Source organism: Pezoporus wallicus, unplaced genomic scaffold (genome assembly GCF_028554395.1).
Source record: "Pezoporus wallicus isolate ANWC-B61680 ecotype Strahan unplaced genomic scaffold, APGP_CSIRO_Pwel_v1 contig_5143, whole genome shotgun sequence".
NCBI lineage: Eukaryota > Metazoa > Chordata > Aves > Psittaciformes > Psittacidae > Pezoporus > Pezoporus wallicus.
Window position 1 is genome coordinate 6204 of NW_026641812.1, and position 71823 is coordinate 78026.

General features: G+C 48.5%; 1 protein-coding gene across 1 annotated transcript; it reads left to right on the forward strand.

Moving 5' to 3' along the window:
• The first annotated feature begins 11863 nt into the window (after nt 1-11863).
• LOC130607889 (E3 ubiquitin-protein ligase RNF166-like) lies at nt 11864-34461 on the forward strand. The gene is made up of 6 exons (XM_057425383.1): nt 11864-11885; nt 12308-12485; nt 14517-14673; nt 19083-19195; nt 33715-33829; nt 34334-34461. Exons 1-6 carry the CDS (start codon nt 11864-11866, stop codon nt 34451-34453), a joined length of 705 nt encoding a protein of 234 aa, XP_057281366.1. The 3' UTR covers nt 34454-34461.
• Nucleotides 34462-71823: the final 37362 nt, after the last annotated feature.

Below are 71823 nucleotides of genomic sequence, written 5' to 3' on the forward strand. Positions count from 1 at the left end.
GATGGATTTCATCAGGTCCCATGGAGTTGTGTACATTGAGGTTCTTAAGATGGTTTCGAACCAGATCCTCTCCAACAGTGGGCCCAAAGTCTTCATTCTCACAGTCCCTGCATCTGCCTTCCAAGACTTGGGTGGTGTGGTCAGAGCACTTGCCAGTGAAGACCGAGGCAAAAATTCATTCAGAACCTCAGCCTTCTCCAAATCCTGTGTAGCTAGTTCTCCCGAGAGCTTCTTGAGGGGGCCTATGCTGTCCCTAGTCTGTTTTTTATTTGCAACATACCTGTAGAATCCCTTCCTTTTATCTTTAACATCCCTAGACAAATTTAATTCTAACTTGGCCTTAGCTTTCCTAACCTGGTCCCTAGCTTCCCGGACAACATCCCTGTACTCTTCCTAGGCTGCCTGTCCTTGCTTCCATTTATTATAAGCCTCTTTTTTCATTTGAATTTTCCTCAGCAGCTCCTTATCCATCCAAGGAGGTCTTCTGGCCCTCCTGCTGCACTTCCTTCCAGTTGGGATGCAACACTCCTGAGCTTGTAGCAGGTGAGCCTTGAATATCAACCAGCAGTCTTGGTTCCCCCTGCCCTCCAGGGCTATATCCCATGGATCCTTATTAAGCAGGTTCCTGAAGAGGCCAAAGTCTGCTCTTTTGAAGTCCAGGGCAATGAGATTGCTAGACTCTCTTCTCACTGTCCTGAGGATCTTGAATCCGACCATCTCATGATCTACTATTATCTATATCCCTAGCACCCACATGTATCACTAGAAGGGGGTAATAGTCCATGGGACTTACTAGAGCAGGCAGCCTCTCTGCAACATCCCTGATCGATGCCCCTGGGAGATAAAACCCCTCCCTTGAAACCAGGTCAGGCTGACAGACGAGTGCTTCTGTTCCTTTCAGAGTCCTCTACTACTACAACCCACTGCTTTTTCCTGGCAGCACCAGTAGAGATCTTCTTTACTAGTGCATCAGCCGGCTGTTTCTGGTGTGAGTGCGTTTCCTCATTAGCCCCCTGCAGGACAGCAAAGCGGTTCTGAGTGAGGACAACAGATTTAGGAGGAAGCCCCTTGCTTTTAATTGTCCTTTTCCTCCATTTTTTTGTTGTTTTTTTTTGCCACTAATTCCCAGTTTCCCAGGTTCACACCCCCCCTCTTTCCTTCATGAGCTAGAGGGGAAGCTTGATGCCCCTGCACAGTTTGGTCCTGGAGCAAGCAGTCCTGCTTCCTCTCAGCTACCCTGACATCTTGCAGCCTATTAATAGCATGCTGCAGCTCAGCTACCTGCTGCAGGAGGACCTCCACCAGGTAGCACTGAGTGCAGCCCTGCCCATTGTGCACCTTTCCCTCACAAGACTAGTGCAGGCACTCTCTACACTCTGAGCTCTGCACTGCAGCCTCCCCTTTCATCTGCTCTGCCTGGGAGCCTATGCTAGCCACCGCCGGGACAGCCAGAGCAAAGCTCCTAGGCCGGGCCCTGGTCACACGATGAGTGCTCACCATCCCACTCTCCTGCCCTCGCGAACGGCCTCAACCCCCTCTGTTTGCCGCACTCCTGGTTGCTCACACTCCCTGGGGCAGGTTTTTAACTAGTCAGGGCTGTTGCCGCTCCTCCTGGCTCCGCCCCCTGTGAGTCAGCTGCTCGCGTCAGCTGAGCAGCCGGCTCCTGGGCAGGTCCTGTCATTCCTCTGTTGTACACATGCTGGAGAAGGGTAGTACAGGAAACATAGAAACAAGGAAGACAAATAGTTTTGGTCTGAATGCACATAGTTGTCTCATAAATACCTCCGACTCCATCTGCTTGTGAATTCATCCATCAGAATGCTCATTAAAATACTGGCATTCTTATCTCACGCCCTTGGCCTTCTGTTGCTTTTTGCTTGTTTCCTCAAGAAAGTGCATGGATATCTTGGTGCTAAGCATGATAGCTCTTTTTTGGATCCCAGGAAAATTGGGAGTTTCACCAAAACCTCATGGTCTGGTTGCTTCATGCTACTACAGGAAAGAGAGGAAGGACACCAGAGTCACAGCTGCCTGCATTTGTACAGGAGAGACCACTGTATCCCAGAAGAGGGAATCATCTGCTGCAGAAGGGTTTTAGTCTTTCCTAAAGCTTTTTCCAATAGTATTTGGACTTAGGAAGCTGATGAGATGAGGAGCAGCAGCTGCAAGAGGAGTTTTCATTTTTCAAGCAGGATGTAAGAGCGTCTTTGTGAGGATCAGAGAAGGGTTGGTTGGGGTTATAGGGCTTAGCAGATACTCGGTATAAATCATCTCTCTGTAGGCTTTTTGTTTGTTTTTAACAGAATTGGTCTCCTCCAGACAGTGGGTCTAGTGACCCTCTGTATCGAGAAAGTCAGTTTTGATGATTGCGGCCTAGTCTGGTTCAGCGGCCTTGACATCTCTACTGCTACGAGATTGACGTGGCAGTGGAAAAGTACCGACCGCTAATAACCCTAGGTCAAGTTCGGTTGAGGACAAGTATGATAAACAACTTTGAGGAAGTGCCCTCTCAGGAATAAGGATGTTAGCCTGCCGTTAAACCGCAAGTAAACCGCAAGTAGGAGAAGTATATTAATGTAACCTTTAGGCTTGCAGCCTATCAGCAACTGACTAGTAGGCGTAAATCATTGTAAGAGTATAAAAGATGACAAGTTGAATCAATAAACGAAGTCTGCTTATCACTCATATTGAGTCTGATTGCATTCTTCCTCCGCCGATGAAAGATGACACTGCTTGCGGGTCTGGGACTCTGACTCAATAACCACCCGACATTTGGCGCCCGAACAGGGACCCGAAGTCGGTGTCACCACGACGGATCGGCGGACAGGAGCACGGCACCGGGAGCAGCCACCGGTGGGCAAGAGCGACTCAACACTGTTGCGGTGTGTCGACTCCGAGGTCCGGTCCGACTGAAGACTGCCGCTGCCAGGGCTACAGGCTGAGGGGCTGCAGGAACGGGACGTTAGGGTAAGACAGCGCGCTTTATAAAAGATAAGAGGTTATGGATCTAGAAGTAGCCCTAGAAATGTTAGAAGGCTTTTTAGAAAAGCGGGGGGTTGATAAAAGTTGCGTTAAAGCACTAGCGGGACTAGTGGCAACAGGGCGTACACAGGGGTGTTTTAGGAGCTCAGAGGATATATTTGAAGAGGAGGAGTGGCGTAAGCTAGGAGATTATTTGTGGGACAGAGTAATAGATGATGACAAAACAGCAAGGAAACTGATGAAACCTTGGCGTGAAATCATTAACAATATAAAACGTTATAAGATTGAAAAAGGTCTTGCGGCAGTCGCCTCGGCAAAACTGGAGCAGGGGGGGCCTTCCCCATCCTCCACAGCCGACTGTGGCCTCTCTACATTCTCTAGTAGCGCCACGCAGGCTCCGACAGGAGGAGGGGTGATGTTTAGTGGTACACGGATACCTCCAGAGCCATGCTGGCAAAAGGTGCCTGTGAGTAAACACTCAAAGGAGCCAAGACAAGAGACAGATAGTGATACGGAGGATAAAACGGAACCGGTCACGGAATCAGATTCTATTAGGAGGCGAGTGACAGGGACGAATTGGCAGAAGGTTATGGAAGATGCGATAACTGAGGAAGGAACAGGGATACTGTCAAGTTTAGCCTTCCCAGTAATGTTCAATATTAACGAACATGGGGATGTGCACGGGGAGCATAATCCAATTAGTTGGAAAATGTTATCACAATTAAGGCAGACAGTAAATGACGCTGGGCTGCATGGGGAGCCAACGAAGCAGTTCATGAATTATATATGGGGAAGCACGCTATTGTGTCCCGAAGACATTAAGGTAATAATGAGAATGATAATGACGCAGTCGCAGATTTTATTGTGGCAAGCACATTGGCAGCGACTCTGTGAAGCCTCAGTGCAGCAGCCCAGAGGAGATAATGATCCACTGAGGGGGGTCACTGTTGAACAGCTGATGGGGTCAGGACCCTTTATTACGGTTAGAGCACAGCTGGAGATGGGACCGGAGAGGTGCCTAGAAGCAATGAGAACGGCTAAGGCAGCCATAGAGTTAGTTAAAACGACACCCCCGTCCCCATCATATATGAATATTAAACAGGGAAGAGAGGAGCCTTTCTCTGCATTCGTAGACAGATTGACCAGTGCCATAGAACAATCAGATGTTCCCGACTGGATGCATGGGGCACTACTCAGGCAGTGTGTTTTACAGAATGCAAATTCATCAACAAGGAGTGTGCTAGTGACGTTGCCGGTTGATGCGACTATCGAGATGATGTTAGAAAGAATGAGCAGGGTGCCGGTAGGTGCGCAAGCGATGTTAGTAGAGGCGGTGAAAAATCTAGGGAAAGATTTCCTGCAAGCCCAACAGCAAGCCCTCGTAGCACAGCAGCAAGCGACACAACAAGTTTTTGCTGCGTTAGCTCCGCTGAGGCCTCCAGATAAAGGCGAGCAACGAAAGGGCTCTTCTGGCAGACGACACAATAAATGTTTTCGCTGTGGCCGTGACGGGCATATTCGGCGAGACTGTCGCGCAGGTCAAGTGTGGTGTGAAAACTGCAAGTCGAGCAACCATAATACCGCAGCCTGTTATCGCTCGGGAAACGGCCAGCAGAGCGCGTCGAGCCGCCGCGCCCAGACAACAGTAGCTGCTCCAGCGCTTCAAACTCCCGTGATGCAGCAACAAGGGCCACCGGACCCGCAAGGCCCTCCTGCCAGCTACAACCAGCTACCAGAGGGAGCCTCGGGCTGGACCTGGCAACAGCAGTAGATATTACCTTGATTGACAGCAAACCACAACGCGTCGCATCGCCAGTTTATGGTCCGCTCATCATCAACGGGCAAGCTGTTGGAGCACTATTGTTAGGGCGATCATCTACCGGACTCAAAGGACTAATGATTTTGCCGGGAGTCATCGATGCCGATTACCAGGGACGAATTGACATTGTGATGTACACCTTATTTCCGCCGCTCCATATCCCGGCGGGGAGCCGCGTTGCACAGCTAGTCCCAATAGCACAAGTCACAAAGGGCATGACGTCTCTTAGTAACCAAGAAAGAAATGATCAGGGGTTTGGATCTACAGGGGTAGCGGCTATGCTCACCCTCTCTATGAAAAAGAGGCCAATTGTGACTGCGCAACTATGTGCTCGGAATGAGACTGTGACCCTTGCATTACTTCTCGATACGGGTGCGGACTTGACTATCATAGACAGCAACTATTGGCCCCAGCGCTGGCCCCTCCGATCTTCCACCAGAGGAGTGGAAGGGGTTGGAGGCCATTCATCAGTTCAACAAAGTGTCGATAGAGTCCAGATATACATAGGTGGATGTCAAGCTAACACCTTTGTTACTGTAATGAAATTACCTGAGGGAGTGCAAGGACTCGTTGGTAGAGATGTGCTCGATCAGATGGGAGCAATTCTAACTACCGACCAAGGTCCAAATTTTGGCTGACGGCCACTGCACAATGGGCTTTCCCGATCCCGCTAAAATGGACTACCGATAACCCAGTATGGATCGAACAGTGGCCGTTAAAATTGGAAAGCCTGCAAGCTGCACATCACTTAGTGCAAGAACAGTTCAGTCAGGGACACCTAAAACTGTCTACGAGCCCTTGGAATACTCCAATTTTTGTGATCGGGAAAAAATCTGGGAAGTACCGTCTGTTACACGACCTCCGAGCTGTTAACGACCAGATGCAAGCCATGGGGGCGCTACAGCCTGGTCTACCTAATCCTGCAATGCTGCCGGAATCTTGGCACCTTTTGGTGATTGATCTCAAGGACTGCTTCTTTACCATCAGTTTACATCCACAAGATACCCAGCGTTTTGCTTTTACCTTGCCAGCAATTAATAGGGAAGCGCCTGCTCAGCGCTTCGAATGGACGGTGCTGCCTCAAGGGATGAAGAACAGTCCCACCTTATGTCAGTTGTTTGTCGACAACGCTTTACAACCCATCAGGCAACTATGGAAGGGCGTCTTTATATATCATTATATGGATGATATTTTGTTTGCACAACAGCAGCCATTTGACCAACACCAATTACAGACCTTGCGACAACAGTTAAACTCCAAAGGCCTGGTCGTAGCAGAAGAAAAAATCCAACAGAAAGCGCCGTGGCTTTATCTTGGCTGGAAGATTACGGACTCTCAAATACGTCCTCAAAAGATACAACTTAGGACGGAAATAAAAACCCTCAACGATGCGCAGAAATTGTTAGGAGATATCCAGTGGATTCGCCCGGTAGTTGGCATTCCCACCCATCAGCTTGAGGTTCTTCGTCCGCTACTCAAAGGCACGGATCCTGCTGCCAAGGTGGACGTTACAATGGAACAAGCTACTGTAATTCAGACACTTGCTGAACAGATCACAGAACATTTTGTTTCAAGACGCAGTCTTGCTCTCCCCATCGATCTTACTATTTGGCATACTCACCATCAGTTATTAGGCGCCTTGACGCAATTTAAAAAGAAAAAGGGGGAGAAAAGCGAGCTTAAGATCTTGGAGTGGGTATTTACAAGTTTGCAGCCAAAAAAGTCGATTCAGCCCAAAGTAGAAAACTTAGCAGAGTTAATTAAAAAGGGCCGAACCAGAATTTTACAAATAACAGGAAAAGAACCACATTCTATACAGTTGCCGATATCCAAGGAGGACATTGACTGGTACCTGCAACACAGCCCAGGGCTACGAGACAGCCTGCTGTCAGAATATTCTCCAATTATCATAGAGCCGGTAAAATCACCCATAGTGCAGTGGATCAGTCGCAATGAGTGGATACGGCGGCCACTAAGGAGTGAGACTCCAGTAAAGGATGCGCTCACGGTCTTTACAGATGCAGGCAAGAGGTCTATGCGAGCAGCAATTACCTGGATGGCTGACGGTGAATGGCACCACCATTTGCTGAATGCTGTCCCTGGGGACTCGCTGCAGACGCTGGAACTTGCCGCAGTAACGTGGGCCGTAGAGTACTGGATTACCGTACCACTCAACGTCGTGACAGATTCACTTTATGTAGCTGGGGTGATGGAAAGGATAGAGGATGCTCGAGTAAAAGAAGTTGCCAATCCCAGACTTAATGAACTTTTTAGACAATTGCAGACTGCACTGAGCCTTCGGTCGGTCCCTTATTCGGTCATCCATATAAGGAGCCATATGTGGACAGTGGGGCTAGGGGAAGGAAATGACAAGGCGGATCAATTAGTCATGCATGCAGTACCTTTAAATGACTTTGTAAGGGCCAGGGAAGCGCATAACATATTCCATCAGAATGCACGAGGGTTAAGGTCTCAGTTCAATATCACCATAGAAGAGGCAAAGGGAATTGTGAAAACTTGTCCGCAATGTAGTCATCATGGGCCTGGCCTGGGGGTTGGAGTCAATCCTCGGGGGTTGAGGTCCTGTGAGATATGGCAGATGGATGTTACGCATGTATCTGAATTTGGAAGGCTAAAATATGTGCACGTTACCATTGATACTTACAGTCACTTTGTATGGGCCACCGCACAGGTGGGAGAAAAGGCTATTCATGTGATACGGCACCTAACGAGCTGTTTTGCAGTCATGGGGGTGCCAAAAGAAATTAAAACAGATAATGGTCCAGCCTATACCTCTGACAGGACCCAAGTGGATTCCGGCCAAGTGGACCCGCGCGGTTCACCTGAATGAACAGCCCGGAAGCGAGGCGACGTCGTCGTCTGCAGAGTGTACTACGACCGCTGTTGGAACCGATTGAGAGACACTTTGGGGTCCGGTTATCATATAGAACGGAAGAAGAAGCAGAAACATGCCTAAGTTGGGAACTCAACTCCCTTTGTGATAAGTTTGCTCTGCCGCGATATTGTTTTGCTTGCTTGAAAGAAACGCATCTTGCCTGGGTAAAAATCAACTGTGGGAAGTGTCATAAAAGGTGGTGGGTCTCTCAACATCAGTTGAGGCTACTTAATTGTTGCATAGATTGTAGTTGGGAATTGCAGCACAGTAACGATAACACTCCCCTTAGAGCATTTTTTGTGGAAACTGGAGCTCTCTTTTTATCGGCCTACCCAATAATTGAGAACAGAGAGGATCTAAATTTACGATACCTGAAGTGGCGGGTACAACAACAGCTTAATTGTCTTCAGGCCGCAGCCGCCACCACAATCTTAGATTCAAAGTGTGGTCAAAATGTGGGCATCCCCACCATGTGGCAAATTAGGCCTAGTGATTGGGATCGCACTTGTCGCCGCTTCCGTCCCGGTTGTGGAAGCCCGGGGGACGGAAGCTGGCCCGGAGCATCTCCACAGGCCTAACATGTGGGTAACTTGGGCAAAAGAAACCAACACTTCTAGTTTTTGTATGTCCTTAACAGCTGTGTCCGACCCATTTCGCACTTGTCTAATTGGTATACCCTTTTTAGAGCCTGAAAAATTTGTGGGGTATGTAAGCAACGTCTCCTTAACCAATCTAACTATATTAAGACAGGAAGGAAAAAGGGCTAATGACGCTGATGACTGGTGTCACGGAAATCAGACAGCCTGCCGACAGCCCGGGGCTAATCGACAGGTCTGGTGTGGAGGCTGCACCCTTGGTAATATTGCAAATCGAACCTTGGCTTGGATGTCTGTCCGGCTAATCGAACATCTAAATAAGCCCTTACCATGGGACCCACAAGAATTGCATTTAGCAGGATCTGTAAACAAAACCAGAGATGGCTTGTGCTTTGGCTTTAGTGCTAAGATAACCGACACCCCAATAGGTAAAGTTAGATGTAACTCTACCACGACGGGCACAATATGTGAGCCACTTAAGGCATGGACAGATGTGTCTGGATCAGGTGTCTATGGGATACAAAATGCCTCTGACGCCCAAGCATGGTGTGGAGGGGCTGTGGGATTAGAAGAAAGTTACCGATATGAACTTTTCCCAGACAGGTCATTAGCCCTGCCTAAAGGAATCTTTTTGATCTGTGGTGATCGCGCTTGGCAAGGCATCCCGCGATTCCCACTTGGAGGGCCATGTTATTTGGGAAGGCTTGGCCTCTTAGCGCCTTCAATGGAACAAATCAAGGCAAAAAATAGCACTCGAAGCAAGCGCAGTGTGAACGCTCTGTCAGACACCTGTCAGGATTCAGTAACCTTGATAGGGAAGACAGAAAATTTGTTTGCCAGTATATTTTGTCCTGGCTGCTCGGCAGCAATTGCTAATGCTAACCTACAAAAATTGGCATGCTGGGCTGCCAAGCAAGCTAACCTCACTTCTGAAATTTTAACCGATTTGATGAAGGATGTTAGTAGCAATCGCAAGGCTATATTACAGAATCGCGCCGCTATAGATTTTTTATTGTTAGCACATGGACATGGGTGTGAGGATTTTGATGGAATGTGTTGTTTTAATCTATCTGACCATTCGGAGTCTATCCACGCGAGGATCCGAACCTTGCAACAACGAGTACAATTGCTACAGGAAGATAATGGATTTTTTGGAATCAACCTTGGCAATTGGGGTATAACGGGGTGGCTGAAAGGATTATTAATCGAAGGCATACGCTTTTTAATCATAATTAGCTTAATAGGAATTTGTATTTGTATAGCTTTTAAGTGTATCAAAAGGGGGCTCATGAAGGCATCTGATCAGATTTTGATAGCCCAAAAAGAAAAAGGGGGAATTGTTGGAGAATGGCTTAGAAAGAAAGGGCACAGTGGGTCTAGTGACCCTCTGTATCGAGAAAGTCAGTTTTGATGATTGCGGCCTAGTCTGGTTCAGCGGCCTTGACATCTCTACTGCTACGAGACTGACGTGGCAGTGGAAAAGTACCGACCGCTAATAACCCTAGGTCAAGTTCGGTTGAGGACAAGTATGATAAACAACTTTGAGGAAGTGCCCTCTCAGGAATAAGGATGTTAGCCTGCCGTTAAACCGCAAGTAAACCGCAAGTAGGAGAAGTATATTAATGTAACCTTTAGGCTTGCAGCCTATCAGCAACTGACTAGTAGGCATAAATCATTGTAAGAGTATAAAAGATGGCAAGTTGAATCAATAAACGAAGTCTGCTTATCACTCATATTGAGTCTGATTGCATTCTTCCTCCGCCGATGAAAGATGACACTGCTTGCGGGTCTGGGACTCTGACTCAATGGGTGGAGCGTAGGACTCCCCGGCGCACCCAGCGCTGTTTTATCTGCTATCGCTTACTCAGTTTAATAAAATTTACACTTTAAACCAAAATTGGCTACAATATTGATAACAAGATCCAAAACCATTTCCACAAGACACCCTTTGTGTCTTGTAGGACCCAAACCACAAGATGCCCCCTGCTTCTTGTGGGTATATACCAATCGGACACTAGCAGCTGGGTATATGCCTTTACCTATGAGATTTCCTATCTCAATTTACGGAAGGCTTCCTAATCTTGAATACACTTACCAAAGCAATTTACCAATTTAGTCTTTATGCAAGATGCCCCCTGCACCTTACAGACTATACAAAAGAAAAGAATGCCTTTTATGAAGATGGCCCTTTTCTGCTCCTGCAGTGATCCGAATGAGTTGAGGGGTCCCTCCGGGAAAAATTCCCGAGGGCCCTAGGGGAGCCCTGTCCTCAGCGGGTCCTGCAGCTGAGTAGAGTAAGTCCCACCTGGGTTGCCAAATTGTTTCAGAGAAAACTCCAGGAACAAACTTGCCAATAAAGTTTTCAAGCTGACAAGCAGGTATTCTTTATTGTGGCACTGGGAGACACGGGGGATAGATCCTCCTAACGTGTGTCCCTGTATTGCTATACAGGCCGTCCTTATATAGTCCCTGGGCATACATATATTCATGAGGCTACGTGTGGACTACATAATTTTCCAGAAAGTTCCCCACATGCGTACAAAATTGTGGTGGTGATCTCTGAGGGTCGTTTACTTCTTCCAACAATCTTCATCACTTCTGGCAGCCTTTGAAGCATGCCTAGTAGATGCTCATACCAGTTTAATTGGTTCGTTAGCACCAGAGACTTAATAATCCTCCTATCCTCCTACTTATCAGTTAGTTTAACTGCATCCCATCCTGGACACCTGCCATTCCCAAATACTCCTTATCCCTGCGTCCTGTTCTTCTAGCCTGCTTTTCTTACACTCATTTTGTACTAAGGTCATAGGGCCTAAACCTACGTCAACTACAAGAGTTTACCTTGTACAAGAATTCTCAGTATGTTCTCTAGCTGTACTCTATTTTTTCCTGTATATCATGCACTTCAGTAATTTTCCATTGCTACTGTTACAAAGCCATCAAATTTAACATTACTTAAAACTGATTCTAAAGGTTTATATATTTCATTTTGTAATTTTGTGCCCCCCTTGTCTCAGGACTGGGGATAAGTTGCTAAGGAAATGAAACAAAGCGTTTGAAATACCATGACTCAAACAGACACAGTCTGCGTTTAAAAAGAATACTGTCTTTGTACAACCTGTGAAACTAAGCAGGTGCAGACTGGTTAAACCAGTTGGGTACCACATCTCTGCCAGACAGTTATGAAATCAAACCATAAAATGAGATAAATAAATAAGAGGAAGGGGTGCTCGAAATCAAGGAAGCGGAGATGTGACCAGAGGCGGGACAGTTAGCATGTAGACGTCAGACAGGCTGTAAACCTTGGAGTACCCAAACAATGGGGAATCAAGGGAAGGAACCTGCGGACGGGGTAGAAAATGTAAATCAAAGTTCTGCTTTTGCTGTGTGTGCCTACTTTCCAGGACACCCGTTTTTGCACAAACGTTAATAAATAGCTGCTTCACTGCTGTGTCTACCCTGAGCTTTTACAACAGATGGGGGTCGTATAATGCTTTACCTATGGTTCCTGCCTGAACCTAGAGACCATATCTTACAGGGGTACCGGGGATATTGCCAGGAGGATACGGGATGCGGTACCAGAGAGGCACCGGTGAGGGGGTATTGGAGGTGCAACGGGGGACAGTATCAGGGGGCAGTACCAAGGAGAACATCAGGGGCTGCACCGGGTGATACCAGAGGGATACTGGAGACAGCACTGGGGGGTTACTGAGGAAACCCCGGGGGAAGCACCAGAGGACAGTGGGTAGAGTACTGGGGCGTTACCGAGGGTAGCACCCGGGGGTACTCTGGAGGTACCGGAGGCAGCACGGGAAGATACCGAGGAGGTACTGGGGACAGCACCCGGTCACGGGTCAAGCTCCCTGCATCCCAGCGGCCCCGTGCCATCACCGTGTCCGCCCCACACCTTCCATTGTCCCCCGCCGCCTCGCACATGGTGATGACATCGTTCAGCCCCGGCCCACTCTGCTCCTGGTGCATGGTGATAACGCGGCGACGCACGGTGACATCAAGATCCCCCCGCCGCCGCCAGGTTCAGGAGCCTGCTGGTGGCGGCGGCACAGGGGCCCCAGGCCCCGGGCGGGTCCCCTCGGTCGCCCCCTGCTGCCGAGGCACTGGAGGCACAGTTCAGTTGCCCCATCTGCCTGGAGGTCTTCCATCGCGCCGTCAGTATCACCGGATGCGGACACACGTGAGTTGGGGTGGCGGTGGGGCGCAACTGAGGGGACCCGCCCGGGGCCTGAGGCAGCTGTGCCGCCACCACCAACACTCATCCTGGTACCGGGGCTCCCATCTCACCCTGTACCCCCAGTCTGGTACCGAGACCCCCATGCCAACACCCCCATCACGGCACGACGACCCCTATCCCACCCCTCAGCACCTGTTCTTAGCTCCAAGCCTGGTGCAGGGATTCTCATTCTTCCCTCTCCCTTGTGCGTTACATCAGAGTGATTTGTGTCAGCAACTCAGGGGTCCGAGTGATCATTGCACTTTGTGGAGAAGGAATCCCTTGTGATCATTGTGCTATGTGCAAAGGGTATGATAAATGTCCCTGTCAATACCACAGTGAGGAGGAAGAAGAAGCAAGGGAATAATTCCCCTGGGTCAACCGCAATATTGTGCAAAGAAATGTTTTGTTCATTGTTTAAATTGCGTGAATGTTCTTAGAAAAGGGGGGGTAGGTAACTTAGAGATATGTCCTGTTACAGAAGGTTGTGAAATCTGTGCGCTGAACAAATAGACACATAAGGAGTGGAATTTATGGGGGCTAAGATGGCGGTCAGACTTGTGATAGACATAATATTTCTTCACCCGGAGACAAGACCCCATCAACAGGTGGAGAAGCCCGGGAAAAGAAGACAACAGGATTGGCTGAAGAAGCCTGGGAAAAGAAGACAACAGGATTGGCTGAAGAAGCCCGGGAAAAGAAGACAACAGGATTGGCTGAAACCCAAGAAGCCTGGGAAACCAAAAAGTATAAGAGACTATCCCCAGCAGTTCCCAGTGTGTGTCTCGGGCGGAGCGGAGACTCCCCGGCACACCCAGCGCTGCTTGCTTATTGTCTCTCTTATTAATAAAAATCAATTAAAACAGATTGGCTAGGTTTTTATAACACCCTTCAGCCCAGGACCCTCCATCTCCCCCCCCCTTCATCCTGGTACTGGGGCCCCTAGCTCACCCCCCATTTGGTGCTTGGCATCCCTCCTTGCTGCTCGGCCTCCAGCTGCTCTATAAGCATCGGGCACCTTGTCCCTATCCTGAAACCTCTTTCCCTCCTGGCGAGCTGGGTGCTGCTTTTTCCCCCCGTGTTTTCCCCCAACTGGACCTGGTGTGGGGTGCACCCAAGGGTCCTACCTCACTGACCACCCCAGCCCTCTTCTTCCTCTGTGCCCACACCTGGTTCCTGCCCCCAGCGTCTCCCCTAGACCCTGCTCCCAGCACCCATCAGTGCTGGCTGGGGTCTAACCTGGGTGGGAATCCCACCCTGACCCCCATGGGTACTTTGCACTGCTCCCATGACCCCTGGTACCTGGAGCGAGGCTGTCTAAAGTGCTTCCATGGAGAGCTGGGGTCCCCTTGTCCTCCTTTCCCATCTTGTTACTGGGATATCTTGATCTTCCCCATTTCTAGCGTGTTTGGGGCTGGGGGTGCTCCATGGGGGTGGTGAAAGGGACCTGGGGCAAGGGGTCCCTCAGCAGAGGCGCAGCAGCAGCATTTCATTCCCCTGTTCTCTGTGATGTGAGCTGGGTAGGCAGCAGAGGGGATGAGGATGCCATGACCATTGACTTTGTGGGGACTGAGCTGCTTTGCCTTGTGCATGGGGGTTCCTGTCTGTGCTTCCTCTCCACTGCTTTGATTTCTCGTCCATGCTCCTGCAGGCATAAGGACCTTGAAAGGAGGAGAACCAGGCTCTAATGTGCTCATTGCCTTTATTCCTGTGTGGCCTGGATGCTCAGCATGAGTTGTTTGGCTCTGTTCAAATCTGCTCCCAGCCTCAGGTCTCAAAGCAGCTGCATTACCTGTGCCCCAGCAGTGCCTGGCCTCCCTGCACCCTCTCCCAAGCTCCCAGTTCTCCCTGTGGGGATGCTGATCCCTGGGTTTTGGGGCTACCCTGCAGCCTGGGGAGTGCAGGAGTCTCTGGAAATGGGTGTGCCCTGGGGCTGGGGTTCTGCTCCACCTCAATCCTCCTGGGCTGCTCAGAGCCACTGTCTGTGCCCCCCAGGTTTTGCGAGGAGTGCTTGCAGCCCTGCCTGCAAGTGCCATCCCCTCTCTGCCCACTCTGCCACATGCCCTTCGATCCCAAGAAGGTGGAGAAGGCTTCCAGTGTGGAGAAGCAGCTTTTGTCCTCCAAGGCTCCCTGCAGAGGCTGCAGCAAGAAGGTAAAGCTTATGGAGGAAGGCTGCCTGTACATATCCTACTGCCAGTGCCACAGCTGGAGGTTTCTCCTGGGTTCAGCAGTAGCAGTCATTTTTCTCCTTCTTAGTAGCTGGTGCAGTGCTGAGTTTTTGACTTTCAGCCTGGGAACAGCGCTGATAACTGTCATGGTTTAAGCCCAACCGGCAACCCAGAAACATCAGTCACTTGCTCACTCCCTGCCTTCCTCCCCCAGCTCCCGGAGGGATGGGGATGAGAATCAAAAGAATGTAACTCCCACAGGTTGAGATAAAAACAGTCCAGTAACTAAGGTATAACACAAACCCACTACCGCTACCACCAAGAATAATAATGATAAGGGAAATAACAAGGGAAGAGAATACAACTGCTCACAACCCGCTGACCAATACGAAGCCCGACCGGAGCAGTGATCCTTCTGGGTAACTGCCCCCAGTTTCTATACTGGGCATGACATGCTGAGGTATGGAACACCTCTTTGGTTAGTTTGGGTCAGGCGTCCTGTCTCTGCTCCCTCCCAACTTCCCCACCTCTCTGGCAGAGCATGAGACTCAGAAAGTCCTTGGTCAGAGTAAACATTACTGATCAACACCAAAAATAATCGGTGTTATCGGTGTTGTTCCCAGGCTGAAGGTCAAAACCACAGCACTGCACCAGCTACTAAGAAGGAGAAAAATGACTGCTACTGCTGAACCCAGGATGGTATCCACCCCTTATTCCATACCATTCACATCATGCTCAGATCCCACATTTTTCAATATACCATCACTCTTATCTCATATATATATACATACACACACAGATGGACCAATCCCTATAAAGCTGCTGAGTCCATCCTGTCCATGATGTCAGGCTCCATTTCTTGTAACAGTCTTTCAGAGCAGGAGAGGCTGTGTGCAGTGTTGGATCGTTGCCTGCTGATGATACCGAAGAATTCATCTGGTTTCATCAAAGTTCATTCTTTGTGGGGATGATGGACGGAGGGAAGTCATGGCTGGTCGCTGGTGACCTGAAGACATCTATTTGGTGGGCTCTAAAAGTACTACATAGCAGGCAACAGCATACAACTGAGTTCATTGGCTGTTTTCCCCTAAAATCAAAACCCCTTGAGGTATACATCGGACTTCCCCATCTTCCCGCATTACCCACCAAGTATGTCTGGGTCCCTGAGCAAAAGCAATGCCACAAGTGGGTTTGCCTTTACCTGAAGCAGGAATAACCCTGACTGTCTTCTCCAGCAAATTCTTTATGTGCACCACAGGAACTTTATCCTCCTCTACAGTATGCAAAAGTTCTGACTGGGCTGGGCCAGCCCTGTTGGCAGATCCTCTGGTGTTGACCAACCAGGTGGCTTTTGGTAAATGTATATTTTGGTTAGTTCAATTATTATCTGTAAATGTTGCTGCTCTTTTATTGTGTGTGGTTCTGCTTCTGGATTTAACTGTGTAATTCTGCATATGTATTTGTTCTTCATTAACAGTCACAATAAATTGTGCAACTGGAGTGGGATAATTGTGTATGTGGTGCATCGCAAAATGCGAGTTAGATATGTGTCTTGGTTTAAATCCAGTCAGGTAATTTGTTTGCTCACTTCCCCCCCCTTTCTTGCCCTCCCCCTGCTCCCGGAGGGACGGAGAGGAGAATCGAAAAGAATGCAACTCCCACGGGTTGAGATAAGAACAGTTTAGTAACCAAGGTATAACACAAATCACTACTGCTACCACCAATGATAATAGTGATAAAGGAAATAACAAGGGAAGAGAATACAACACCTCAGCACCAGCTGACCGATAACTCGGCCCCCAAGCCCGGCCAAGCTCCGACCGATACCTCCTCCAACCCTGCAGTCTCCCAGCCCTTCCGGCTAACTCCCAGTTACATCCTGGGCATGACGTGCTGTGGTATGGAATACCTCTTTGGTCAGTTTGGGTCAGGTGTCCTGTCTCTGCTTCCTCCCGGCTTCCCCTCCTCCCTGGCAGAGCATGAGGCTCACAAAGTCCTTGGCCAAACCAAAACATCTCTATCAGCTCTGTTCCCGAGCCGAAAGTCAAAACACAGCACTGCACCAGCTACCAAGGAGGAGAAAAATGACTGCTACTGCTGAACCCAGGACAATATGCCTGTAGTTATCTCAACCCTTCATGCCCCACATTGGGCGCCAAAAAGAGCTGTCATGGTTTAAACCCAACCGGCAACCCAGAACTACTCAGCTGCTCGCTCACTCTTCCCCTTCCTCCCCCCGCTCCCAGAGGGATGGGGAGGAGAATCGAAAGAATGTAACTCCCACGGGCTGAGATAAGAACAGTCCAGTAACTAAGGTATAACACAAAACCACTACTGCTGCCACCACAAATAATAATGATAAGGGAAATAACAAGGGGAAAGAAGACAACTGCTCACCACCCGCTGACTGATACCCAGCCCGACCGGAGCAGTGATCTAGCCCTTCCGGGTAACTGCCCCCAGTTTCTATACTGAGCATGACATACTGTGGCATGGAATACCTCTTTGGCCAGTTTGGGTCAGGTGTCCTGTCTCTGCTTCCTCCCAACTTCCCCTCCTCCCTGGCAGAGCATGAGACTCAGGAAGTCCTTGGTCAGAGTAAACATGACTTAGCAATAACTAAAAACATTGGTTTTATCAGTAATGTTCCCAGGCTGAACATCAAAAACACAGCACTGCACCGGCTACTAAGAAGGAGAAAAATGACTGCTACTGCTGAACCCTGGACAATAACACAGATGTTTTTAGTTTGGCGGGTGGTGAGCAGTTGTATTCTCTTCCCGTGTTATTTCCCTTATTATTATCGGTGGCAGCAGTAGTGGTTTTGTGTTATACCTTTTGCTACTGGAGTGTTCTTACCTCAACTCGTGGGAGTTACATTCTTTTGATTCTCCTCCCCATCCCTCTGCGAACCAGCGGAGGAAGGGGTGGAGTGAGCGAGTGGCTGTGTGATTCTGAGTTTCTGGCTGGGCTTAAACCACACAAGGTTGCTTGCTATCAGTGGTTGGGATTATGGGGTCCCTTTTTCAGCATGTCCCCAAACTGCACCTGCAAGGTGTGTTGCCCCTAGTGTGATGGCTGCTGCCGTGAGCCAGGCAAGCGGGGCTGCGTGGAGGTGAAGGCACTGTCTCCTAGCTGCCTTTGTCAGCAGACTGTAGCTATTATTAAACAGTGGGGGCCTTCAAAAGGAGGCTGAGGTTTTCCTTCAACACGGTAGAGGCTGAGGCAAACCAGCTCTTCTGCTGCTCCTAATGAGGGTAAGGATTTAGCTCTTGCTTAACGTGCTGCAATCCCAACAGCCATGGGGAAGCTGAACCAGCAGCATGGCCTGGCCCTGCCTGGCACAGTCTGTTTTGGGATGCTCCAGGGACTGGCTGTAAAGCTGTTATTCATGGTGTGTCTCTGCTCATGTGCTTCCTGGCTTCTGTTTGAGGATCTTTTTGTAACTCCCTGTCTGTGGCCCAGGAACAATCCTGTAAGGTGTCAGAGCAGTTTGGGGTTTCTGCCTGTGTCGTGGTTTAAACCCAGTCAGGTAACTTGTTCACTCACTCCCAGTGAGTGGTGCCGAGCTGACAACAATCAAGGTCCGTGTCCGTCTCCCCCCCCCCTGCACCGGGGCTCTCCCCTTCCCCGTTCCCGGAGGAACGGGGAGGAGGATCGAGAGAGTGCAACTCCTACGGGTTGAGACAAGAACAGTCCAGCAACAAATCACCACCACTACTATCAGCTAAAACAATGATAAGGGAAAATAACAAGAGAAGAGAATACGATACCACCGGCCAAGAAAGCGAGTTCCACCCGGAAGCCCCTGTCCTTCCGGGTAACTCCCAGTTACCCCCCACCCCGGGCATGACGTGCTGTGGTATGGAATACCTCCCCGGCTAGCCCGGGTCAGGCTCCCCATCTCTGCTTCCTCACAGCCTCCCCTCCTCCCTGGCAGAGCATGAGCCTCACAGAGTCCTTGGTCAGGGTAAACATCACTTAGCAACAACCGAAAACATCGGCTTCACCAACACTGTTCTCAAACTAGAAGTCAAAACACAGCACTGCACCAGTTAACACAAAGGAAAAAACATGACTGCTACTGCTGAACCCAGGACAGCCTGTCAGCAGTTCCTCCTTTGCAAAGGAAATGGAGCTAATGCTTCAGTAATGCAACCTGGGTGGTTTGTGTGTGACCTCTGGGGATACATGCAGTGAGCATGTGGCCCCAAATTGCTGTCCTACAAAGAACAGGCTGGTGTAGCGTTTCCACGCTGGTGTGTGTCGTCCTAAACAGACCAGTGTTTGTTCTAACATTGGTGGATCAAAACTGCTCTTCTGAGCTGTAGCAGAGGCTCCAGCACTGCATCTGGAAGGTGACAGGAATGTCTCTTCTCTCCTTGTTCTCCAGGTGACCCTTGCAAAAACGCTTTCTCACGTCTTGTCCTGCACGAAGGTGCAGGAGCAGATGGCCAACTGCCCTAAGTTCGTTCCAGTTGTCCCCACGTCCCATCCTATTCCCAGGTACTGCCACATGTCAGGTAGGGAAACATGTCCCTCCTTGCAGGCTGCACCATCACTCTAGTCCCTTGCAAGCCCTAAAATCCCATCATGCGGTTTACTTTCCCCTGAGAAATCGGAGGAAGAAACATCAGCACTCTTTCCCTCCTGGCATCTAGCCCCTGTGCTGCCCTGTATTTCAGAGCATGGTGTGGGAGGAAGGATCAACCAAACCAGGGTGGTTCAGCCTGTGGCTGGGGTGGAAATGGGCTGGGCTGGTTTCTGCCATGGCTGGATATCACAAAGTTGAGCAGAAGATGGCTGGCTTGGTTTGGAAGTGTAATGAGTAATTTCCTGTTTGTTAATCAAATCTTGCTTGCTTAGGAGTTACTTGCTTAGAGTTACTTGCTTGCTTAATAGTTACTGGAAAATTACGGTGCTTTGACATGTTGCTTATAGACCGCGGGTATCCGTTAAAGTAAACGAAGCATGGGGAAGGCGATAAGGAGCCTTCCTCCCAACACCCAACGGGAGACAGAATGAAACCCCGAAGGAGATAAGGAGCCTTCCTCCCCACACCCACCGGGAGACAGAATGAGACCCCTTATCTAACACCCATCGGGAGACAGAATGAGACCCCTTATCTACAGATCACACAGACGCAGAGGACGCCAGGAGGTGACACGTATATCGGATGAAGAAGAGTATAAAACCAGTGACTTTGGGGAAGTGGGTGCATGCCGTTGGCTGAGCGGAGACTCCCCGGCCACCCAGCGCTGTTTTGCTTGTTGTCGCTTGCTCAATAAACCAATTTGATTCATTGGTCTGGCTCTCATCAATTTATTTGAGCCACATTTATAACAATTTTGGTGCCGTGACTTGGATAGAGGCAATCTGGTACGAAGCCCCACACAGGGGAGGCACCCCGCTGTATAGTGGCCCTTGCTTGGGTGCTATCTCACCATACCCTCTACCGACGAATCCTAAATTCGACAGCAAGCAAAAGAAAGCCAGCAACCCCGTAATCTTTATGCACGAAGCTTGGAATGAAGAAGCAGGAGTGCGTAAGTATAGGCCGGTTACCCGTTCGGTCGGGGTTGGGTATCCTGGAGTGTGCCTGTGTGAGACATCCAATTAAGGACAAAGCAAGTGCGGACCCCTTAGTAGTGCGGTTCCCATCTCCTGCGAGGGACTGGGCCACGAACAGGAGGCAAAAAGACTGTGTGTGTGTGAGAAGGCACTACGGAAGATGGGACAGAAGAAAAGCAAGCCTTCTCATTCCATGGTGGGGTCAGAGCTTAAGGCTAAGCTACCCCAGATACCACCGGATAGTCCATCGGGATTGATGATTAAATATTGGGATGACTACCCTTCTAGGCGGGGTAAGGACAAAGTAAAAATGGTACATTATCGTATGGAAGTTTGGGGAGGTAAACAGATTAGAGGTGATCATTTATATTGGACCGTATCTGGGTCCTTTAAGGACTGGATCTGCCAGTCTTTAAATATTTACGTTAACACAAAGGAGCCATTTAGTTTGGAGGAAAGCGAGTATGCAAGTTTATGGATAGGGTCCGAGACTAGGACAAATTTATATCTGTCGTGGTTTAAACCCAGTCAGGTAACTTGTTCACTCAATTCCAGTGAGTGGTGCCGAGCTGACAACAATCGAGGTCCGTGTCCGTCTCCCCCGCCCCTGCACCGGGGCTCTCCCCTTCCCCGTTCCCGGAGGAACGGGGAGGAGGATCGAGAGAGTGCAACTCCTACGGGTTGAGACAAGAACAGTCCAGCAACAAATCACCACCGCTACTATCAGCTAAAACAATGATAAGGGAAAATAACAAGAGAAGAGAATACGATACCACCGGCCAAGAAAGCGAGTTCCACCCGGAAGCCCCTGTCCTTCCGGGTAACTCCCAGTTACCCCCCACCCCGGGCATGACGTGCTGTGGTATGGAATACCTCCCCGGCTAGCCCGGGTGTGGCGCCCCATCTCTGCTTCCTCACAGCCTCCCCTCCTCCCTGGCAGAGCATGAGCCTCACAGAGTCCTTGGTCAGGGTAAACATCACTTAGCAACAACCGAAAACATCGGCTTCACCAACACTGTTCTCAAACTAGAAGTCAAAACACAGCACTGCATCAGCTAACACAAAGGAAAAAACATGACTGCTACTGCTGAACCCAGGACATTATCCACCCCTTATTCCATACCATTCACGTCGTGCTCAGATCCCACATTTTCAATACACCATCGCTCTCCCACATATATACATCCATATACATACAGACCAAGAGGAAAAAAATCATTTTCTTAGTGCATGGACCAATCCCTATAATGCTGCCGAGTCCATTCGGTCCATGATGTTCAAAGTTCATTCTCTGTTGGGATGATGGCTGGAGGGAAGTCAGGGCCAGTCGCTGGTGACCTGGAGACATCTAGTTGATGGGCTATAAAAGCATTACACAGCAGGCAACAGCATACAATTGAGTTCACTGGCTGTTTTCCCCTAAAATCAAATCCCCTTGAGGTATACATCGGACTTCCCCATCTTCCCGCATTACCCACCAAGTATATCCAGGTCCCTGAGCAAAAGCAATCCCACGAGTGGGTTTGCCTTTACCTGAAGCAGGAATAACCCAGACTGTCTTCCCCAGCAAATTCTTCATATGCACCACGGGAACTTTGTCCCCCTCTACAATATGTAAAAGTTCTGACTGGGCTGGGCCGGCCCTGTTGGCAGATCCTCTGGGGTTGACCAACCAGGTGGCCTTTGGTACATGTGTATCCCAATGCTTGAAAGTTCCCCCACCCATCGCTCTCAGTGTAGTTTTTAACAGCCCATTGTACCGTTCGATTTTCCCAGAGGCTGGTGCATGGTAGGGGATGTGATATACCCACTCAATGCCATGCTCTTTGGCCCAAATATCTATAAGGTTATTCCGGAAATGAGTCCCATTGTCTGACTCAATTCTCTCTGGGGTGCCGTGTCGCCACAAAATCTTTTTCTCAAGGCCCAGGATGGTGTTCCGGGCAGTAGCATGGGGCACAGCGTATGTTTCCAGCCACCCGGTGGTTGCTTCCACCATGGTAAGCACATGGCACTTGCCTTGGCGGGTTGGTGGCAGTGTGATATAGTCAATCTGCCAGGCCTCCCCATATTTATACTTCAACCATCGTCCTCCATACCAAAGAGGCTTTAACCGCTTGGCTTGTTTAATTGCAGCACATGTTTCACACTCATGAATAACCTGGGCAATAGTGTCCATTGTTAAGTCCACCCCTCGGTCACGGGCCCATCTATATGTTGCATCTCTGCCCTGATGGCCTGAAGTGTCATGGGCCCACCGGGCCAAAAATAATTCACCTTTATGTTTCCAATCTAAGACCATCTGAGTCACTTCAATCTTAGCCGCTTTATCCACTTGTTGGTTGTTCTGGTGTTCCTCAGTGGCCCGACTCTTGGGTACATGGGCATCTACATGACGTACCTTCACCACCAGATTCTGCACCCGGGCAGCAATATCTTTCCACAGTGCAGCAGCCCAGATGGGTTTACCTCTGCGTTGCCAGTTGCTCTGCTTCCATTGCTTCAACCACCCCCACAGGGCATTTGCCACCATCCATGAGTCAGTATAGAGATAAAGTACTGGCCACTTTTCTCGTTCAGCAATGTCCAGGGCCAGCTGGATGGCTTTCACCTCGGCAAATTGACTCGATTCACCCTCTCCTTCAGCAGTTTCTGCAACTTGTCGTCCAGGACTCCATACAGCTGCCTTCCATCTCCGATGCTTTCCCACAATACGGCAAGAGCCATCAGTAAACAAGGCATACTGCTTTTCACTTTCTGACAGTTTATTATATGGTGGGGCCTCTTCAGCGCGCACCACCTCCTCCTCTGGTGACATTCCGAAATCTTTGCCCTCTGGCCAGTCCATGATGACTTCTAGAATGCCTGGACGACTGGGATTTCCTATTCGAGTTCGTTGTGTAATTAGTGCAGCCCATTTACTCCATGTAGCATCAGTTGCATGATGTGTAGAGGAGACCCTGCCTTTGAACATCCAGCCCAGCACGGGCAGCCGGGGTGCCAGGAGGAGCTGTGCTTCAGTGCCAATCACTTCCGAAGCAGCTCGAACCCCTTCATAGGCTGCCAGTATCTCTTTCTCAGTTGGGGTATAGCTGGCCTCAGATCCTTTGTATCCCCGACTCCAAAAGCCGAGGGGTCGACCTCGAGTCTCTCCTGGAGCTTTCTGCCAGAGGCTCCAGGTAGGACCGTTCTCCCCAGCTGCAGTGTACAGCACATTTTTTACATCTGGTCCGGTCCGGACTGGTCCAAGGGCTACTGCATGAACTATCTCGCGTTTAATTTGCTCAAAGGCTTGTTGCTGCTCAGGGCCCCATTTAAAATCATTCTTCTTCCGGGTCACATGATAGAGAGGGCTTACAATCGAACTGTAATTTGGGATGTGCATTCTCCAGAACCCCACTGCACCCAAGAAAGCTTGCGTTTCTTTCTTATTAGTTGGTGGAGACATTGCTGTTATCTTGTTGATCACATCTGTGGGGATCTGTCTACGTCCATCTTGCCATTTTGTTCCCCAAAATTGAATCTCCTGTGCAGGTCCCTTGACCTTACTCCGTTTTATGGCAAAACCGGCTTTCAGCAGGATTTGGATTATTTTCCTCCCTTTCTCAAAGACTTCTTCCGCTGTATCGCCCCACACAATAATGTCATCAATGTATTGCAGGTGTTCTGGAGCTTGCCCCTGTTCCAGTGCAGTCTGGATCAGTCCATGGCAAATGGTAGGGCTGTGTTTCCACCCCTGGGGCAGTCGGTTCCAAGTGAACTGGACACCCCTCCAAGTAAAAGCAAACTGTGGCCTGCACTCTGCTGCCAAAGGAATTGAGAAAAATGCATTGGCAATATCAATCGTGGCATACCACTTGGCTGCCTTTGACTCTAGTTCATACTGAAGTTCTAGCATGTCCGGTACGGCAGCACTCAATGGTGGTGTGACTTCATTCAGGCCACGATAGTCTACTGTTAGTCTCCATTCTCCATTAGACTTTCGCACTGGCCATATGGGGCTATTGAAGGGTGAGCGGGTCCTGCTGATCACCCCCTGACTCTCCAGTCTACGGATCAGCTGATGGATGGGAATCAGGGAGTCTCGGTTGGTGCGATATTGCCGCCGGTGCACTGTTGTGGTCGCAATTGGCACTTGTTGTTCTTCAACTTTCAGCAACCCCACAGCAGAGGGATCTTCTGAGAGACCAGGCAAGGTGGACAGCTGCTCAATTTCCTCAGTCTCCAAAGCAGCAATACCAAAAGCCCACCGGTACCCTTTTGGGTCTTTGAAGTACCCTCTCTTGAGGTAGTCTATGCCGAGAATGCATGGAGCCTCTGGACCAGTCACAATAGGGTGCTTTTGCCATTCCCTCCCAGTCAGGCTGATTTCAGCCTCCAGCACAGTCAACTCTTGGGATCCTCCTGTTACTCCAGAAATATAGATGGGTTCCACCCCTTGACAGCTTGATGGCATCAGGGTACACTGTGCACCGGTATCTTCTAGAGCCTTATACTTCTGTGGGACTGATGTGCCAGGCCATCTGATCCACACAGTCCAGTAAATCCGATTGTCCCCTACCTCCACCTGGCTGGAGGCAGGGCCCCTCTAATGGTCGTCACAGCATTGGACACTTAAGTTGTGTTGAAAGGGATTATTCTTCATTATCACAGGAGCTGGAGTAAAATCAGCTCTTCCACTCCATCTGGGAAACTGCTCACCAGAGACTGAAGCCGTAGCTCTCATGGGACAATCAGTCTTGGCCCTTGCTCCCCTCTTCAGTTCACTCACCCGTTCCTCCAAAGCTGAAGTAGGTTTTCCATCCCACTTTGTCGTGTCTTCTCCGTGATCCAGCAGGTAAAACCATAGGGTACCCCGTGGCGTATACCTTCTGTATCTCCTCTCTTGAACAACAGGACGCCTTTTGTTAATAGCTGAGACGTGTGTTGGTACACGTGAGGAGCTGGATAAATCAGATACATCGTCCCTCAATTTGTCGAGGTCCTGGGACAGTTTTTTCACAGCTGAGATGATGGAAGGGGTGAGATTGTCTTCGAACTCTCGGAGTTTATGAACCATTTCATCCACTGTTAGTGGTACTATGTCATTCCAGGTCACTGTTGCCAATGAACGGGCATATGATGACGGTGCATTCCGTGTAAGTTTTCGCCACATGGGTCGTGTACATTCAACTTCATCTGGATCTATAGGTGTATCCCCGTTATTCGGCTTGATGTGATAGATCATCTCTATGATGGCCGATTCCCTCAGAGACTGGATGCCTTTGTCTATAGTAGTCCACTTGGCCGAACGACTCGTAACATCGTCCTTGTACGGAAACCTTTCTTTCACAGCTGCCAAGAGCCTCCTCCAAAGGCTGAGGGACTTTTTCTCTCTTGCAATTGCTTTGTCAATTCCCCCTTCTCTAGCAAGTGATCCCAGCTGCTTGGCTTCTGTACCTTCTAGTTCGTGACCATCGGCCCCATTGTCCCAGCATCGGAGTAACCAGGTGATGAGGTGCTCCCCTGGTTGACGAGTAAAATCTTTTCGCATATTCCGCAGCTCGGTTGAGGTCCGAGGTCGAGAAGTTACCTCTTCTTCTTCTTCTTCGTCATGTGATGATGACTCCTGATCAGATTCTGGACCGGGTGGTGAATTCATTGGTTCTTCATCTCGCTTCACCCTTTTTGCCTCCTTTTTGCTTGTTCTCTTGCGTACAGGGGCAACTGATATTGGTACGAATTGGTCCTCTGGTTTGGCTGCAGTGATTATCACTGTGGTTTGAGTAGCAACTGTACTTGTTGCTGGGGGTGGTGTAGCTACTGTGCTTGGAGCTGGGGTAACCGCGCTGTCTGTTGCAGTTGAAGTTTGAGCAGCTGCTGTACTTGCCACTGGGGTAGCTGCGCAGTTCATTGCAGCCAAAGTTTGAGTAGCGACTGTCGCTTTGCCCTCAAATCCGCCGACATTCTTTTCCTTTTGAAGGTGCTGGATAGTGTTGAACAAGGCCCTGTAAGCATAGGCCAAGCCCCAGCACGTTGCCATGATTTGTCCATCTCTGGTATGGCCAGAATGACCACACACCTCATTTAAGTGTTTTACTAATTCTTCTGGATTTTGCAGTTGTTCGGTAGTGAAATTCCAAAATACTGGAGGGGCCCACTGACCTAGATACTTGCCCATACTATCCCACACACCCTGCCACTCATGGCTGTCCAGCCTCAGGGAAAATCTCTCGGTCCTCCTACATCGTCGTTTGACCCCAGACAAGACCCAAACCTGAATCTGCTTAACTCTTGAAATCAGTAGTGGGCAAAACACACTCTGTATGCGTGTTAGCATGGTGATTCCCATCACCATCAGCAAACAAGTCTCAACAGCATTAAAAGGCCATTCAAAAAATTCAAAACTCTCAAATGTAAATGGTCTGGGGGGACGACTAGGAGGGTAAAAGGATGTCTCCTTCACAGGTTGAGCACCTGAGAAGGAGAAAAAAGATGTGTAATTGCTAAGCACCTCCATCATATACCTCCCAAAGTATAAAGGTGGTGACCACACTGGGAACATAAGCCAGATCAGTTTCATGATCAATGATTCTATTGTATTACAAGTCATTACCATAAAGTACAATGGGATAAAAACCTTAGCCCAAGCCCCACACCTGAAAAACACTAATACAGCAAACACCGATTGGACGTAGGATATGATATACTGAAACTGTGAGATCAAGAGGAAAAACCTTGAGAGCCAATAAATCAGCATTGTGATGAGTGACTATCAATCCAGTCAGATCTGTTCTTATCTCAACCCCTCGTGCCCCACGTTGGGCGCCAAAAAGAACTGTCGTGGTTTAAACCCAGTCAGGTAACTTGTTCACTCACTTCCAGTGAGTGGTGCCGAGCTGACAACAATCGAGGTCCGTGTCCGTCTCCCCCGCCCCCTCCCCGCACCGGTGCTCTCCCCTTCCCCGCTCCCGGAGGAACGGGGAGGAGGATCGAGAGAGTGCAACTCCCACGGGTTGAGACAAGAACAGTCCAGCAACAAATCACCACCGCTACTATCAACTACAACAATGATAAGGGAAAATAACAAGAGAAGAGAATACGATAACCGGCCAAGAAAAGTTAAGCCCCTGTCCTTCAAGTTCCCCCCCAGAACGTGCTGTGGTAGAAATAGCCCGGGAAGAAGGAAATGGGTAACTTATTAGAGGATCCCCTGGGAGTTGCAGAACGAGTAGACCAGTTTTTGGGGCCCAACGTTTACACCTGGGATGAACTGCAGGCCATATTGGGTATTTTGTTCACGGCAGAAGAAAGGGCTATGGTCCGGGGGGCTGGAACGAGAATTTGGGACCAGCAACATCAGCAAGGACCCGCGGCGGATGTTAAGTGGCCCCTCCAGAGACCTAATTGGAATAATCAAAATGAAATGGATAGAGGCCATATGCAGGACTTAAGGACTATCATAGTTCAGGGGATAAGGGAATCTGTCCCTAGGGGACAAAATATTAAGAAAGGCTTCAGTGGACACCAGAAAAAGGATGAAACCCCTACGGAATGGTTAGAGAGACTTAGAAAAAAATCTCCAACTTTATTCAGGGCTAGATCCTAGTACTCGGGTAGGGCAAGCCTTACTAAAAACACAATTTGTAGCTAAATCATGGATGGATATTAGGAAGAAGCTGGAAAAAACAGAAGATTGGCAGGACTGCGGTTTAGATGAACTACTGAGAGAAGCTCAGAAGGTATATGTTCGAAGGGAAGAGGAGACGCAAAAGAAGCAGGCTAGAATGCTGGTAGCAGAGGTCAGAGAAGGACAGAGGGTACCCCCTCCTAGGAAGGGGCCTGAATCCCGACAATCGGGATCGGGACCCCGGAGGCCTCCAAGGGAAAAAGAGCGAGGAACAGTGCTTTGTTTCTATTGTGGAGGAAAAGGACGTGTTAAGAAAGACTGTGGAAAGAGGATGATGGATGAGAAGATGTTCAAGGAAGATTAGGGGTGTCAGGGGCTCTATCTGCTGGGGACTCGAGAAAGAACAGAGCCCTTGATAAAATTAAAAGTGGGTCCCTGGCAACAAGAAGTTGAGTTCCTAGTGGACTCAGGAGCGGAAAGATCAACTGTTCAAAAATTGCCCCGAGGATGTAAGATATCCCTGGAGACAGTACAGTTTATTGGAAACAAAGGAAAACCAGGAATAAAAATTGATTATTGAGAATCAGAAAATTGGTGGGCTCATAAGTGCCTTTAAGGGCGGCTACCTATATCCAAAAGGGGAGACGATTGGAACAAGGGGAACATATACCCAAGAGCCCTAAACTCTGCCCTCAAGGATATTAGGATTCAACTATGGATGAGCCCCTGAAGACTGCGACTGCTGCCGAGAAAAAAAACGACCTCTCTGATCCAGGCAACGGATGGAGGCAGAGGCATACAAAGGTGGGGATATAGAGGGACCATAGCCACCAAAAGTTTAGGGTGGAAAGAGGCGCAAATTAAGTGGATGGGCCAGGTGGGTAGTAAGACCCCTACCAAATTTCGAGGGAAGGATTGGAAATCCGGATTTATGAGAGGAGGTAACCCACCAATTTTCTGGATCATCTATTGGATATGGGGATGGACATTAATCTCGGTAAAAGGATATGTCCATCAACCTTTCAAGTGGACCTTGTACAGATGGGAAGATCAACAAGTAGTCCAAAGTATAACCATGTCGTGGTTTAAACCCAGTCAGGTAATTCGTTCGCTCACTTCCCCCCCTTTCTTGCCCTCCCCCTGCTCTCGGAGGGACGGAGAGGAGAATCGAAAAGAATGCAACTCCCACGGGTTGAGATAAGAACAGTTTAGTAACTAAGGTATAACACAAATCACTACTGCTACCACCAATGACAATAATGATAAAGGAAATAACAAGGGAACAGAATACAACACCTCAGCACCAGCTGACCGATAACTCGCCCCCAAGCCCGACCAAGCTCCGACCGATACCTCCTCCAACCCTGCAGTCTCCCAGCCCTTCCGGCTAACTCCCAGTTACATCCTGGGCATGACGTGCTGTGGTATGGAATAGCTCTTTGGTCAGTTTGGGTCAGGTGTCCTGTCTCTGCTTCCTCCCGGCTTCCCCTCCTCCCTGGCAGAGCATGAGGCTCACAAAGTCCTTGGCCAAACCAAAACATCTCTATCAGCTCTGTTCCCGAGCCGAAAGTCAAAACACTGCACTGCACCAGCTACCAAGGAGGAGAAACATGACTGCTACTGCTGAACCCAGGACAAACCACATCAGGAGGGCCCACTTTTACTGCTAGCCTCTGTCAACTAGTACCTAGAAGCCCGTGTTTAGATCGTGTGGGATTTTACTTCTGCCCAAGTTCAAATCCAGGAAGAGGATATTGTAATCACCCCGGGGAATATTATTGTGCCTACTGGGGATGCGAAACAATAGCCTCAGATTGGGTCCCTGTAAATCCGGACAAGTTTTTAAGGGTATAATGGGGGCCTTATGGATGCACCCCTCTGGAAAAAAAAAAAAAAATGGAATGGAGGAGTAGTATTGGCTCCCCGTGGGAGAATCGAACTGGGGAACTATCAGCACCTTATGATTAATGTAACGAACCCTTTTGACCAAGGGTGGATAATGGGGAAAACTTGGGAGGTATGATATAAGGAGCCAGGAGCCTATAGCGGGGGCCTCATTTTAATCAAGAAGGAACCAATCCCACAAGATCCTAAACCCGTAGGACCTAATAATGTATTAGCAGAAAAAAACCATCAGAGGAAATTCCTAAAATAGATGAAGTGGGGGTTAAAAATGACACAATAATTTCCAACAACTCAATGAATCTCGTATTAAATGACACTCAAAATCCTAAGGACAGTAATAGAGACAACTTTCTTTGGAAATTAATGAAAGCTAGTTACCAGTTGTTAAATGCCACCAATCGCAACCTAACCAAACATTGCTGGCTATGTTATGGGATAAAGCCTCCTTTTTATGAAGCAGTGGGAGTTACTACAAAGGCTAGGTGTGTAAATGGTTCTAACCCAGCAGAATGTACATGGGGAAAGGAAAATCAAGGGATAACATTGGCTCAGGTCACTGGGAAGGGCAGATGTGTAGGAAAAATTCCAAAACGTCAAAAACATCTATGTGAAGTTAATACAATTGCTGCTAAACAGAAAAAAACAGCAAAGTGGTTATTACCAGCCAAAAATGCCAAGTGGCAAAAATGCCACGTGGGCTTGCTGAAACATAGGTGTAACCCCTTGCCTGTCGCTAGAATTGTTTAATGATTCCTCAGATTTTTGTATCCAAGTCATGATAATACCAAGAAATCTTTACCATCCTGAAAATTTTATGTATGACCACCAGACTGCCCAAGACCATCACCTGTTTAAACGAGAACCTTTCACTGCATTAACGATAGCAGCTTTAATGATCTTGGGAGGTACAGGAGTAGGTACAGGAATAGCCTCATTAGTAAAACAAAGTAAAGAATTTCACACCTTAAGAATGGCTGTAGATGAGGACTTAGTCAGAATTGAACAATCCATAAGTGCCCTAGAAAAATCTGTAGGGTCGTTATCTAAAGTAGTGTTACAAAATCAAAGAGGATTAGACCTAATGTTCCTACAACAAGGAGGGCTTTGCCCCGCACTTAAGGAAGAATGTTGTGTGTATGCGGATCATACTGGAATTGTAAGAGATACCATGACCAAGCTACGAGAAGGACTAGAAAAAAGAAAAAGGGAGCGAGAAGCCCAACAAAGTTGGTATGAGTCACGGTTTAATTACTCTCCATGGTTGACTACATTATTGTCTACCATTGCAGGGCCCTTAATATTGTTAATTCTGGGACTAACTTTTAGCCTGTGTGTTTAACAAAGTGATTGCAATTGTAAAAAGCAGGCTGGAGGCTGCCCACTTGATGCTCATTAGGGCTCAATACGAGCCACTACATAAGGAATCTGCAGTAGAAGACGTCTTAATTTTAAGCCACGCAACACTCCAAAGATTTGATGAACAAAATGGCAAACAGAAAAAGGGGGGATTGCAATGAGTAATTTCCTGTTTGTTAATCAAATCTTGCTTGCTTAGGAGTTACTTGCTTAGAATTACTTGCTTGCTTAATAGTTACTGGAAAATTACGGTGCTTTGACATGTTGCTTATAGACCGCGGGTATCCGTTAAAGTAAACAATGCATGGGGAAGGCGATAAGGAGCCTTCCTCCCAACACCCAACGGGAGACAGAATGAAACCCCGAAGGAGATAAGGAGCCTTCCTCCCCACACCCATCGGGAGACAGAATGAGACCCCTTATCTACAGATCACACAGACGCAGAGGACGCCAGGAGGTGACACGTATATCGGATGAAGAAGAGTATAAAACCAGTGACTTTGGGGAAGTGGGTGCGTGCCATTGGCTGAGCGGAGACTCCCCGGCCGCCCAGCGCTGTTTTGCTTGTTGTCGCTTGCTCAATAAACCAATTTGATTCATTGGTCTGGCTCTCGTCAATTTATTTGAGCCACATTTATAACAGAAGGAGTCAATCGAGTCCTTTCACACACACAGTATGCTAGAGATTGGAAGGGACCTCGAAAGATCATCTAGTCCAATCCCCCTGCCGGAGCAGGAACACCTAGATAATGTTACACAGGAATGTGTCCAGGCGGGTTTTGAATGTCTCCAGGGAAGGAGACTCCACAACCTCCCTGGGCAGCCTGTTCCAGTGTTCTGTCACCCTCACTGAGAAGAAGTTTCTTCTCAAGTTTAAGTGGAACCTCTTGTGTTCCAGTTTGTACCCATTACCCCTTGTCCTATCATTGTTTGCCACTGAGTAGAGCCTGGCTCCATCCTCGTGACACTCCCCCTTTATATATTTATAGACACTTATAAGGTCACCCCTCAGTCTCCTCTTCTCCAAACTACAGAGACCCAGCTCCCTCAGTCTTTCCTCATAAGGGAGATGCTCCACTCCCTTAATCATCTTCGTTGCCCTGCGCTGGACTCTCTCCAGCAGCTCCCTGTCCTTCTTGAACTGAGGGGCCCAGAACTGGACACAATATTCCAGATGGGGTCTCACCAGGGCAGAGTAGAGGGGAAGGAGGACCTCTCTCGACCTACTAACCACCGCCCTTCTAATACACCCCAGGATGCCATTGGCCTTCTTGGCCACAAGGGCACAGTGTTGGCTCATGGTCATCCTGTCGTCCACTAGGACCCCCAGGTCCCTCTCCCCTACACTGCTCTCTAACAGGTTGTTTCCCAACCTATACTGGAACCTGGGGTTGTTCCTGCCCAGATGCAGGACTCTACACTTTCCCTTGTTATATTTCATCAAGTTATTCCCTGCCCAACTCTCCAGCCTGTCCAGGTCTCGCTGGATGGCAGCACAGCCTTCTGGCGTGTCAGCCACTCCTCCCAGCTTAGTGTCATCAGCAAACTTGCTGATAGTACACTCAATTCCCTCATCTAAATCGTTGATGAATATATTAAATAATACTGGTCCCAGTACTGACCCTTGAGGCACTCCACTAGTCACAGGCCTCCAACTAGACTCAGCCCCATAGACTACAACTCTCTGGCTTCTCTCCTTCAGCCAGTTCGCAGTCCACCTCACTACCTGATCATCCAGTCCACACTTCCTCAATTTAGCTGTGAGGATGCTGTGGGAGACTGTGTCAAATGCTTTGCTGAAGTCAAGGTAGACCACATCCACCGCTCTGCCATCATCCATCCATCGTGTTATTTCCCCATAAAAGGCTAAGAGATCGGTCAAACATGATTTCCCCCTGGTGAAGCCATGTTGACTGCCCCTCATAACCCTCTTATCCTTGATATGCCTTAAGATGGTACCAAGGATAAGGTGTTCCATCACTTTCCCAGGGATGGAGGTGAGTCTGACCAGTCTATAGTTACCCGGGTCCTCCTTCTTGCCCTTTTTGAAGACTGGAGTGACATTTGCTTTCCTCCAGTCCTCAGGCACCTCTCCCGTTTCCCAAGACTTGGTAAAGATGATGGAGAGTGGTCTAGCAATGACTTCTGCCAGTTCCCTCAGCACCCGCGGGTGCATCCCATCTGGACCCATGGATTTATGGATGTCCAGATTGCTCAACTGGTCTCTCACCCAATCCTCATCGACTAAGGCAAACCGCTCCATCGACCTGACTTCATCTAAGGTCTCAGGGGTACAGGGCTCTTCAGGACTGCCTGCAGCAGAGTAGACAGAGACAAAGAAGGCATTCAGTAACTGCCATCTCTGTATCTTCTGTCACCAGGGCACCCATCCCGTTCATCAGTGGGCCTACATTGCCTCTGGTGTTAGTTTTGTCTGCCATGTATTTGAAAAAGCTCTTTTTGCTGTCCTTGACCCTTCTCGCCAGGTTTAATTCTAAGGATGCCTTAGTCCTCCTAGCTGTCTTCCTACATCCTCTAGCAGCAGCCTACCTGGGGTATCAGAGCCCATCCTTGCTCTCTTTAGCAATATTCCCAATCGCTCGACATTTGTGTGCCCATACTGTGGGGCCCGGAACTTGGACCAGCAGGATCTGGTGAAGCACTGCATGGAGAACCACCGCAATGACCCCAACAAAGTGGTGAGTGATGATGGGGTGCTGGGAGGAGCTGGTTCTGTGCAGTGTAACTCCTGGAAATCCTAATACACTGTAGCTGATGCTGCAACCAAGGTCACCAGCATGCAGAGCTGTGTTTCCAGCTGTTTTAGTTTTTTTTTAGATCCCTTTGATGGGAGGTGGTGTCTTGTGCCTGTTTGTTTTGTTAGAGGCTTTCTAGAATGAGCTGCCTCCATCCCCCTGTGCCTGCAACTTGGGTGGTGCTGGATTTCCTCTCCCCATCCGCACTGGGTTGACCGAGGCAGGGAATGTGCAGCTCTGGCACTGTCTCAGGTGCTCACATACATGTGTAACTTGTCAGCAGGCTAAAAGCAGCCTGAGCCACATGCTAGAAGCTCTGTGCACCAAGAGATCTGCTTGGGGATTTGAGGGACCCCCTTTTTAGTACATCCTCTGCAGATCACCCCTCTGTCAGAAAAAGGTCTGTGCCCTAGGGTCACAGTTCCCTTTCATCCCTGCCTGCTGCAGGTGTGCCCAGTCTGCTCATCCATGCCCTGGGGGAACCCCAGCTACAAGAGCACCAACTTCTTCCAGCACCTTCTCCACAGGCACAAGTTTTCCTATGACACCTTTGTGGTGAGTATGTGAGCTGAAACCAGATTATCTTCCTCCATCCTGACCCACTGTGCAGCTCCTTGGGAGGGGAACAGATCTTTCTTCAGGCTTTGTGGGAGACACATGTCACATGTGTAGCCCTGATTAGGAGACCCCCACGGCTGTGGGGCTGGGATCCCCACCTGCCCTGGGGGTGCTTGAGCTGGTCCTCATCAGACACACTAGGAAAACCTCTCTGGAGGAGGAAAATGTTACTGCTCTATGAAGGTGAGTTGTTTCTTCCTATGCTCCATTTAACTCTTCCCCTGAGGATCTGTAACACAAAAGCCCTTTTCTTTGGGGCTTCACAAGCAGTGAGAGAGGAGCAGCCCAGCCTCAGGGCTTGGGGGGGGCTGGTTGCTGCATGTGGGGGGTGTCCATGGCTCCCTACCTGAGGAGCTGCTGACCTCTCCTGAGCGGGAGTGAGGGTGTGATTGCCCAGCCTTGGCTCCAGGGACTGAGGGGAGGTTTTGTCAGCATCCTGCATTTATTGCAGGGCCATTAGAAGTCAGGGAAAGGAATCTCCAAATACTTATAGAGAAATATCCTTACTTAGGGAGTGATCATTGTGTCATATAAACCCAAACTGGAGTGCCATGGCTTTGCTTTGTCCTTTGGCCACAGCTGCTTGTGTGGGCATGTTTCATCCCTGCCCTCCACCAGGTCTAAGAGCAGGGCTGATGTTGGCAGATTCCAGGATGGAGATGGACCATGGGCACAAAGGACACACCAAAGAGCATGGCATTCCTGGGACCCATGTGCTGGAGGAGAGGGAGGCTTGCAGCCTTGGTGGTACCATAAGGAGCTCCTGCTGTGTCCACCCTGCTGCTTGATGGAGAATCTGCAGCCTGGCTGTGCCACTTCTCCTGATCATCCCTCTCAATTTTTAGGACTATAACATTGATGAGGAGGCAGCATTGCAGGTGGCCCTGGCACTGTCACTCTCTGAGAACTGAGGGTGACTGTGGAGCAACGGATCCCATTACCACCCTGTCGCCTTTTGCACACTCAGCCTTCCTACCAGGGAGGCACAGAGCTCATTAACCCCCTGGAGACCTGCTGCTCTTCCCTCTCCTCTCTGGGCAAATACCACCTTGTTTAAGAAGGTGGAGTCTCCTTAGCATCGTGCTTGGACCGCTGAGTGAGCAGAAACTTTGCTGCAGGGAGGAGAGTGGACTCAGTTTCAAAGGGCTGGGATCATTCCTCAGGTATTTCATACCCATATATGGAGTATATACCTGTGTATAGATCTATTTATTATTAGATGCTTTTTGGAACCATTTGTTTTCATGCTCTTTGTTGCAATTGAATGGGTACATAAAACTTGGATACATTTTATTCAGAAATGCCCTAGTTGAAACCTGCAATCATCCATGTCCTTTTGAAAAGGAAGAAAACTGCACAGAGCATCTTTTGGTTTTTAAACTCTACCAGATTATTTCCAGAGACATTGATCTGTCCCATTCCCTGTGCTGCAGGCAGGAGCTGCCTCCTTTGACTGCTGCTGCCTAGGCCAGGCTGAATCCCAGGGCAGGATGGTTGCCCTCATGCTAGCAATGGGTTCAGAGGAGTCTGCAGGGACGGCATCCAGGGAAACTCTCACCTTCCTCATTTTGTACCGGCTCTTGTGATACTGAGTTCTTGCATTTTTTTACATTAATCAGCATGATGCTTTTTCCACATTTTATAGAGTGGGAACAGAAGCTGTTATTCTCCACACTGCAATATCTGTCACCAAGGACAAGGGTATTTTTATGGAACATTATTAAGAAAGTCTATTTTTAAAACAAAAATACCCAAAACAAACAAACATGCTCTAGATTTGAAATCAGGTGGGAGGCAGCAGCCAGACCCCAGGCTGGTGGGTGGGACTCTGCAGGGGCTGTGGGAAACACTTGGATGTCCTCTTCAGTTACTTCTGAGCTGTTCCCTTCCCTTGTCAGCAGTGTGGTTTTTGGTCTGTGAAGAAACAGGAAGGTTAGTTGTGGTGTGCTGGCACTCACTGTGGAGCAACCAGGCTGTGTCTGGGTGATGGGTGTGCAGGAGGAACATCTGCCTGTGCAGGATCCCGTCCCCAACGCTGAGCATCTTGTCCCCTTGAAATAGGGTATTGCATCTCCCTTTCCCAGGTCTCTCCCTGGGAATAGAGCACACCTGGGCAAATGTTGATCCAGGAGATGCTCTATAGCATCCTGGTGACCTGTCTCCACCATGTCCCTTTACAGGGAAGAGGTGTGGGAGAGTAATCCCTCTGCATGTCCTTGCTCAGAGAAGTGGTTTATCTGAGACCTGGCTTCAGCTCTGCTCTAGCAATACCGTCCTGTTTTTTACTTTTGATTTAAATAATACTGGGTGGTTTGGGGGCTGTGAGCTCCCCGTGCTGCCAGCAGCCCTATGAGGAGCATGCAGAGACCATCTGCTCCCCTGGCAGAAGGCAGTGAAAAGGCTGCTCTGCTCCCCTCCCTCAAGCCAGGATAGTGAGAAAGGATGGGGTCTTCTCTAACAGCATTGCTGGCACCTGCCTGGCCCAGGAAATGGCCCTGGTGGGATGGAGAGCACTGGCATCTCGAAAAGGGACCCGGGAGGGTTTCCTTGTCCCATCCCTAGCTGGGACCCGTGTCCTGGAGCAGCCTTCATCAGAGCTCTCACTTGCAGGGAACTCTCTGCCTCTGGACAGCACTATTAACCTCTCCCCTTCCTCTTACTCTTCCTTTTTGCCCTACAGCACCAGAGCAGAGGTAGCAAGAGCTGCTTTTGTAAAGCACTTTAAGGCACAGGCTGTGAGAGCACAGGCAGGCACTGCGCTGCATGGGCAGCTCCTGCCTCTCCCCGCTTCCCATGGGGTCAGCTCTGGTTCTGCCCACTCTGGCTGGAATATGCCAGGAATCCTACCATGGCTTGTCAGTGTGTTCCCTGTGACTTTTTGCATATCTAGAACTTCCACTGAGACATACTACTTTTTGAAGAAGAATCAAATCAATGACATATTTGTAGCAAACCATGTTTCTTAATAAAGGCAGTTTCATCCACTCCTGGCCTCCCTGTGCCATTGCTGCCATGGCTTCAGGATGCAGAACGGGGCTGGGGGTGGGTGGCACACACCCTGGCTTCTCTGGGTTGTTCCTTCCCCGAACACAGGACTTATATTTACAGCTTTATCCCCATCTTGTCAACTCTTTCCATTGACAACAGCTGTGCTCCAGGGTTTGGCAATGCTGTTTCATCCAGCCCCTAACACCCCTGTCCTGGGTTCAGAAGTAGCAGTCATTTTTCTCCTTCTGTTGTGGTTTAAACCCTAGCCAGACAGCTTGTTCACTCACTCCCAGTGAGTGGTGCAGGGCTGGAAGCAATCGAGGCACCCCCCACCCCGGGGCTCTCCCCTTCCCCGCTCCCGGAGGGATGGGGAGGAGGATCGAAAGAGTGCAACTCCCACGGGTTGAGACAAGAACAGTCCAGCAACCAATGTACAACACAAATCACCACCGCTACCACCACCACCAATGATAAGAGAAAATAACAAGGGAAGAGAATACAATACCACCTTCCAAGAAACGAGTCTGACCCAGAAGCCCATGTCCTTCTGCGTAACTCCCAGTTACCCCCCCCCCCCCCCCGGGCATGACGTGCTGTGGTATGGAATACCTCTTTGGCTAGCTTGGGTCAGGTGTCCTGTCACTGCTTCCTCCCAGCTTCCCCTCCTCCCTGGCAGAGCATGAGCCTCACAAAGTCCTTGGTCAGGGTAAACATTACTTAGCAACAACTGAAAATATTGGTATTATCAGCACTGCTCCCAGGCTGAAAGTCAAAACACAGCGCTGCACCAGCTACCAAGAAGGAGAAAAATTGACTGCTACTGCTAAATGCAGGACACCCTCTTAGTAGCTGGTGCACTGCTGTGTTTTTTGCTTTCAGCCTGGGAACAATGCTGATAACACCGATGTTTTCAGTTGTTGCTAAATAATGTTTACTCCGACAAAGGACTTTCTGAGTCTCATGCTCTGCCAGGGAGGAGGGGAAGCTGGGAGGAAGCAGTGACAGGACACCTGACCCAAACTAGCCAAAGGGGTATGTGCTTATCCCACAGCACATCATGCCCAGTATAGAAACTGGGGGAGTCACCCAGAAGGCCCATATCACTGCTTGGGTCGGGCTGGGTATGGGTTGGCAGGTGGTAAGCAATTGTATTGTGCATCACTTGTGTTTATTGGATTGTTTTTTTTCCCTTCCCTTTTTAGTTTTATATTCTTTCCCCTCATTATTTCCCTTAGTAGTGGTAGCAGTAGTAATATTGTATTATACTTTAGTTACTGGACTGTTCTTATATCAACCCATGGGAGTTACATTCTTTTGATTCTCCTCCCCATCCTGCCTGGGGTGGGGGGAAAGGGGGGAGTGAGCTAGTGGCTGCATGGTTCTAAGTTACCAGCTGAGCTTAAACCATGACAAACCCCCAGCTCTGTGTGCTGCTGCCAGCAGTTGAGCCCCCTCCTTGGCAGCCTGGTCCTGGTGCTTGAAGGGAGGCTGCAGGGAGGACACTTGGCACCACGTCCTGTCCCCAAAGCTGCACTGGGTACTGGCTAGGAGAGCACATCAGGTCTTTCTTCTCTGTGTGTCGTGGGGAGGTGTTCTGGCTCTGAGCCCCCACTGGGGTTCTCCAAGGACACAGGCTGGCTCTGCATAGCCAGTCCCTCCAGTCAGGTTACAGTCTGCACCCACATTCCCCCTTCCTGCTGGACCAGTCCTGGGAGCAGTCCCTGATGCCCCCTTAGAGTACGAGGGTTCACCCTTGTCCTGGCACTGGCCAGAGCATGGTTCCTGTCCCCCCAAGTGTAGGTCTTGGGGACACAATGGCCAGGGCTTATCTGCTCCCCAGCCCTCCCCAAACAGCCCCTGTGAGGCTTTCTGGTGCCAGGAGGGCATTGTGGCAGAGGGGACAGACAGGAACAGACGTGTGGCCATGCAGCCCCTCTGGTGGCTGCTGTGGGGTGGCAGTGCTGGGAAATGGGGCAGTCCCAACGCTGCCCTTGAGTAGCGGTTGGCCCCATGCGCCTGCTGGTTCCTGCAGTGACACAGCCCTGCCCTGGTGAAGAAGCCCTCCAGCACCCGCATCCCCAACTACAGCCAGCTTGACACCCCTAGTAAGGCTGCATGGCTCCACCAGCACTGGGCACCCCAGGACTCCACCCTGTCCTGGGTGGCTTAGCCAGCTGGGCAGAGATGCTTGTAATAGTGACAGAGTGGGAGGGGAGAATTGGGATTACCTGGGGCCTTCCCAGCTATTGTTAAGAAGTAGGGATCGTGACTTGATTCCAGTCCTTTGGATGCCTAGGATGGCTGAAATTGGTTCTGCGCTTTGGACAAAGACCAAGCCTCCGGGGAGCATGCGTAACGACCAGAGGTGAAAAGTTCAGGCTCAAGGAAGACTCATTTCCTTCATCTCGAGACCCTCGCTCACGACCACTAGGAGGCACTGCGCATGCACAAAGGACTTCTTAGGTCATTATAATATGAAGCGGGAATAGGACATGAATATGTATAGGCATGTTGTGCAACCTCATGCATATGTATAACTTTAGAGGATAAATGTAAAGGGGAAACAACGCTGAGGCACACATGCTTTTGGAGGAGTTATCCCCCATGCGCCACAGCGCTGAATAAAAAGCATACCTACTTTACAACTTTAACGAGTTGTGGAGTCAATCCGTGCATCAAAGGCTTCAATGGGTACCTGCAGCCTGCCCCCCCACCCCCCACCCCCCGAAGGACACACATACCCTCAACCTGCTCCCACGGCAAAGCTTCAGTTGCTGGCATTGTGCCCAGGTGTATGGCAGCCTGGGCACCCTGAAGACGCACATCGGCACCCACACCCTGCCCTGACTCTGCGACAAAGCCTTCTCCCGGCCCTGGCTGCTCCAGGGCCACATCCACACACACGCAGGTAAGTATGGGACCCCCGGATGCTGCTGGCCCTGGCAGCACCTCTGCTTTTGGAAATGATGGGTGCAAAATCTCCGTCTACCCAGGCTTGTCATTGCTTGTGCTACAGGAGGGATTTGGTCCAGGTGGATACAGCTGGGGATCCCAGTGTGGGGCTGGCTGGGATGCTGGCATGCATCCCAAGTTCTGTGGGACACCCCAGGGCCGTTCCCACCGGGAAGGCACCAAAGGGTTTTGGGGGGTCCTGGGAAGCACTGGGAGTCAGGGGCAAAGGTGATGAGAGCAGCACAGAAGGGGACAGGACACAAGGGGATTCAGGAGGAACCCAGGGTATGGGGGGGTGCCCTGATGCTGTGTCCTTCAGGGGAGAAGCCTTTTTCCTTCCTGCACTGCAATTGGGCCTTCACTGACCACTCCAACCTTCACACTCACCTCCAGGCCAACATGGACATCAAGAGGTACCGGTGCTGTGCCTGTGCCAGGGCCTTCTCCCACGTGTCACTGCTGGCCCAGCATGACAAGGGGCAATGCGGTAGGGCAGCCTGAGCCCCCCATCACTCTCAGCTGCCCCATGCTGTGCCCTACTGTGCTGCACCATGCTGTGCCATGCCAGTGTGACACTGCAAGAAGGGACACAAGGGCATCAGACAGGACTGCCTGGACTCCTGCAGTGTGTCACTGAAGCCCCATGGGTGTTCCGTGGTGGCTCTGAAGCTGGGGGACACATTGCCAGGTGAGTTCCCCTGCTGCTCTTGGGTGCTGGGGAGGTTTTTTGCCCTTTACATTACAGGAGACATTAAAAGAGGAGCTAAGTACTGTGTATGTGAGCAGAGAAAGTGTGTTCCTTATTGCTCGGCCAGCATCATGACCCAACACCCCTGGGGCAGGTTCTATCTGGAATCCAGCTGCTAACCCCTCTATGATGTGTTTTGCAGACCATCTCATTCTTCTCCTGCATTCCCACAGCTCCCAGCCCAGAGCATGGGGGCAACACAGTAGGGCCCCTGGCTGGCCTTGTGTCCCCAAATCACGGGAGAATGGATAATTGGTACATAAACTCTGAATAATCCTGAAAGATACAGCAAGGCCGTGAGAGGCCCAAGGAAGCTTAAGCAAGCAAGATAAGAAGAAGCTGGAATTCACTGATGTAATGAGAACTGTGCACTGTTGGCAAGCTTTCGAGGTCAAGTTCCCACACCTGTGCTTAACCAATTATATGCTAGTTGCAAAGGGTCTTCAAGACATGTATCCAATCATAGTATGCCAAATCACTGTAAGTGCAAGTAGAAATAGTATTTAAGGGGTTAAGGCTTTGTAATAAACGGCTTTTGTCTGATCATATTGATCTCTGACTGAGTCCATGTATATTCTGCGGCAATTGGTGCCCGAACAGGGACCCCTCATATTTTTCATATTGAAGCTGAAAGAATTAAAGTGCATGGCACCGAAGAAAGTGGAAAACACGGAGCTGCAGGGACGTCGGCTGGGTTCGATCCGGCAGGACCAGGATCGGGAGGTAGACGCCTCGGAACGGAGCCTAGTGAGCCTGGAAGACACTGCGCAGTGCAAATAAGGTAACAGCCGACGGGGTCTGGAAGAGGGTTAGGATGGGGAATCAATTAAGTAAAGAAAAAATGGTCATCCTTAAGGTCTTCCAGCACATCCTCTCAGTGAGAGGGATAGAATATGTCTATAATCTGTTAAAAAGATTGTTGCTCTGGAGTAAAGAAAAAGAGCTGATGCAGGGGGTTAATGAAACTTTTGATCTCGGGACTTGGAAAAAAATTGGGGCACGCCTGTGGGATCAAGTTACTTGTGGGTTTAAGGAGGCGAAGTCTCTTGCTGCCCCCTGGTTACTACTAAAAGGGACTCTAGCCGCAAACAGGCAGCAAAATCCGTTTTTACAGCTCTCTCTGACTCGCCTTCACAACAGCAGGGCTCGGCACCTACATTAGATTCAGCACCCGGTGCTGCATGGTGTTTCATCTGAAATGTTATTGGGAAAGGGGCAATTTCACCCTGATGGAGTACAAGCTTGTATGAAAATTGAAGTTTTACAGCAAGCACAGCAATTGGCTTTAGCTGCTCTGAAAGCTGTGCCAGAAGCGGGAAAACCTAATCCTTCACATACATCAGTAAAGTAGGGACCTACTGAGCCATATATGCAATTTATTGACAGATTGACAGAGGCTATCAAAAAGAATATTGATCTGGCATCTAATGCTAAAGAATCGATGCTTATGTCTCTGGCTATGGAAAATGCTAACCCAGCTTGTAAGTGTATTTTGCAGGTTTTGCCAAAATCTGCTGGTCTTCAAGAAATATCGATGCATGTTCTGAAGTGGGCACAGCAGAGGAAAAGGATGGATACATGGATACTGCCTTCGCCACTGCTGTTAAACCCCTTCTACAACAAGGTCAGGGTGATCGTGGGGGTACTAAAGGACAAGCTATTATTGAACAAACACATCAAACTTTGAAACAACTGTTGGAAAAACAAAAAACGGGGGAAGAAGGACGTACACTGGTAGCAAGGATACAGAAAGCTGTATATGCTATGAATTTTGTGCAATTGACAGGAGACTTTAATGACCCCCCTGCTATAATACATGTTCAGGCATTAGGGTCAGGTTATATGACTAAAATGCCGGGTATTCTGGTCCGGTATAAGGATTTGGAAACCGGCATTTGGAAAAATCCTCTGAAAGTAAAACTAACTGTTTGAGGTTATATGTGTATAATTACAGATTCTGGTCTGCGGTGGGTGCCGGCTCTATGGGTGAAACCCTGGAAAGAGCCAGCACCACCCCAGGACAACCCCCTTGTCAGTGATTGAATTAATTGAAATTTGAGCTTAGGACTTCTGTTTTATGGATGTTTTCAGTCCTTCTTAAAGTGAAGGGAGCAATCTTTTTTACGTTAAAGTAAAAAAAAACACAAAAAACAACCAAAAAAAAACAACCCACCATCTACCACCCTCCACCCACCCCCCCTGAACCTACAGCGAGACAAACACGGGATACAGGCGTATTGTGTGCATTTTCGGTGGTGGGAAGGTCTTTCATATGTTCTTATCAGGGGTATTGGGCATACTGTGACTCATTTAATACACTCTCTCTGTGATACTCATGAACTAGAAGTCGGTAAATATAAGTATGTCCAGGTTTCTATCGACCTTTGGAGACCTTTATAGATATTGCTGGCCACTTCTTCCAGCACAGGCTGGCCACCTGTGTGGGAATGAGTGTGCATTTTGGTCAGTATAAAAGCCCAAGCCTCATGTGCTGTGGGGGAGGCAGAGCCTCTGCAGGGACGCCCGCTAAAGTTGAGCTTGCCACCTCACACTGCAATGATGCTTCTCGGAGCTGTTTCTCTGTTAGTCTCCACAGGGTCCTTATGCCACGTTCTGTACGTGGGACTATGTAGTGGGAGTAATAATTGTCTTTTTGTGTTTCAAATATTGTAGTTGTGTGGAGTGTGCTTGTGGGATCCCACACGTGTGTGTGTGTGTTGAGGGCAATCGGTGTTTTGTGTATTGTTGGGTTCATGTAAAAGTTTTTAACGGGTAGCAGTTTAACATTTTGGGCATGAAAGGGTTAATGTAAATGTGCGGCTGCCGGCAGGTATTTATAGTTGCTGCTGAAGCAGGCAGTCGGCTGTAGCTGCTGCCCAGCAGGCCGGCTTTTGCAGGGGTAAAAAATAAAAAAAAAAAAAAAAAAAGGGGAAAAGAGCAATGATGCAGCAAACTCCTCGACAGTTAACAATGTGCAGTTTAACCTGACTGCTTCTCAAGAACTGATAACCTGGGGGAGGGGCTATATTTGTGTCCTCCTGCCTACAGGTCCATGGCGAATGCCTGCAAAGTTTGTCAAGCCTTGACATGAGCTGGACAGACAAATGGAAAAATCTGATGCCTCAGCTACAGGAGCTGACCGTGAATACCCCAAGCAGAATGAGATAGAGGAAGAGAAAAAACGAATAACTGCAAAACATCACTTGGGGACAACTGAAAAGTAACATCCTGAATATGTGTGCTTGTAAAGTAGCTATTATTAGAGGCTGTGAATTTGTGTATAAAACCACCTGTATTTACTAGACAGTTGCTAATAAGAAACTACACCTTGTATTGTATAGATTTGTCACTTGTAAAAGAGATGTTAGAGTATGCAAATTTGCAGTAGCTGCTAGAAAATGCTAAGGCAAAAGCTGGAAAGATTCTAAGACAATGGTAGTGTTATAAAGCAGGTAATGGAACAAATTAAGAGGGTGGGAGAATTCCACTGGTAAGAAATTTCTTTGGCTAGTCCCTCACTGCCACCAGCATCTTCAACATGCTGCTGCACCCTGTAATAGTTACGCTGCTAATGTAAATGTGTGCGTGCCTTGCTGTAGTAGCTACTTGTTACTGGATGAAGCAGGTGAAACTCTGCATTGACAACAAGGTGCAAGGACTGAGGCTGACAAAATGCCTGCTACCACAGTCAAGGGCAAGACTGGGTTGGCCTCTGTGTTTGCCACCAAGAAGAACCTTTAGCTCCACTGTTAGCTGCAACCCAGCAGGCGTGGAGCAGTGGGGACACATGCCGTGCCAGACCTTGATGTGGGAGATGGCCTCCCCTGTTGTCAGAGAGCCATACAGCAGAAAAAAGGGGCAGGCCCAGCAGCCTGTAGTTGGCATATGTTGGAGATATGATCTAGCCCAAATCCCCTGCTCAAGTAGAGTCACACAAAACATATATAAAACAAAAAGGGGGAGATGTGGGGACAGTGTTCTCACGGGAGAATGGATAATTGGTACATAAACTCTGAATAATCCTGAAAGATGCAGCAAGGCCGTGAGAGGCCCAAGGAAGCTTAATTAGTCTTTTTTTTCTTTTTTTTTTCTTTTTTTTATCTTTTTTTTTTTTTTTTAATTTATTTTTTCTTTTTCCTTTTTTTTTTTTTTTCTTCCCCCTCTGGTGATCAGCCTATGAAGGAGACGTTCCCTTACAGCCCCCGCTCCCCTCCCAAGTGTCCTGGGTTCAGCAGTAGCAGTCATTTTTCTCCTTCTTGGTAGCTGGTGCAGTGCTGTGTTTTGACTTTCTGCCTGGGAACAGAGCTGATAACACTGATGTTTTGGTCTGGCCAAGGACTTTGTGAGCCTTATGCTCTGCCAGGGAGCTCTGCACTGACTGAGCTGCAGAATATACAAAAAGATATCAGCTGTCTCCCAGACGAGCACATTGTCACCTGGTTGCTCTGATGCTGGGACAATGGGACCAACCGTCACGAGCTAGAAGGTAGGGAAGCCAAGCAGCTGGGATTACTTCCTAGTGAAGCAGGAAGTGACAAAGCCATTGCAAAAGAGAAATGAACCCTCAGCCTTTGGAGGCAGCTCTTGGCAGCTGTGAAAGAAAGGTATCCCTACAAGGATAATGTTATGTGTTGACCAGCTAAGTGGACCACAGTAGAGAGAGGCCTCAAGTCCTTGAGGGAATCAGCTGTTCTAGAGATGATCTATCTTAGGCTGGATGCTGGAAATGCATCTGTAGAGCCAGGTGAAGCTGAATGTATACTACCCATGTGGCGGAAACTTAGGTGGAGTGTGCCATCATTATATCATCAACTCCGAGAATTTGAAGACAGTCTCACCCATTATGTCACTTCAGCTGTGGAAAAACTGTCCCAGGAGGTCAAACAATTGAAAGATAGTCTGTCCAGCTCCCCATGTGTATCAACCCCCATTGCTTCTGAAGGCTGGTTTTGCCATAAAATGGAGTAAGGTCAAGGGACCTGCACAGGACATTCACTTTTGGGGAATAAAATGGCAAGATGGACGTCAACAGATCCCCACAGATGTGATCAACAAGATAACAGCAATGTCTCCACCAACTAAAAAGAAAGAAACACAAGCTATCTTAGGTGTTGTGGGGTTCTGGAGAGCGTGCATCCCAAATTACAGCCTGATTGTAAGCCCTCTCTATCACGTGACATGGAGCAAGACTGATTTCAAATGGGGCCCTAAGCAACAAGACTTTGAACGAATTAAACAAGAGACAGTTCATGCAGTAGCCCTTGGGACAGTCCGGACCGGGCAAGATGTGAAAAATGTGCTTTACGCTGCAGCTGGGGAGAATGGTCCTACCTGGAGCTTCTGGCAGAAAGCTCCAGGGGAGACTCGAGGTCGACCCCTCGGCTTTTGGAGTCGAGGATATAGAGGATCTGAGGTCAGCTATACCCCAACTAAAAAGAGATACTGGCAGCCTATGAAGGGGTTTGAGCTGCTTCGGAAGTGATTGGCACTGAAACACAGCTCCTCCTGGCACCCCTGCTGCCCGTGCTAGGCTTGATGTTCAAAGGCAGGGTCTCCTCTACACATCATGAGACTGGGAAATCCCGGTCGTCCAGGAATTCTAGAAGTCATCATGGACTGGCCAGAAGTCAAAGACTTTGGCATGTCACCAGAGGAGGAGGCAATGAGTGCTGAAGAGGCCCCATCATATAATAAACTGTCAGACAGTGAGAAGCAATATGCCTTGTTTACTGATGGGTCATGCCATATTGTGGGAAAGCATTGGAGATGGAAGGCAGCTGTATGGAGTCCCCTATGACAAGTTGCAGAAACTGCTGAAGGTGAGGGTGCACTGAGTCAGTTTGAAGAGGTGAAAACCATCCAGCTGGCCTTGGACATTGCTGAACGAGAAAAGTGGTCAGTACTTTATACTGGCTCATGGATGGTGGTAAATGCCCTGTGGGGGTGGTTGCAGCAATGGAAGCAGAGCAACTGGCAACGCAGAGGTAAACCCATCTGGGCTGCTGCACTGTGGCAAGATATCGCTGCCCAGGTGCAGAACCTGGTGGTGAAGGTACGCCATGTAGATGCTCATGTACCCAAGAGTCGGGCCACTGAGGAACTTCAGAACCACCAAGAGGTGGTTAAAGCTGCTAAAACTGAAGTGGCTCAGATGGACTTAGATTGGCAACATAAGGGTGAATTATTTTTGGCCTGGTGGGCCCATGACCCTTCAGGCAACCACTGGATGGCTGGAAACATATGCTGTGCCCTATGACACTGCCCAGAACACTATCCTGGGCCTTGAGAAACAGATTTTGTGGTGACACGGCACCCCAGAGAGGATTGAGTCATACTGTGGGACTCATTTCCAGAACAACCTTATAGACACTTGGGCCAAAGAGCATGGAATTGAGTGGGTATATCACATCCCCTACCATGCACCAGCCTCTGGGAAAATCCAGAGGTACAATGGGCTGTTAATAACTACACTGAGAGCAATGGGTGGTGGGACTTTCAAACATTGGGATACACATTTACCAAAAGCCACCTGGTTGGTCAACACCAGAGGATCTTCCAACAGGGCTGGCCCAGCCAAATCAGAACTTTTACGGACTGCAGAGGGGGATAAAGTTCCTGTGGTGCACATAAAGTGAACTCAATTGTATGCTGTTGCCTGCTATGTAGCACTTTCATAGCCCACCAAATAGATGTCTTCAGGTCACCAGCGACCAGCCCTGACTTACCTCCAACCATCATCCCAACAAAGAATGAACCTTGATGAAACCAGACGAGTTCAGTGGTGTCATCAGCAGGCAACAATCCAACACTGCACACAGCCTCTCCTGCTCTGAAAGACTGTCACAAGAGATAGAGCCCGACATCAAGGACTGGATGGACTCAGCATCTTTATAGGGATTGGTTCATGCACTAAGGAATGCTCTCTCTCTCTCTGTGGATGTGTATATACATATATATATGAGACAAGAGTGATGGCATATTGAAAAATGTGGGATCTGAGCATGGCGTGAACGGTATGGAATAAGGGGTGGATACTGTCCTGGTTTCAGCAGTAGCAGTCATTTTTCTCCTTCTCAGTAGCTGGTGCAATGCTGTGTTTTCGACTTTCAGCCTGGGAACAGCGCTGACAACACCAATGTTTTTAGTTGCTGCTCAGTAATTTTTATTCTGACCAAGGACTTTCTGAGTCTCATGCTCTGCCAGGGAGGAGGAGAAGATGGGAGGGAGCAGAGACAGGACACCTGACCCCAACTAACCAAAGAGGTATTCCATACCAAAGCATGGCATGGCCAGTATATAAACTAGGGGCAGTTATGCGGAAGGGCTAGATCACTGCTTGGGTTGGGTTGGGTATCTGTTGGCTGGTGGTGAGCGGTTGTATTCTCTTCCCTTGTTATTTCCCTTATCGTTATTATTGGTGGTAGTAGTAGTGGCTTTGTATTATAACTTAGTTACTGGACTGTTCTTATCTCAAGCCATGGGAGTTACATTCTTTCGATTCTCATCCTCATCCCTCCAGGAGCGGGGAGAAGGAAGCGGGGGGAGTTAGCGAGCTGCTGCGTGGTTCTGGGTTGCCGGCTGCGCTTAAACCATGACATGGAGATATAGGGAACACTGGGATGTGAGGTGGTACAGGGGTTTTGGGAGCCGCTGTAGACACTGGGGCAGTGGCATACCTGGGATAACTGGGGCATCGGAGGTGCTGGAGATACTGACAGCATGGGGAATGAAGCATGGAATCAGACCCTGCAACTGAATGAGAGTTATTAAACAGGTATGTTTATTACTGTGCCGCATGCAAGGGGGATCACTCCTATCTTGCACACCGAGGAGTTAAGCAAGCAGTTATTTATTACACACAAACATGCATATTCATTAGATTCCAGAGAGAGCAGCGCGGATAGTACGATTAGTTCTAGGAACGCATTATCATAAGTCTCTTCCTTTTGGTGCTTGCGCACTGACCTCCAGTGGTCGTGGGCTGGGGTCTTCAAGATGAAGTAAGTAGTCTTCCTCACATGGGTACGGTCTTCAAGATGAAGTAAGCAGTCTTCCTCAGGGTGTACTTTTCACCTTTGGCACAGTTGGATGCCTCAGTAATCACTAGCTGAAACCAGACATATATATAACTTTCTGATAGCTGACAAAGTTTTAGAACAGTATGACCTTCTTACAAAATTTATTGCAAGCAACACAGGATGGACAGACAAGGAGTATCTGAAGCTAGCAGATGTTCCAGAGGCACTGTCTCCAAACTAACTTATAATTAGAAGGATGGTAAGAAATAATTCACTCAGGTTTAGTGGGGCCACTAAATTCTGTTATCACACCACAGACTTACAACACAAACATTGTTCTGAGACAAGGAGGCACAAAAGCACAAAATGTAATAAGTTCTAAGCAATGTTATGTGTGATGGCTTTCTAATGGAAAATAACTGCGATGCTTGAAGGTAGTTGATACAGTTTCAGGTCCTTAGGACCTTAGTACAAAAGGTATAAGAAAAGCAGAATAGAAAAACAGGACCTGGGGATGGGGAGCATCTGGGACTAGCAGATGTCCAGGGTGGGCAGAGATAAACTAACTGCTAAGTAGAAGGACAGGATGATTGCTATGTTTGTGGTGTTAATAAAGCCATTAAGCTGGTGTAAACATCTACTGGGGTGTATCCCTGACTAGCAGATGTCCAGGATGAGAGCAGTTAAACTAACTGATAAGTAGAAGGCCAGGATGATTGCTATGTCTGTAATGTTAATTAAGCTTGTTGGGAAAAGTAAACGACCCTTAAAGACCACCACATTTTGTTAGAAACTTTCTGGAAAATGATGTAACATGCCCAGTGACCATATAAGGATGGCCTGCATGGCAATACCGGACACATGTTAGGAGGAGCTATCTCCCGTGTCTCCCTGCACCGCAATAAAGAATACCTGCTTGTCAACTTGAAACTGTTGGTGAGTTTGTTCCTGGAGTTTTCTCCGAATCAGTTCTCTATCTTAGACCTAAGTTAAGCTAAAAGTATTTTAACCCTATGTTTTCCAGGCACTTGCTTTCCTTATATCAGGGAGCACTGCAGTAACACTGGGGGTGGGGGAGGTTGGGAGCACTGGGAACACTGGAGTCACTGGGGGTTGGGGGGTTTGGGAGTAGTGGGAGCACTGGAGACACTGGGGCAGTGCTGGGACAACCGGGACATTGGGTGTACTGGGGATACCGAGGGCATAGAGAGCACTGTGGTAACATTGGGAGCACTGGGGGATTGGGAGGTTTAGAAGCACTGGGGCTGTGCTGGGAACACTGTGCATACACAGCTCTTTCCCCACTCGACGATAGCTCCCCTGCCGGCAGGGGGCGTGGAGGGGTGTGGTTTCGCCGTGGTCCGATCGCTGCCAATGGCGGCCAGGAGTCGGGTACGGGGCGGTGGGAATCTGCCACCGGCCATGGTGACTTGTGTTGGGATTGAGTCTGCCTGCACAGTGCTCCGAGCGGTGGAGGCAGTGTGATGGGCGGAGTGAGTGTTCGCTGTGGTTACGTGCACGGTGCCGGTCAACGTCGCCGTCATCGAGTACTGTGAGTGCTGCTGTTACCGGGACTAGGCTCCCTCCTTTGGTGCTGGGGAGTGTCCAGGCCTAGCGTGGAGACAGGCGGTGACCACCGGGTGCTGGGCGGGCGGGTCCCACAAACAGGTTTGGAACCTGCTGGGGTTGGGAGTGAGTGGAGATGCCGTGATGGGCCATGCCAAGCTGTGCCATGCCATGCCAACCTGTACTATGCTGTGCCAAGCCGTGCCATGTTATGCTGTGCCGTGCCAAGCCAACCTATGACAAGCTGTGATATGTTGAGCTGTGCCATGCCATGCCAAGACAAGTGATGTGGTGCCACACTAACTTGTCATGTACCCAGCAGTGCCACACCAACCTGTGCCAAGCTGTGCTGTGCCATGCCAAGCTGTGTCATGCCATGCCAAGTGATGTGGTGCCATACCAAGCTGTGCCATGCTAAGCTATGCTATGTCGTGTTCTCTCTTGCAGGGAGCAAGCAGGACAATGACCTGATCCTGCCCATCAACTCCTCCCTGAGTGTCATGCTGCACCAGGACCAGGCTGGGATGGGGTTGGGGTCAGAATCAGGCCCCTCTGCCCCCCAGCTGGTGCACAGGAGGGCTGCTGAGCCCCCACCTGCTGTGCTTGCTCCCTTCTCCCCAGCAGCTCAAAACCACCACCATGGCCGCAGCCAACCAGGACTTCACAGAGGACAGGCTGTGGCTGAATGGGGAGGAGGCTGATGTGGGACACCCCTGGCTGCAGGCCTGCCTGTGGGAGGGTGAGTGTCCCCCCACCCTAGGCACTCCTGGGGCTGGGGAGGGCTGCCTCAATGCCTTCCCCCTCAATCTTCTACCTCAATGACCTCTCACAGCACATCATCGCCCTGGGACACTGATTCAGTGTCCACCACGGATGCACCAAGGTACTCACACTGTCCTCATGGTGCTCTTGGGTTGTTGTGGTTCCTCACTCCATATCCCCCCTCATTCTGCTGTAGGTAGCCTACGCCTTCAGTGCAGGCCCCAGTGCCATCATCTTCATGCTGGCTGATGCTGATACAGGGTTAACCAATGCACAGGGGGGTTGTACAGGGGGGTTGTACAAGGGGGTTAGAGGAATTCAGTTGCTTAAACAAAAGTATTGTCTGTACCTATCATGCCTACTAAGCAGAACAAAGGCACTAACCATTGATAAGGAAAAGCAGACACCTGGTTCTATTGACAAGGAAAAGCAGAGGCCTGATTCTACTGAGAAGCAGCCATTGATAAGGAAAAGCAGATGCCTGAAGGGGGAGATGCAGATGGTTTATGGCTGGGACACCGACTAAACCCTAAGGCCATATGTGAAGACTAAAAGGTGAAAAGTTCAAGAAGAGGAAGACTCATTTACTTCATCTTGAAGACCCCTACCCACAGGAGGAAGACTCAGTTACTTCATCTTGAGACCCCTGCCCATGACCAGAGGGGGCACTGCGCAGGCGCAAAGGACTTTCTAACTCATTATAATACGAAGCGGGGATAGGACATGAATATGTATAGGCATATTGTGCGACCTTATAAATATATATAACTTTAGAGAATAAATGTAGAGGGAAACAACACTGAGGTACGCATGACTTTGAGGAATTATCCCCATGCGTCTCAGCGCTGAATAAAAAGCATACCTGTTATAGAATGTGGCTCAAATAAATTGACAAGAGCCAAACCAATGAATCAAATCGGTTTATTGAGCAAGTGGTGGCAAGCAAAACAGCTCTGGGCGGCCGGGGAGTCTCCGCTCCACCAACAGCATGCACCCCACTTCCCCAAAGTCACTGGTTTTATACTCTTCTTCATCCGATATACGTGTCACCTCCTGGCATCCTCTGCGTCTGTTCCTCAATGTTGTGCAGGCAATCATGAGTCAAATTTTCACTTGGCTCTCCATATAAGAATTGTGCTGGATTTTGTAAGTTTGTTACTTCAAGTTCTAATTTAGGAGAGGAGATTAAAATGCCTTCATACTTCATAAGTCGGGTGTCTGTTATCCATTTATCGGCTTTCTGCTGTAATATACCCCTGATATTATGTGGCGACAGTACCTTTAGTTCCCCTCCAAAGGTGATTTTATGTGCTTCTTCTACTAGGAGAGCTGCAGCCACTATCGCCTGTAAACAGGTAGGCCATCCTCTACTCACAGGGTCTAAAAGCTTAAGAGAGGTATCCCACCGGCTTCTTTCCTCCTGCCCATTCTGAGCCAAAACCCCAAATGCAGTTCCTTCATCAATATTGACGAATAAATAAAATGGTCTCTTTACATCCGGAAGGCTTAAAACTGGGGCATTAACTAAGTCTGCCTTTAATGCTTCTAATTGCCCCTCATCATCTGCTGTCCACTTTAATAATCCGTCCTTAGTCAACTTAGTATAGAGGAATTTCACCTTTTTGCTGTAGTCTTCAATCCACTGCCTACAATAACCAAAGAGCCCTAACAGCTGTCTAACTTGCCTCTTAGTTTTAGGGGCTGACAGTGATAGTATGCCGTTTACTCTCTCGGGGTCTAACTTCTTTGTTCCTTTGCTTAGTCTATGTCCCAGGTATTTTACTTCTTCCTCAACAAATTGCACTTTTGACTTTGATACCTTTAATCCCTGTAGGCTCAAGAAATTTAATAATTTAATGCTCTCCTGTCAGACTTTCTCCTCACTTTTCCCAGCTAAAAGTAAATCATCTACATATTGAACCAGTGTGACACCCTCACTTAACTCATAGCCTTTTAAAATTTGTTCCAAGGCTTGTCCGAATAAGTTCAGAGATTCTGTGAAGCCCTGAGGCAGCACTGTCCACCATAATTGTTGTTTTCTATGGGTATCCGGGTCCTCCCATTCAAAGGCAAAGTAGTCTCTGCAATCTTCTCTTAGAGGACATGCCCAAAAGGCATCCTTAAGATCTATTACACTGTACCACTGCTCATCAGGACCTAATTGACTTAACAGAGTGTGAGGATTTGCCAATACAGGGAATCTAGCTACTGTTCTTTTACTGATTTCTCATAGATCATGCACATTCCTTACGGGCAGGATGGGAGTGTTAGAGGGAGACATACAAGGTTCCAGTAATCCTTTCTCAAGTAACCTCTGGATTTCAGGCCTCAAACCCTGTCTCCCTTCTTTAGACAAAGAGTATTGTTTTATCCTTACTGGTATTTCTAGGTTCCTTATGGTGACTGAAAACGGTTCAATATCCAATTTGACTACCACTTCCGGGGTATACCATACTTCAGGGTTTATCTTTTCTTCATCTGTTACTTGCAGTGGGCACAATTTAATCTTCAATATTTTAACCTTTACTTCTAAACTAATCCCTAGTTCAATCATTAGATATCTGCCCAATAAATTATATTTTTCCTCAGGCACTAACAGCAGGGACCCCACCCCCGCTTTAGAATGCATTTTAAAAAGTACATCCTTTATTACAGGTACCCCAAAAGGTTCTCCTTTTGCTCCTTTAACCTGTACTGTCTCCGGGGATATCTTACATCCTCGGGGCAATTTTTGAACAGTTGATCTTTCCACTCCTGAGTCCACAAGGAACTCAACTTCTTGTTGCCAGGGACCCACTTTTAATTTTATCAAGGGCTCTGTTCTTTCTCGAGTCCCCAGCAGATAGAGCCCCTGACACCCCTAATCTTCCTTGAACATCTTCTCATCCATCATCCTCTTTCTACAGTCTTTCTTAACACGTCCTTTTCCTCCACAATAGAAACAAAGCACCGTTCCTCGCTCTTTTTCCCTTGGAGGCCTCCGGGGTCCCGATCCCGATTGTCGGGATTCAGGCCCCTTCCTAGGAGGGGGTACCCTCTGTCCTTCTCTGACCGCTGCTACCAGCATTCTAGCCTGCTTCTTTTGCGTCTCCTCTTCCCTTCGAACATATACCTTCTGAGCTTCTCTCAGTAGTTCATCTAAACCGCAGTCCTGCCAATCTTCTGTTTTTTCCAGCTTCTTCCTAATATCCATCCATGATTTAGCTACAAATTGTGTTTTTAGTAAGGCTTGCCCTACCCGAGTACTAGGATTTAGCCCTGAATAAAGTTGGAGATTTTTTCTAAGTCTCTCTAACCATTCCGTAGGGGTTTCATCCTTCTTCTGGTGTTCACTGAAGGCTTTCTTAATATTTTGTCCCCTAGGGACAGATTCCCTTATCCCCTGAACTATGATAGTCCTTAAGTCCTGCATATGGCCTCTATCCATTTCATTTTGATTATTCCAATTAGGTCTCTGGAGGGGCCACTTAACATCTGCCGCGGGTCCTTGCTGATGTTGCTGGTCCCAAATTCTCGTTCCGGCCCTCCGGACCATAGCCCTTTCTTCTGCCGTGAACAAAATACCCAATATGGCCTGCAGTTCATCCCAGGTGTAAACGTTGGGCCCCCAAAACTGGTCTACTCGTTCTGCAACTCCCAGGGGATCCTCTAATAAGTTACCCATTTCCTTCTTAAAGTCTCTAACGTCTCCTGAGTTTAAAGGGACAGAGACATATCCCATACCAGGTTGCGCTCCTCCCATTGCAACCTCTCAGAGAGGTTATAGATTACCCCTGCTTTCCCTTGCCCTACTTTGGCTCCGGGTCACCCGCCTGTTTTCCTCGGGGGAACTAGGGGTAGTTTGGAGCTGTTGGAGGAGGAGAGGGCTGCGGTGGCGGTGGTATATAAGGGGGAGGCGAAATGGGGATTTCATCCTCACTCCGCGTCTTCTTCTTTGCCCCCCCTTTTCTTTCTTTTAAAGGATATAAATTTGTCCTAGTCTCGGACCCTATCCATAAACTTGCATACTCGCTTTCCTCCAAACTAAATGGCTCCTTTGTGTTAACGTAAATATTTAAAGACTGGCAGATCCAGTCCTTAAAGGACCCAAATACAGGCCAATATAAATGATCACCTTTAATCTGTTTACCTGCTTACAAGCGACGGCAAGCAAAACAGCACTGGGTGGCCGGGGAGTCTCCGCTCCGCCAATGGCACGCACCCCACTTCCCCAAAGTCACTGGTTTTATTCTCTTCTTCATCCGATATACGTGTCACCTCCTGGTGTCCTCTGCGTCTGTGTGACCTGTAGATAAGGGGTCTCATTCTGCCTCCCGGTGGGTGTGGGGAGGAAGGCTCCTTATCTCCTTCGGGGTCTCATCCTGCCTTCCCCTCCAGGTGGGTGTGGGGAGGAAAGCTCCTTATCCCCATCCCCATACACCGTTTACTTTAACGGATGCCCGCGGTCTATAAGCAAAATGTCAAAGTATCGTAATTTTCCAGTAACTCTTAAGCAAGCAAGTAACTCTAAGCAAGTAACTCCTAAGCAAGCAAGATTTGATTAACAAACAGGAATTTACTCATTACATACCTACTTTACAACTTTAACGAGGGTCAACGGAGATTAGGAAAATCAGAGGGGATAGCGCAGAGACATCGCGATTCCCGACATCTCCCGATCCCCGAAGCCCCAGCAGCCCTTGCGAGAGAGAGAGGCTGACGTGGCGGGGGGCGTTTCCACGGTGACGGCGACCACTCCCCTGCTGCTTGCCTTGAAAAAGCCTTTGAGAGGGCAGCGACCGGTTGCTGCCCACCGGGCGCCGGGAGGAACAAGCAGGTCGTGTTGCTGACTGTGTCCCAGACTGCGCGCTAGTATGGTTGCCTCCAGAAAGAGAGCTTACAGTAAGGTGAGTACAGCAACTCAGACAGAGACCCCGTCCCAGACCGTGGCTGTTCAGGTCTCTGGGTGCAGGGAGTGCCAGAGCCTGCTGCTGCCGGGGGAGGGAGGACAGCATTCCACCTGTGTGAGGTGTGAGCAGGTAGAAGATCTGCTTAGCCTGGTGGCAAGACTTAAGGAGGAGGTTGAGACACTGAGGACCATCAGGGAGTGTGAAAGGGAGATCGACTGGTGGAGTAACTCCCTGGCGTGCCAGTCGGAACGGTTCCAGGGAGATACCCCCCAAAAGGGGAAGGACCCCCTGCCTTCTCACACAGAGGGGGATGGCCCGAGGCAGCCCCTGCCCTGTAGCTGTTGCGCAGAGGTAGGGGACCAAAAAGATGACAAGGGTTGGAAGCGAGTTCCAGTTCGACGTCGTGGGAAACCCTCCTCCCTTCCTGCCCTGCTTCCCCAGGTGTCCCTCCGTAATAGGTTCGAGGCCCTGGATCTTGAAGGAGAGGTAGGTGAGAATGTGGGGCAAGGCCAGCCCACAAGGCCACATAGGAAAAGGGAGTCGACTTTGCACCTCAAGACTGCCTCTGTTAAGAAAGAAAGAAGGGTCATTGTAGTAGGGGATTCCCTTCTGAGAGGAACAGAGGGCCCGATATGCAGAGTTGACCCTCATCATAGGGAAGTGTGTAGTCTGCCTGGAGCCCAGATCAGGGATATCACCAGGGCGCTCCCCAACCTGGTGCACCCGACAGACTACTACCCGCTGCTGGTCTTCCAGACAGGTGGGGAGGAAGCTGCTTCCCGCAGTCTGAGGGGGATGAAGAAAGACTACAGGGCCTTGGGGCGGATGGTGAAAGAGTCTGGGGCTCAAGTGATCTTCTCCTCTCTCCTTCCATCTTCCACTGATGTGGGAAGGAATGGGAAGATTCAGTTCATGAACAATTGGCTTAGAGACTGGTGCTACAGGCAGGGCTTTGGATTCTTTGATAACGGCTGGTTTTATAGGGCACCAGTCTGGACAATGACAAGAGAGAAAGGTTTGTCTCACAGAGGCAAAAGGATGCTGGGGCACGAATTAGCAGGGCTCATTTGGAGAGCTTTAAACTAGATTCGAAGGGGGATGGGGTTGTAGCTGGCCTTGCCCCAGTGGGACAGCGCTCCAGAATTAATGAAGACTGGGAGGCCTCCTACAATCCTAGGGTGAAATCGGTGTGCTCAGCTCGCTCCCTGAAATGCCTGTACACCAATGCGTGCAGCATGGGAAATAAGCAGGAGGAGTTGGAAACCTGTGTTAAGTCAGGAGACTATGATCTGGTGGCAATTACAGAGACGTGGTGGGACAGCTCACATGACTGGAATATAGTCATGGAGGGCTATGTCCTTTTCAGGAAAGACAGGCCAGCCAGGAAGGGTGGTGGGGTTGCTCTTTATGTGCGGGAGGAACTACAATGCACCGAGTTCTGTCCAGGGACAGATGATGAGCGAGTTGAGAGTCTGTGGGTGAGAATTAAGGGGCAGGCTGGCAGGGGGGATACTGTTGTAGGTGTCTGTTACAGACCACTGGATCAGGGTGAGGAAGTTGACGAGGCCTTCTACAGGCAGCTGAGAGCGGCCTCACAGTCACAGGCTGTGGTCGTCGTGGGGGATTTTAACTTCCCTGATGTTTGCTGGAAGGACCACTCGGCAACCCAGCCACAGTCCAGGAGGTTCCTCCAGTGTATGGATGATAACTTCCTCCTGCAAATGGTGGATGAGCCGACCAGGAGAGGAGCGCTGCTGGATCTCATCCTCACTAACAAGGAGGATCTGGTCGAAGCAGTAAGGGTTGAGGGCTGTCTTGGTTGCAGCGACCACGAGATGGTGGAATTCAGGATCTTGTGTGGCAGGACTAGTAGAATAGCAAGTAGAATTGCAACCCTGGACTTTAGCAGGGCAAACTTTGGCCTTTTCAAGCAATTGCTAGGGGAAATCCCATGGGCAAGGCTGCTTGAAGGTAAAGGGGCCCAAGATAGTTGGTTGACATTCAAGGACTGCTTTTTCTGAGCTCAAGATCGGAGCATCCCGACACGTAGGAAGTCAAGGAAGAGGGCCAAGAGACCTGCGTGGCTAAATAGGGAATTGCTGGGTATGCTCAGGTGGAAGAGGAGAGTTTACAGGTCATGGAAGGAGGGGCTGGCCACTTGGGAGGAATATAAGGCTGCTGCTAGAGGATGTAGGAAGGCAGCTAGGAGGACTAAGGCATCCTTAGAATTAAACCTGGCAAGAAGGGTCAAGGACAGCAAAAAGAGCTTTTTCAAATACATGGCAGACAAAACTAACACCAGAGGCAATGTAGGCCCACTGATGAACGAGATGGGTGCCCTGGTGACAGAAGATAAAGAGATGGCAGAGTTACTGAATGCCTTCTTTGTCTCTGTCTACTCTGCTGCGGGCAGTCCTGAAGAGCCCTGTACCCCTGAGACCTTAGATGAAGTCAGGTCGACGGAGCAGTTTGCCTTAGTCGATGAGGAATGGGTTAGAGACCAGTTGAGCAATCTGGACATCCATAAATCCATGGGTCCAGATGGGATGCACCCGCGGGTGCTGAGGGAACTGGCAGAAGTCATTGCTAGACCACTCTCCATCATCTTTACCAAGTCTTGGGAAACGGGAGAGGTGCCTGAGGACTGGAGGAAAGCAAATGTCACTCCAGTCTTCAAAAAGGGCAAGAAGGAGGACCCGGGTAACTACAGACCGGTCAGCCTCACCTCCATCCCTGGGAAAGTGATGGAACACCTTATCCTTGGTACCATCTTAAGGCATATCAAGGATAAGAAGGTTATGAGGGGCAGTCAACATGGCTTCACCAGGGGGAAATCATGTTTGACCAATCTCTTAGCCTTTTATGAGGAAATAACACGATGGATGGATGATGGCAGAGCGGTGGATGTGGTCTACCTTGACCTCAGCAAAGCATTTGACACAGTCTCCCACAGCATCCTCACGGCTAAAATGAGGAAGTGTGGACTGGATGATCAGGTAGTGAGGTGGACTGCGAACTGGCTGAAGGAGAGAAGCCAGAGAGTTGTAGTCTATGGGGCTGAGTCTAGTTGGAGGCCTGTAACTAGTGGAGTACCTCAAGGGTCAGTACTGGGACCGGTATTATTTAATATATTCATCAATGATTTAGATGAGGGAATTGAGTGTACTATCAGCAAGTTTGCTGATGACACTAAGCTGGGAGGAGTGGCTGACACGCCAGAAGGCTGTGCTGCCATCCAGCGAGACCTGGACAGGCTGGAGAGTTGGGCAGGGAGTAACTTGATGAAATATAACAAGGGAAAGTGTAGAGTCCTGCATCTGGGCAGGAACAACCCCAGGTTCCAGTATAGGTTGGGGAACGACCTGTTAGAGAGCAGTGTAGGGGAGAGGGACCTGGGGGTCCTAGTGGACAACAGGATGACCATGAGCCAACACTGTGCCCTTGTGGCCAAGAAGGCCAATGGCATCCTGGGGTGTATTAGAAGGGCGGTGGTTAGTAGGTCGAGGGAGGTCCTCCTTCCCCTCTACTCTGCCCTGGTGAGACCGCATCTGGAATATTGTGTCCAGTTCTGGGCCCCTCAGTTCAAGAAGGACAGGGAGCTGCTGGAGAGAGTCCAGCGCAGGGCAACGAAGATGATTAAGGAAGTGGAACATCTCCCTTATGAGGAAAGACTGAGGGAGCTGGGTCTCTATAGTTTGGAGAAGAGGAGACTGAGGGGTGACCTTATTATTGTCTATAAATATATAAAGGGGGAGTGTCACGAGGATGGAGCCAGGCTCTACTCAGTGGCAAACAATGATAGGACAAGGGGTAATGGGTGCAAACTGGAACACAAGAGGTTCCACTTAAACTTGAGAAGAAACTTCTTCTCAGTGAGGGTGACGGAACACTGGAACAGGCTGCCCAGGGAGGTTGTGGAGTCTCCTTCCCTGGAGACATTCAAAACCCGCCTGGACGCATTCCTGTGTAACATTATCTAGGTGTTCCTGCTCCGGCAGGGGGATTGGACTAGATGATCTTTCGAGGTCCCTTCCAATCTCTAACATACTGTGATACTGTGATACTGTGAGTTGTGGAGTCAATCCGCGCATCAATTTGGCGAGCCAGGCAGGAGGTCTCTGTTCGGCTGCAGGATCGGGTGAGGGACGGACATCCTAGGCGCCCCAGGCCACTTGCCTGGAGGAGCTCTGCTCCTCATCCGCTCACTGCGAGGACAGACAACAACCTTTGCCGGCTGCGGAGAAACAGTATGCTTGAAACTTAGGGGGCCTGTAAGGCGTACGTGTGGGCCGGGGCTGCTGGTAAGGCACGCAGAGACTTCTGGCGCACAGCGTAGTTCCCCTTGGCAGGTAGGGCTTGCAAGCAGGGACTTGCCGACCGGTAGAGCGGCTGCTAGTGATCCTGAGGGTGGATCGGGTGAGTTCAGGTTTTCGCTGCATCCCAAGTTTTGGGAGCCAGGAAGGATCTGCTAATGACCGTAGTGGAAGTGATGCGAGGATTGACTCCACAACTCGTTAAAGTTGTAAAGTAGGTATGCTTTTTATTCAGCGCTGAGACGCACGAGGATAATTCCTCAAAGTCATGCATACCTCAGTGTTGTTTCCCTCTACATTTATTCTCTAAAGTTATATATATTCATAAGGTTGCACAACACGCCTATACATATTCATGTCCTATCCCCGCTTCGTATTATAATGAGCCAGAATGACCTCTGCACCTGCGCAGTGCCCCCTCTGGTCATGGGCAGGGGTCTCAAGATGAAGTAACTGAGTCTTCCTCCTGTGGGTAGGGGTCTTCAAGATGAAGTAAATGAGTCTTCCTCTTCTTGCACTTTTCACCTTTTCTAGTCTTTACGTGTGGCCTTAGAGTTTGGTCAGTGTCCCAGCCGTAAATCCTCTACTTCTCCCCTTTATCAGTAGAGTTTGATCAGTAGATTCAGGCGTCTGCTTATCAACAGGACCTGAGGTCTCTGTTCTGCTTAGCAGGCATTTACAACAGATAGTCCTTTTGTTTAAGCAAGCAAATTCCTCTAACCCCTTTGTATAACCCCCCCTGTACTACCCCCTGTACATTGGTCAGCCCTCTGTATCACTGCGACTACTGAAAGCTGTTTAGCTACCTGAGGAAGTAGCTATAATGTATTGTCAAGGATATCAACAAGGTGAAATTTGGCTGATTTTAACAATATCTAAACTCATTGCCTTAATCCCTGACAGCAAACTAACATTTGAGAAATCTAAACCTAGATATTCAAAGGAGGATAGAAAATTTATTGAAGATCTCAAAGGAGGAGAGGAAAACAAAGAAGATTGGGTTCAGATACCTGATGGGCGAATTATAATCCCCTATAACCAACTCTGGATGCTAGTTCAGGAGGAACATAATAAAACTCATAGAGGTAGCAAGTCCTTGTATAAATACTTAGAGGAACAAATTGAAGGAAGGAATCTCTATATCATAGTTCAATTAGACAAATAATTTTTTTCCAGTATTTGTTGGTGTTAACGAAATACTTTTTTAGGGTGGCCAGAAGCACTCCCTTGTAGGTTTTGGAGTACCAGAGGGCACTTTCTTCCAACCAAGGCTCGCCCTTTAGTGCAAAATAGTTACAAGAAATTAGCAAAAGTTAGAGCTTGATTGGCAACTACATGTTTTGTACAGGCCTCAGGCCAGTGCGCTAATAGAAAAGATGATCAAACAACAGATTAGTAAAATATGTCAAGATATTAATACCAAGCCTTACCACTGGCTCTGTTAAGAATTTGAACTAAACCTCGGTTGAAAGAAGAGGCTATCCTATGTAAAAATTTTATATGGAAGACCATATCAGTCCCAGTTTAAAGGAGAAAGTCTTCTGGAAGTGGGAGAAGGTTATCTCCTAAAATTTCTGGTCAATCTGGGAAAACAATTAGAAAAAATAAGAGAATACTGAGGACAAGAGTGAGAGGCATGGATTACCCGACTCACCCTTTTAGATCCAGAGACTGGGTTTATGTTAAGAATTTTTCAGGAGATCCTCTACAGGAGAAGTGGAGAGGACTGTATCAGACAACATTGACCACCTTTACAGCAGTGAAGCTAAAGGAACAACCTGCTTGCAAGAATAAAGAAAGCACCAGAACCAGAGAAGACATGGCAAATTGAACCTTCAGGACCCTTGCATATGAAATTATATCAGTCATAATTTGGATTTATGTGATAACTGACATACCAGCTTGGGACTAATACTTATACCTGAAATTAATGCAGAATGTTACTAAAGTTATTAATTGTAGTGACTGTTGGGAGTGTGCACAGTTGCCTAAATCAGGAGAAGATCAGGGCCTTCCTGAACCATAGAAGTTAACTTCATGGTTACCTGATCTCTCCTGGTTAAGGCAACTGGTTGCAGGAATATTGCTATTAATTGTTTTAATATTGATTACTTGTGGTATAACAAAATTTTCTTCCTGGAATCGTAAACGATATACGATAAATGACGAAAATTGGAAAAAAAATTTAAAGATCAAATAGAAACAAGAAACTATTTCAAAAAAGACTCTGGATGAAAATATGTTGCAAAAGAATTTGCAAAAGGACAGAAAAAGGAAGTATAGACATTTGTTAATACTAACAGACACCTTTTCAGGTTGACCAGAAGCCTTTCCAACTAGAAGCGCACAAGCCCGGGAGGTAACAAAGATTGTTATAGTATGGTTGTGGGGATATCAAAAGTATGTGCTGCATGAACTTATCTGACCATTCTGAATCAAATTCATGCTAAGCTGAGAAAATTGCAGGAAAATATGCAGGAGCTTAGAATTCTTGGAGGTGGAATGAATGAATGGCTAAATAACCTAGGAGTTACTGGAGGGTTCAAGGAAATACTTAAACAAGACCTTCTAATCTTAGCTATAGGACTACTCATTTTAATGATTGTACCTGGCATAATACAATGTATATCAAAATCACGTCATAAATCGATAGAAGGAACCTGGATAGCTCTGTCATAAATAATATAATGTCCTGGGTTCAGCAGTAGCAGTCATTTTTCCCCTTCTTGGTAGCTGGTGCAGTGCAGGGTTTTGACTTTCGGCCTGGGAACAGAGCTGATAGTAATGTTTTGGTTTGGCCACGGACTTTGTGAGCCTCATGCTCTGCCAGGGAGGAGGGGAAGCCAAGAGGAAGCAGAGACAGGACACCTGACCCAAACTGACCAAAGAGGTATTCCATACCACAGCACGTCATGCCCAGGAGGTAACTGGGAGTTAGCCGGAAGGGCTGGGAGACTGCAGGGTTGGAGGAGGTATCGGTCGGAGCTTGGTCGGGCTTGGGGGGCGAGTTATCGGTCAGCTGGTGCTGAGGTGTTGTATTCTCTTCCCTTGTTATTTCCTTTATCATTATTATCATTGGTGGTAGCAGTAGTGATTTGTGTTATACCTTAGTTACTAAACTGTTCTTATCTCATCCCGTGGGAGTTGCATTCTTTTCGATTCTCCTCTCCGCCCCTCCGGGAGTAGGGGGAGGGAAAGAAGGGGAGGGGGGTGAGTGAACGAGTTACCTGACTGGGTTTAAACCACGACAATATAGTAAAAGAATTTACTCTTTTTATAGAAAAAGGGGGGATTGATACAGGGTTAACCAATGTACAGGGGCTTGTACAGGGGGGTTGTACAAGGGGGTTAGAGGAATTCAGTTGCTTAAACAAAAGTATTGTCTGTACCTATCATGCCTACTAAGCAGAACAAAGGCACTAACCATTGATAAGGAAAAGCAGACACCTGGTTCTATTGACAAGGAAAAGCAGAGGCCTGATTCTACTGATAAGCAGGTGTTGATAAGGAAAAGCAGATGCCTGAAGGGGGAGATGCAGGTGGTTTATGGCTGGGACACCGACCAAACCCTAAGGCCATACATGAAGACTAAAAGGTGAAAAGTTCAAGAAGAGGAAGACTCATTTACTTCATCTTGAAGACCCCTACCCACAGGAGGAAGACTCAGTTACTTCATCTTGAGACCCCTGCCCATGACCAGAGGGGGCACTGCGCAGGTGCAAAGGACTTTCTAACTCATTATAATACGAAGCGGGGATAGGACATGAATATGTATAGGCATATTGTGCGACCTTATAAATATATATAACTTTAGAGAATAAATGTAGAGGGAAACAACACTGAAGTACGCATGACTTTGAGGAATTATCCCCATGCGTCTCAGCGCTGAATAAAAAGCATACCTACTTCACAACTTTAACGAGTTGTGGAGTCAATCCACGCATCAATGCCATGGCCAAGTTTGTGGAGGTGATGAGATGCAGCTTCCCACCTGCCACCAACGGGGACCAGTAAGAGCAGTCCCATCACTTACTGGGGGGGAGCAGGATGGTGGGGTTATGGCAGGGGCTGAATGCTTGGCTGTGCTGGAGGTTTGTGTGGGGGCTCCCTGTCAGCTTGGCCTCACTGCCGGAGGAGCTGCTTGCAGCTGTGGTTGTGATTGCTTTGTACTTCCTGTACAGCAGGATGCATGATAGTTGCGTAGAGCTCACCTGTGAGTCTATTTATAGACTCTGGGCTTTCCCTAATTTCTAGATTGGTGTCCTCAACATAAGAAGGACATGGAGATGTTGGAGCAAGTTCAGAGGAGGGCCGCAAGGATGCTAAGGGGGGCTGGAGCACCTCCTGTGTGAAGACAGGCTGAGAAAGTTTGGGCTGTTCAGCCTGGAGAAGAGAAGGCTGTGTGGAGACCTCATAGCAGCCTTCCAGTATCCGAAGGGAGCCTACAAGAATGCCGGAGAGGGGCTCTTCATCAAGGACTGTAAACATAGGACAAGGACTAATGGGTTTAAACTTAAACAGGGGAAATTTAGATTAGATCTAAGGAAGAAGTTCTTTACTGTGAGGGTGGTGAGGCACTGGAATGGGTTGCCCAGGGAAGTTGTGAATGCTCCATCCCTGGCAGTGTTCAAGGCCAGGTTGGACATGGTTTTGTGTGTGGTTTCTCTGCCCATGGCTGGGGGGTTGGAACTAGATGACCTTAAGGTCTTTTCAACCCTAACCAGTCTATGATTCTATGACTGTGGGGCCAGGTAGCTGGGAGAGAGGGACAGCAAGCAGGGCTTTCTTTTGGCTTCATTTGCATGGGGTTTAAAAGCTGGTGGCAAGAAGAGTTTGTCATTTTCATGTTAAGAAGCTAGTTTTGAATGAAAAGCTTTAAAATCTCCCCCACAAAATCTTAGGTCAGCACCTACACACAATATTTCCTCTTAGGGGAGAATGGAATTAATGGAGTAATTATCAGTAAACCCAAATGCCTTGTGTCTTGACAGAAGCTCTCCAGTACTCTTTAACAGGACTTCAGTTCCCCCTGTTGAAACCCATGTCAATATGAACACTTACTGCAGCATTTACTGGTGTATGGATGTTTGCAGAGAAAACAAAGCTGCAGAAATAAGTTTCAAAAAAAGCTTTTTAACAAAGTGAAAGCATAAGTCAACTTCTTTTCTCTTGGAGAAGACATCTCTCATCCAGCAGTTTGTGTTTCCCTACACTGCATTCCCTAGAAGCTTCTGTCACAATTAGTGTGATTTGGCTCTGGGCAGTGCTGTTTTGTCCCACATAACCTTTTTGAGAGGCTCCATACTTCCTCATGGCAACGTGGCAGTCTGAGTCATCTCACCTTTCCTCCAGATACCTCTGTGCTGTGCTGTATAGGGTCAGGTTTGGCACCTCGGGATTAAACAGCTCCTGAGTTTGTTTAATGTGTAAAATGCTTGTGATTGCTTTGTACTTCCTGGACAGCAGGATGCATGATAGTGGCGTAGAGCTCACCTGTGAGTCTGTTTATAGACTCTGGGCTTTCCCTAATTTCTAGATCCCAGCTTTTGGCAAGTTTGGACTTTACAGGTGTCACATGGCAATGGATGGGGGCTGTCCCTGCCCTGCTGCAGGTAGTTGCCCTTTAACATTCCTGCACCAAAGTCAGCACCACTTCCAGCTGTAGCCCACATGGCCCTGCTCTTCACTTACTAATGATTTGTAGAAAAACTCCAAGAACTCACCAACGAAGTTTAAGTTGACAAGCAGGTATTCTTTATTGCGGGGCCAGGAAACACGGGGGATAGCTCCTCCTAGTGTGTCTCTCTCAAGCACCAAACAAGCCATGATTATATAGTCATCAAACATACATATACATTACATTGCATGCATATTCATAAAGCTACTTATACATGACATAATTCTTCTAGAAAATTCCTCCCTGGTGCACAATAATGTGGTAGTGGTCTTTGGGACCCCTAGTGGTCATTTTTTCCTCATCTTCTTCCTCACTTCGTCCTTTGGCTGAACTTTAGGTTTGGAAAGTCCCATTGTTATGCCAGCAAACACTAGTTTGGTTCTAGCTGGGTTTTGTAAAACATTTACCTAAGATATTTCTTCACTGTCATCTACAACAAAGCTCTTACCCATTGCTATTGTTGCAAAGATGCCAAGCTCAACATTACTTAACCACAAAGCAGAACTGATTTTACTTATTTACAAAAGATTATACTTCATTTTGTATTTGTTTCACTAATGAGCTGGGGAGATTGGAAAATTGCTCCACAGAAGTTGTGCAACTGGCCATGAGTTTTGCCAAAGGCAGAGCTGAGGATGTCTGTAGTTAAAGGTAGATGCTCATCTGTCCATCAGCTTGGAGTTCCCTCAAGTATAGGTGGAAGGAACAAATTGTGACATTGTCGTGGTTTAAACCTAGCTAGACAGCTCGTTCACTCACTCCCCCCCTTTTCCTCCCTCTTTCTTTCCTTCCCCCTCCCCCCCTTCCCCGCTCCCGGAGGGATGGGGAGGAGAATCAAAAGAATGTAACTCCCACGGGTTAAGATAAGAACAGTCCAGTAACTAAGGTATAACACAAATCACCACCGCTACCACCAACGACAACAATAAGAGAAAATAACAAGGGAAGAGAATACGATACCACCCACCGAAAACGAGTCTGACCCAGAAGACCTCGTGTTCTTCCGGGTAACTCCCAGTTACCCCCCACCCCGGGCATGACGTGCTGTGGTATGGAATACCTCTTTGGCTAGCTTGTGTCAGGTGTCCTGTCTCTGCTTCCTCCCGGCTTCCCCTCCTCCCTGGGAGAGCACGAGACTCACAAAGTCCTTGGTCAGAGTAAGCATTACTTAGCAACAACTAAAGACATCGGTGTTATCAGCACTGTTCCCAGGCTGTAAGTCAAAACACAACGCTGCACCAGCTACCAAGAAGGAGAAAAATTGACTGCTACTGCTGAACCCAGGACAGACATACACAATGTGGTGTTGAAAGGATGAAAGAAAACTAAAAGCAAATAGCCAGGAACATAAAAACAAATTCCATTTCTGTTATATTGAAAGCAGGAAGGTTTAATCTGATCTCTAAACAACAGCAGAGCAATTAAGGGTAATAACACAGAAAAGCCAGAGGACTTCCTGGCATCACTGGTTGCTACAGATGAGGAGGATTAGAATTTAACAGCAAACAAGGATTGTAAACCCTAATGGACTCAGTGGCAAATGCTTCTCCTTGAACCTATTAAAAGAAGAGGCTGCAGTGTTTGGACTTTAAGTAGGATTGTCAAATGTGGTTTGGACTTTTTTTGAAGGAGTGCTTACTGCTTTGTGCTTTGGGTTGTTTGGTTTTTTTCCCAAGCTTAAGATGAGCAGTCCAAGAACTTTATGATCTGAGATTGCAATGCTAGTAAAATTGTTCCTCTTCCTCCCTCCTCAGGCATCGAACACTTAAACAAGCCAGGACACTTTTTTATGATTGACTAGATGGATAGTTTGGCTGTCTGTCTTCATGTTCCACATCTCCAGAACGAGTTCTGATGCCCCAGGCTGTGACTGATTTTGCTGAGTGCAAGATTTCTGCTTTATATCTCTGTCTTGCCAGTGTAGCTTACTGCTGTGCAAAGCATTTTGGGGATAAAGAAATGCCATGAAATGTTATTTGAAGAAACTTAGAGCAGTTCAAGATGTTCTTACTTGGGCTGCTGGCCTTTAGCTGCAAGCAAAGGCCCTACAAACAGTAGTACTACTTTGCTTTAATCCTTCTATTCATAGAATCATAGAATAGTTAGAGTTGGAAAGGACCTTAAGATCATCTAGTTCCAACCCCCCTGCCACAGGCAGGGGCGCCTCACTCTAGACCATGTCTCCACGTCCAACCTGGCCTTGAACACTGCATAGGTCTTTATCCCGCCATCATCCAAGTGAATCTGTTTCAGGAGCACGTTAAGCAACACAGTGAGTGTCATGGGACCTGGTAGCAGTTGTATTTCCAAAGCACCAAGGGACGTTGAGAAGTTGGACCCTCTGGCAAGGGCAGCAGGCTCAGTATTGCTGCCCTGTTGGCTGCAGTGGCACTAGGTAGTTGTCGGCCATGTGAGGAAAAGGAGGAAGCACTCCTGTGGTGCAGGTCTGTGAGATGGGTGTTGGTTTCTTTCCCACCTGGGTTTCCTTTGCAGATGCTGTGGGTCCTGGTGAGAAGCAGCATGGCAAAATGAGCCTTTGGGTGAGAAATTTGTCCTCTCCAGTTCTTGATGAAGTTTGTGCTGAAATCTGACCTAAAAGCTATTTCCACAGAGACAAGTTTGGTCAGGGCCCATGATACAGACCACAGAGACCACAGATTCTGTGCCAGTGCCAAGAAGGGTGAGGACAAGGTGGCTGTTGTCTTCAGATATGTTCCAGAGGCTGACAGGAGATGACAGCAGCTCTGAAGCTGCCAGGAAGGAGCTGTGTCCTGGTGAACCATCCCGTGATTATCACAAACACAAGTTTTTTGGAAGGAAAAAGACGATTGATGGAGTGCAATTTATGCAGCCATTAAAAAATAAACATAACGCCTGCAAGCAGGGACACTGTGACATTTAAAGCAATGTCAGAAAGCAGCAAGTCATTAAATCCTTCCAGCAAGGAGCTTTGTGCTTCTTTCCAGTTTCCATTGAGGTGGCAGTAGCCCTCAGTTGTGAAATGCTATATAATTCTGCAGACCCTGGGAAAAAAGGTTATGTTTTCCCTCACCCTTGTGTTGTTTTTCCAAGCTACCTCAAGTTGACTTTGTAATAGGTTGTTGTTAATCTCTGGGCTGAGCAAGTTAATAAGCAGGATAACCTGGAGTCTAAAATCAATGAATGCAGGTTACCCAGTGCTTGCAAGTTAGAAAGTGATGGAATGAGTTTGATTAGATAAAGGAGTGGCAAAAGTAAGGGAATGCAAATGGAGTGATTCATGACTCTGTATGTGTGTGATCACAAACCAACTGAACTTGTGTTTTGGAAGAATCTGTAATTCTAAGTGTTCCTGAGTTGTTGTCATATTCTCCAACAGCTTCTGGTGGTCTCCCCATGCTGCCAGCTGGATCTGCTCCCTATTTTTTGAGTGTAGGGGCTTTGTATGAAAGCAGGTGTCACTCAAATAGAGCTAGGTGTTTTGGTGGGCTTAGTAATAGCATCCTATCCTGTTGTATAATGGTGTTGCAATAGGCTGGTGGATTTTGTCTTCTCAGTTTTCCCTGTGGAAATATTGGCTGTTTCTTAAAAGAAATCCTTAATTTGTTCCTGTTTGTCCTGCCACAAGAGGGAGAGCAGGCAGGACAGACAATTGTGTACTCTCCCTGGTTTTGAGTCAGGCATTGATAAGACCCTGTAGCACTTCTGAATTAGTCTTAGATTCATAAGAAGTTAACAAGAGAGAAAAAGCAGCCTCCATCAGGAGGCAAGAGTTGCTCTCCACATGTCTGCATCTTTATCCTACTTTAGGATAAAGGGGAGGACCTTAAAAAGGATAGGCAGATTTGGCAGGTTAATAAATGGTTAGAGTGGTGGTGCCATAGTCAGGGGTCTGGGTATTTAGAACATGGGACTCAATTTGGGAGGCCAGGTCAACTGGAGGCTGGTGGAGCTGCTGACAAAGAAGGGGAAGTGCTGCTTTTGTAGGAGGCTTGCCAGGCTGGTCAAGAAAGCTTTAAACCGAATGTGTTGGGGGAGGGGAACATCGATCCATCCCAACACACCCAGTCAGTTGCCAGCACCTGTAATAAATGCTCGGAGCGATGCAGAGATATTCCAGCCACTCCAGCCAATGAGTTGGATTTATTTGGAGCTTGTCTCAGATGCATCTATACAAACGCCCATAGTATGGGGAATAAGCAAGAAGAATTAGAGATGTGTGCACAGCTACAGGGATATGATATCATTGAGCATCACAGAAACATGGTGGGATGGCTCCTATGACTGGAGTGTTGGAATGGAAGGTTACAGGCCCTTTAGAAAAGACAGGCCCAGCAGACGGGGAGTTGCTATTTATGTTAGTGATAGGCTGGAGAGTATGGAACTCTGTCTGGGGACAGGTGAGCAGTCAACTGAGAGTTTGTGGCTCAGGGTCAGAGGGAGAACAGCGATGGGAGACATTACTGTGGGGATCTGTTACAGACCACCTGATCAAGAGGAATCTGTGGATGAAGCACTCTATAGACAGATAGGAGTAACCTCATGCTCACAGGCCCTTGTCCTCATGGAGGACTTAAACCATCTTGATATCTGTTGGAGGGACGGTACAGCCTGGCACAAGCAATCCAGGAGGTTCCTCAATTGTGTGGAAAACAACTCCCTCTTGCAAGTAGTAGAGGAGCCAACAAGGAGAGGTGCCATGCTTGACCTCGTGCTCACCAACAGGGTGGGGCTGGTTGGAAATGTGATGCTCCAGGGCAGCCTTGGCTGTAGCCATCATGAGAAGATCGAGTTCGAGATCCTCAGGACAGCGAGAAGAGTGTGCAGCAAGCTCACTGCCCTGAACTTCAAGAGAGCAGACTTTGGCTTCTTCAGGAACCTGCTTAGTAAGGTTCCATGGGATATAGCTCTAGAGGGCAGGGGGGCCCAAGACTGTTGGTTGATATTCAAGGATCACCTGCTACAAGCTCAAGAGTGTTGTGTCCTAACTAGAAGGAAGCGCAGCAGGAGGGCCAGGAGACCTCCTTGGATGGATAAGGAGCTGCTGAGGAAACTTAGAGGAAAAAAAAGAGACTTACAAAAGGTGGAAGCAAGGATAGGCACCTGGGAAGAATACAGGCCCACTGTAGGAGAGCATCAGGTTCGAGACCATCTTAAGAACCTGAACGTGCACAAGTCCATGGGACCTGATGAAATCCATCCGCGGGTCCTGAAGGAGCTGGCAAATGAAGTTGCTAAGCCACTGTCCATCATATTTGAAAAATCATGGCAGTAAGGTGAAGTTCCCAATGACTGGAAAAAGGGAAATATAACCCCCATTTTCAAGAAGGGGAAAATGGATGACACAGGGAATTACAGACCAGTGAGTGTCACCTCTGTGCCTGGGAAAATAATGGATCAGACTCTCCTGGATGGCATGCTAAGGTA

Excerpts from the sequence above, each read along its gene's own strand:
- LOC130607889 (XM_057425383.1), top strand. The coding sequence starts at position 11,864 with ATGCGGTACCAGAGAGGCACCG. Across the intron at positions 12,486-14,516 it reads ATCACCGGATGCGGACACAC|GTTTTGCGAGGAGTGCTTGC; the intron begins GTGAGTTGGGGT and ends TGTGCCCCCCAG. Across the intron at positions 33,830-34,333 it reads GCAATGACCCCAACAAAGTG|GTGTGCCCAGTCTGCTCATC; the intron begins GTGAGTGATGAT and ends TGCCTGCTGCAG.